This window comes from Triticum aestivum, chromosome 4A (assembly GCF_018294505.1).
Source record: "Triticum aestivum cultivar Chinese Spring chromosome 4A, IWGSC CS RefSeq v2.1, whole genome shotgun sequence".
Lineage (NCBI taxonomy): Eukaryota > Viridiplantae > Streptophyta > Magnoliopsida > Poales > Poaceae > Triticum > Triticum aestivum.
The window spans coordinates 659384905-659456993 of record NC_057803.1 but is presented as its reverse complement, the minus strand read 5'-3'; the positions used below and the strand labels follow the sequence as shown (position 1 = coordinate 659456993).

The window sequence follows — 72089 nt, the reverse complement described above, 5'->3', positions numbered from 1 at the left end:
GATCCAACGAAATAATGATACCAAGCCTCGGTATGAATGGCATATTTTCTAATCTTTCTAATCTTGAAGCGCATTGCATCCATCTTGATCTTGTGATCATCGACGACATCCGCAACATGCAACTCCAATATCATCTTCTCCTCCTCAATTTTTCTTATTTTTTTCTTCAAGAAATTGTTTTCTTCTTCAACTAAATTTAACCTCTCGACAATAGGGTCGGTTGGAATTTCCGGTTCAACAACCTCCTAGATAAATAAAATCTATGTCACGTTAGTCGGCATAATTGTCATAAACAATAGATGAACCAATAGTTATGAAAAGATAATATATACCACATCCGAATCATAGACAAGACGAGGGCCAACGGGGGCGGATACCAAAACCATCGCACTATATAAGATGCAATAATAAAAGTAAGAAAATTATACAAGTATATATATAAACATACAAGTAGGAATTTTTTTCCTTTCAGAAAGAAGATAAGAACAAGAGGCTCACCATGGTGGTGCCGGCGACGAGATCGGCGCGGGCGATCGACGGCGGTGAAGACGGCCACGGGACGTGATGGACCGCTAAACCTACACAAATATTGAGAAAAATGGAGCTTGAAGGTCGAGCTTGGAGAGGAGAAAGCTTAAGTAGTGTGGCTCGGGCATTCCATCGAACACCTCGTGTGCATAGGAGGTGAGCTAGAGCACCACAAAGCTCTCTCCTCGCCGGCCAGGAAAAACAGAGCAGTGGAAGTGCTCTGCTCGCGGGAGAGGGGTATATATAGGCAATTAATTGGTCCCGGTTCGTGGCACGAACCGGGACTAAAGGACAGCCTTTGGTCCCGGTTCAATCCACCAACTGGGACCAATGGTGGTGGGCCAGGAGAGAGGCCCATTGGTCCCGGTTCGTCCCACCAACCGGGACCAAAAGGTCCAGACGAACCGGGACAAATAGCCCACGTGACCCGGCCGGACCCCGGGGCTCACGAACTGGGTCCAATGCCCCCATGGGTCCCGGTTCTGGATTGAACCGGGACTAATGGGCTGACCTGGCCTGGATCATTTTCCCCTTTTCTACTAGTACATGCCCTGATTGGGATCCTTATTCCTCGCTTTGTGCGAAAGGGGGATATCTAAAGAAGGGGAGTAACTACCTGGAGGGCCACCTAAAGAAAACTAACTGGATGGTGTCCCAACATTTGTCTGAGAGTTGCGATATTATCTTTGTAGGATGTGACAACGACTCAAGCTCTTATAGTTTAGCAAGGTACTTTGTTTCGCTTGGTGAGGATGGTGGATCGCCATCCCTGGCTTGGTGCTCCGCATGATCCTTTTTTTATCTCTGAACATTATTTCTTAATAAAGCTTAGCCTTACCCCTAAAGAAGACTAGAGGTTACCCCTTGAGGGGACCTGAAGGGTCATTTATGATGGCGCGGACAGGGCTGACCCCGAGGGGGGTAGGACGGCAGCCGCCCCAGGCCCCCAAAATCCAGGTGGGCCTCCCCAGGTATGCAGGTAGGCTATGGCCCAACATATATTCAATGATAAAAAATATGGGTTGGATAGCTGTGCCTCATGCAGTATGCTGGAAACCCTAGTACACGCATTCAAAGGTAGGAAGCGAGTGACTAATTCGTTCCTATGTTAGTACGTTCACGTAAAAAAAGGAACTAATTGATATCTTCCTATTCCATCATGCACACATTCAACGTAGCGATTCCCAATTTCACAGCAGTCACCGATGATTCGTCTCTTCTCTACTGCGTGTTTAGCCTCTGCACTCCTTTTCCCTTTTTTCCTTGCTAATTTAGTACTTCCACCAATTTCAATTCTCTGGAGGCCAATTGCAACCTCGCTTTGCTTTCCGTCCATCAGCGATTCAATCATCCGACTATCCAGGGATTGTTCAACAATTGATGAAATTCTTTTTGTTTATCTTCAGCATTGTTTCTTATCATGTTGCGGTGCCTAGATAAATAGCCGGCACAGAGGGATTGTTCAACAATTGATGAAATTCTTTTTGTTTATCTTCAGCATTGTTTCTTATCATGTCATCAAAGAAATTATCTATCTAGTAGCGATGAAAGGAAAAGTAAGAAAGTTGTTGATGACTTCAACAACCACAGCGCGTAGATATTGGTAATTTTTTCAAGATTAATACTGGTGCTTCTAATACTTCGATAAACCCAGATGATGAGTTGGCGATAGTCTCTACACCTAATGGAGCAGTTGGTGAATAGTCTACGTGGTTTATTTTCGCTGGTTTATTTTCGTCATCCTCCCACTTTTTTTTATTTTCGTCATCCTCCCACCTCTGTTAACTCGCTATCCTACTCCCCTCGCAAGAAACAGAACCAGACGAAAAAAATCTTCGAAGAAAAACCAGCGAAAAAAAACGGGCACGACCCGCACGCACGCACGCACGCACGCACGGTGCCCTCGAGCGACTATTTCCCGCACACAAAAAAACGCACCCACCACCTCGGCTCTCCTCCTAGGGCGACACCGGGGCGCCCTCGGACCCTAGCCATCACAAACTTCCACCACAACCACGCCGCCGTCGCCGGCAGCCATCGCCGGTGGCCACGAAGGCGGCTCCTCAAAGCAGGGACGCGTCTCCCGTCGAAATCCAAGTCCGTTTGCGCGAGCTTTTCCGCCCCTCGATCCGATCTTCACCTTCGCTCATGGTGGCCGTCAGCTGACCTCCCGCCGGCGGCCAGCTTGATCTGCGCGGCACTCGGCTGCCCGCATGGCCCACCTCCCCCCCATCGCGGCACTCGTTGGCCGCCGTTGGGCCTGCTTGCGGTGCATAGATCGTGTCACGCGCGACGGCTACATCATCGCCGGATTTGTCCTTTCGTCCGACTGCGATCCCAACTCGAGCGCCCTTCTCCACCGCCCGCTTCCCCCACTCCCGCTTGACTCCATGGGGGGCGTCGGTGGCGACGCTCTGCCCGGAGTTCCGCGGATCTGCGTCTGCCAGTCACGTTTGGCCTCCGTTTGCTGTGCTCTGCCGGCCCTGGCCCGCGCCGGGGTGGCCCTTGGCTCGTCACCAGGCTCAGCTAGCATGTGTGAGTGCGTGATCTCCACCGATTGATGCTTCTATGAAGTCAGCGTGTGTGTGCTTGCTTGTTGCTTGCTGGGTGCCGATGGATGCTTGTTGCGTGTGCATGCCTATGTGTGGTGTTTGCTTGATCAAGCAACAACGACACATGTTGTTTTCTAATTTTGCCTGAATATGCAGGGAGCAACGTGCAGATTTAATAGGCCGTGAGAATTAGAACTAATAATGAGCCTTCAAGTTTCTAAAGGCCGAGGGGTCATCGAGGAGCCGGTGCCGAGGTCCTAGAGGAGGCGCCGCCGCCTTCGTTGCGGACCTGCAGGTCGCCATCTGGACATCGCTGCCGAGGTCCGCCTTCGCCCTTTGCATGTTCATATATCCATTGGACGCCACACCAATTTTTCACAGTACGTATGTACATCTATTGGGCACTGATACATACATCCATTAATGTCTCCGGCTCCTGTCCTTGTGCTTCATGACCTTGGGCGGGACTGGCGCGGACATGGAGAACAGCGACAAGGCCAGGTTTGCGGATGTGTTGCGAACTTGCGATAGTTCTCGACCGGGTGCTCGCCCGCAATGACCGTGGCCTAGCAGCAGGATAGCATAAGCTCTCCCTTGTTCTTTTATGCTTGAATCAGATTTTGTGGTTCTCAATTTTACACATTTATTGATCTTGGTCTTCTTTTGTATGCAGGGTACACTTATGTTTCATGTCTATTCTGCAGATTTTTAGAACACTGAGTGCATATCTTGCCTTGCAATGCTGCTGATTCGACAACTGTGAGTGCTCTTCTCCCCTTCACGTCCCTGCTAAAATTCAGTTACAAACACGATTTGGCAGTTGATTCTTTGGTTCAGGAACTGGATTCAAACTGGACTTGCGACTAGAGCAACCCCAAGCAAGATAAACTCGATTGGAAGATGTCTTCTAAACTCTGAAGGCAAGCACTTGGCTGACACTTTTGTTCGTGTAGAAGGCATGTCGTTTGATTCATGCCAAGAAGCGTACAAACAGTATAAGCTATTCGCTTGGGAGAATGATTTCAGAATTCATCATGGAAAGCCGAGATGAGGGCTTGAACGTTACCAGTTGATGCACAAAATTGTGTGCTGGTGCTAGGTCAGTTACATAGCGTCTTGCTTGAAATTGTAGTACAGCTATATTATTCTCATTTCCCCATCCATTCCATGATGGTCTTGCGCTTAAAAGATTTTCATGCTTTGTAATTGTTTGGTATTTATATTCTAGACAGTAGGATTGTCATTGTATTCTTTGGTTTTTTGTGTGCAGGTTAAGAGGGACAAAGGTAATTCTTCTTCGTGCAAAACAGAATGAAGGCGAGGATGCATCTCCTCCATGCAAAGCAGGTTGGTATGTGAGCATATTCAGGAACCAGCAAAATCACCCTCTATCTGCAATTTGTGAAGAGAAGAGGCAGTGGAACTCACACAGTGAGATCAATCCAGTTCTTATGAAAAAATTTCATCAAGAATCTCAAAGTAAATAATTTCAGCCTCAGCAAGGTGTACAATATTCTCACCGTAATGCATAGCGATTAGTCAGGAGCAACATTCCGTAAGCAAAACTTAAGGTACCTTTGCTCAACGCTTGCTTAGTATTCAATAACAAATGACATGTCAAGACTGTCAAGCTTTTATAAGACATGAAAACCGTCAATCCATGTCTGTCAATATGTGTTGTGCACGTCCAGAATATTTTCAGGCATATGGGAATGTTGTGCAGACATTCTGTTGGTTTCAGACAATTGAAAGCAGTGATACAGTCCAAATTTTGGCAAGAGAAAGGAGTTTAGGAAAGACGACAGAGGAGGAATATGATGTTGCCCCAACCCCAAGTACTACCTTTAGACCCGTGTCCACTTTTGGACAACCATAGGGATTTAGAGTTCATGAAGAGTGCAACTGAATTTAATAATAGATACGATAAACTATCTTAGCCATGGTGTGATCTTTTGTCCCTGCCTGTGTTACTTTCATGATTCCATGTACAAAGCAAAAAATGACGGCGAGAAAAGAAACAACTGAAATTTGGTGTTCTGTGTTGTAGCCCGAATTTGGTTTTTATTTATTTGCTACAGTTTGTGAATTTTATCACTAGCCCTATACCATGAAAAACAACATGCTATATAATCAAAGTTCATTTTTTTCAGTATATATACTTCTAATTTCCATTGGTATTGTTGTCACTTCTACCATTGTAACAAGCATTTGTACTGGACCTCAAAAGTCGAAGGATGGGTTTGTTTCCTGCTTTACTAGGGCACATGACTAATATGTCTATTTGTACATTACAAGTAGATGTGTCGTAATTTTTATCTTGTAGATATAATTTCCAACAAAAAAATTGGTTGCCATGTTTGTGTTTGCATTCTTCTCATTTGGTAGGCAATTCGAGAATTGAAGAGCATATTGCCTTTACACAATATTCTTTTCTCTTAAGATAATCTCTGAAGAATATAAATTAGGTATTTCACTCCTCAATGTAATGATGTATGACTCTAAACCAATTGAGGCCTCTCTAGGAAGTCGCAAATCTCATTCGTTCCTTAGACATGAGATATTACATGCTTATTACATGCAAGGTTTAAGGAATAAAAAACCTTATATGGCTGTGTACGCCAAGGTGCTGGACTTAGAATTGTGTTGTTTTTGGGTACTTTGCAAGCTAACCTTCTATTGCATGAACTTGTTGACCATCCCAGAGAAGATTGTGGACTGCTAAGAGCTGTGCATTAAACAATCATGAAGAATTAATGGCATTTTCATGTAACATAACTCAGTATCAGGTTTAGCTTGAGCGAATATGCCAACTCCTACAGGTTCAAATGACTTGAAGAAATAATGTGAGAAGTGAGTATAGGAGGAGCTTGAACATTAAAGCGAAAACGATTACAAGGTCTATCAGCATGGGTAAAAGAAAACTGAGGACATAGCCACGACGTGGGGAACCTATATTTCATAGCATTATCTTTTCGTTAGTTGATCCATTCAATCTATATGAAACAATTGGCAATATTTACACCTGACATGGTTGAGAGGCTACGGAGCAAGCGAATTTGCACTCGTATTTGGTCGGCGATGGAGATGAATTTGGGAGAGATGTGGCTGGGAGTTGCACCAGTCATTTTTCTGCCCTCTCTATGTTATCCCTTTGCACTAATCGGTAATTGCTTTTTGACCAGGGGATAGGGTAGCGTACACGAACAACAAAATTGTAGAAGGAGAGGAGGACAATCTGAGTGATCAACATTATGTGGAGTATTGAGATACAGGTAAGACATGTGTAATCTGAATTGAGACATATGGAGGGCTTACATAGTATGTATGTGCAATTTTTAATTGCAGGCTGAATTCTTGTTCTCTAGATCCACCTTCACCGACATCACGTGCTTGTCTGTGACCTCCCACCAGCAGCGCCTTGAGGCCACCCACACAAGCGACCAAGCAATTCCATGATGTCACCCTGCTACTTCGCCAACGACATCGAGGAGGTCGTGGGTGAGAGCTACTGTCTTCCTTGGAGAACATGCTGGTGCCCCATGCGTACGAAGAAGAGCTAAGACACTCGCATGGTGCTCAAGGAAATACACCAGATTGAGCGAGCTTAGATTAAAGTTTCTTCATTCTTCACTAGCTTTTCTTGTGCCTTTAGGTATTTCACTATTTGAGATAAGTATCGTATGCTTCCTGCAACATATAAGGGAAACCAAAAAGGATTACAAAATATTTATGCTTCTTCATAGTTGTCCATTTGGTTCTAAAATTTGTTGAGTGGCAGACTATTTTCATTAATTAATAAATAACGTTGCTGCACACGTGAGTTGGTTTGCAATGAAGTCGGCCAGTATACATGTTTTTGTTGACTAAATATTTTTCATAAATACGGGGGTATGAAGATAATCTATTCTTTCTTTACCCCGTTGACAATGGGACAATGATCTTTTTGTGTTTCAGAGTAAAAAAACATACTCTAATCTGAATCTCACGAGTAAAAAATATCATTGGGTTTCAGAGTGTTACACAATTTATCAACAGGAGCAAAGACTCTAATCTGATGATGTAGAACAACTTTAATGTGACAGAGGATCATGGTGGTCGATGGATTCTGCACCCGGTAGTAGACTAAGAAAGGAACATGAGTGATGGAACACAATGATATTCAGAGCACCCCTGCACTATGTGAGATTTAGAAGGTATTCAAATTAGTGTTTGTTGATAACTGCAAATTCCGTGTGTCCGAGCTTCAGATTTTTCTATCCCTGTCAACGTACTAATCCGTTGTTCTTTTATGTGCAGTTGGTACTGCCGGCGGATGCATCCATGTGCTAATCTGCTGGCACCGAGTAGACGGAGCCAAACGAGTTGGGGCCTCTAGCCGGCTGGTAGTGGACAACAACACCGGGTTTGTTAATTACTCAACAAGTCACAGATCAATCTCTTTTTTTATTGGTTTGGAGTGGATTATCAGGCCTGCCGCGCAATCATAGATTTACCTTTTGATTTATGTGGGTGGACAGAAACATCCTTTCTGAAGTTTTCTAGGGATTGTAATGAAGCACAACTTGGTCAGTGGTACCAATCCCTTCGAGCTCCCTCAACCCTTCGCCAACACTTCTTCAGTTTCTCACCACAAGTGAGTTCTCTCTGCACCAGCATTATTGTTAATGAATGTATGAGCCGGTAATCAGAGTTTAGATACATGCTACTAATGCTAGCGCACTCCCCAGGTGGACAGAGTGGCGGCCGAATGATTTGGTAGTAGAGACGAACCTTATTATGGACAAAGAGAGATGCATAATTTTCCTAATATGTTTATTATTGGTTGTTCCATGCATCATTCGGGGTAAAAAATGCCTAGAACATGGGTTTTTCCTTGTATAGTTATCCATGCCTGATGGCACTACACCGCATTAGCATACTTTAAGTTTGTCCTTCTATTATCTCTTATTCAGGGTAGAAATGCCCGGAACAAACAAATGATGAATTGTAGTGTTGTCATTCTTGTAGTTAAAGATTGTGTTTAAAATTGATCATCACTTGGGATGCTGCCAACTTGCAGGGTCGATGAGCCATTAAATTGTCATATTTCTTTCCCCTCTTATTCAATGTTGTAAGATTGGTTCTCAAGGAACTTCTCATTGTTGACATGTAGGATGTGGAAAATAAAATAAAATCTATTTGTTTATTCTTCTACTATACTGCCGATCCATCTCCCACGGTTCAGTAAATTTCAGTTATGTGCTTAAATATTAGGAAGTCATCATCTTCTAAAACATATTGTTACCTACTCAAACATATTGTCTTCCTTTGTGTTTCCGGTAAATTATTTATAAAAACACGCGTAAAATAGAAGTTGCAGAACCAGCATTGGACCATGCTCATTTGCTTTGTCCATTTTTTAAAAGAAATAATACTCTCCAGATTCCGAAGCATTAAGAATTATGACTTAGTGTGCTATTACATTTCCCAGTATCGGACGCTATATTTTCTGTGGGAATCATTGACATAGTTCCTTCAGAAAGTTGTATCTCGGAAATGGAAAAGCAACTGTTATGTAATTCTACCATCCATTCTGATTTTGAGGCAAATATATGTTGGGGAACGTTGCAGAAAATATTTTTTTTTTACGGTTTCACCAAGATCAATCTATGAGTTCATCTAGCAATGAGAGAGAGGAGTGCATCTACATACCCTTGTAGATCGAGCAGAAGTGTTCAAGGAAACGGGGTTGAGGGAGTCGTACTCGTCGTGATCCAAATCACCGGAGATCCTAGTGCCGAACGGACGGCACCTCCGCGTTAAACACACGTACGGTCAGCGAGACGTCTCCTCCTTCTTGATCCAGCAAGGGGGAAGGAGAGGTTGATGAAGATCCAGCAGCACGACGGCGTGGTGGTGAATGCAGCAGGGATCCCGGCAGGGCTTCGCCAAGCGTCTGCGGGAGGGAGAGGTGTAGCAAGGGGGAAGGGTGGCGCCAAGTGCAAGGGTGCGGCTGCCCTCCCTCCCCCCTCTTTATATAGGGTCCCTAGGGGGCGCCGGCCCTAGGAGATTGAATCTCCAACGGGGGGCGGCGGCCAAGGGGGTGCCTTGCCCCCCAAGGCAAGTGGAGGCGCCCCCTCACCTAGGGTTCCCAACCGTAAGCGCAGGGGGGCCCAAGGGGGGGGGCACACCAGCGCACCAGGGGCTGGTTCCCCTCCCACTTCAGCCCATGCGGCCCTCCAGGATGGGTGGCCCCACCCGGTGACCCCCAGGACCCTTCCGGTGGTCCCGGTACAATACCGGTGACCCCCGAAACTGTCCCGATGGCCGAAACTTGACTTCCCATATACAATTCTTTACCTCTGGACCATTCCGGAACTCCTGGTGACGTCCGGGATCTCATCCGGGACTACGAACAACTTTCGGTTTGCTGCATACTAATATCTCTACAACCTTAGCATCACCGAACCTTAAGTGTGTAGACCCTACGGGTTTGGGAGACACGTAGACATGACCGAGATGGCTCTCCGGTCAATAACCAACAACGGGATCTAGATACCCATGTTGGATCCCACATGCTCCTCGATGATCTCATCGGATGAACCACGATGTCGAGGATTCAAGCAACCCCGTATACAATTCCCTTTGTCAATCAGTATGTTACTTGCCCGAGATTCGATCGTCGGTATCCCAATACCTCGTTCAATCTCGTTACCGGCAAGTCACTTTACTCGTACCGTAATGCATGATCCCGTGACCAGACACTTGGTCACTTTGAGCTCATTATGATGATGCATTACCGAGTGGGCCCAGAGATACCTCTCCGTCATACGGAGTGACAAATCCCAGTCTCGATCCGTGTCAACCCAACAGATACTTTCGGAGTTACCCGTAGTATACCTTTATAGTCACCCAATTACGTTGTGACGTTTGGTACACCCAAAGCACTCCTACGGTATCCGGGAGTTACACGATCTCATGGTCTAAGGAAAAGATACTTGACATTGGAAAAGCTCTAGCAAACGAACTACACGATCTTGTGCTATGCTTAGGATTGGGTCTTGTCCATCACATCATTCACCCAATGATGTGATCCCATTATCAATGACATCCAATGTCCATAGTCAGGAAACCATGACTATCTGTTGATCAACGGGCTAGTCAACTAGAGGCTCACTAGGGACATATTGTGGTCTATGTATTCACACATGTATTACAATTTTGGGATAACACAATTATAGCATGAATAAAAGACAATTATCATGAACAAGGAAATATAATAATAATCCTTTTATTATTGCCTCTAGGGCATATTTCCAACAGTCTCCCACTTGCACTAGAGTCAATAATCTAGTTACATTGTGATGAATCGAACACCCATAGAGTTCTGGTGTTGATCATGTTTTGCTCGCGAGAGAGGTTTAGTCAACGGATCTGCGACATTCAGATCCGTATGTACTTTGCAAATATCTATGTCTCCATCTTGAACATTTTCACGGATGGAGTTGAAACGCGCTTGATGTGCCTGGTCTTCTTGTGAAACCTGGGCTCCTTGGCAAGGGCAATAACTCCAGTGTTGTCACAGAAGAGAGTGATCGGCCCCGACGCATTGGGTATGACTCCTAGGTTGGTGATGAACTCCTTCATCCATATTGCTTCATGCGCTGCCTCCGAGGCTGCCATGTACTCCGCTTCACATGTAGATCCCGCCATGACGCTCTGCTTACAATTGCACCAGCTTACTGCTCCACGATTCAACATATACACGTATCCGGTTTGTGACTTAGAGTCATCTAGATCTGTGTCGAAGCTAGCATCGACGTAACCCTTTACGACGAGCTCTTCGTCACCTCCATAAACGAGAAACATGTCCTTTGTCCTTTTCAGGTACTTCAGGATATTCTTGACCGCTGTCCAGTGTTCCTTGCTGGGATTACTTTGGTACCTTCCTACCAAACTTACGGCAAGGTTTACATCAGGTTTGGTACACAGCATGGCATACATAATAGACCCTATGGCTGAGGCATAGGGGATGACACTCATCTCTTCTTTATCTTCTACCGTGGTCGGACATTGAGTCGAGCTCAATCTCACACCTTGCAATACAGGCAAGAACCCTTTCTTGGACTGATCCATATTGAACTTCTTCAATATCTTATCAAGGTATGTGCTTTGTGAAAGACCTATGAGGCGTCTCGATCTATCCCTATAGATCTTGATGCCTAATATGTAAGCAGCTTCTCCAAGGTCCTTCATTGAAAAACACTTATTCAAGTAGGCCTTAATGCTGTCCAAAAGTTCTATATCATTTCCCATCAAAAGTATGTCATCTACATATAATATGAGAAATGCTACAGAGCTCCCACTCACTTTCTTGTAAACGCAGGCTTCTCCATAAGTCTGCATAAACCCAAATGCTTTGATCATCTCATCAAAGCGAATGTTCCAACTCCGAGATGCTTGCACCAGTCCATAAATGGATCGCTAGAGCTTGCATACCTTGTTAGCATTCTCAGGGTCGACAAAACCTTCCGGCTGCATCATATACAGTTCTTCCTTAAGATGTCCGTTAAGGAATGCCGTTTTGACGTCCATCTGCCATATCTTATAATCATAGTATGCGGCAATTGCTAACATGTTTCGGACGGACTTTAGCTTCGCTACGGGAGAGAATGTCTCATCGTAGTCAACCCCTTGAACTTGTCGATAACCCTTAGCGACAAGTCGAGCTTTATAGATGGTAACATTACCATCCGCGTCCCTCTTCTTCTTAAAGATCCATTTGTTTTCTATCGCTCGCCGATCATCGGGCAAGTCTGTCAAAGTCCATACTTAATTTTCATACATGGATCCTATCTCGGATTGCATGGCTTCAAGCCATTTTTTGGAATCTGGGCCAGCCATCGCTTCTTCATAGTTCGAAGGTTCACCGTTGTCTAACAACATGATTTCCAGGACAGGATTGCCATACCACTCTGGTGTGGAACGTGTCCTTGTGGACCTACGAAGTTCAGTAGCAACTTGGTCCGAAGTACCTTGATCATCATCATTAATTTCCTCTCCAGTCGGTGTAGGCACCATAGGAACAATTTCCTGAGCTGCCCTACTTTCCGGTTCAAGAGGTAGTACTTCATCGAGTTCAACTTTCCTCCCACTTACTCCTTTCGAGAGAAACTCTTTCTCCAGAAAGGACCCGTTCTTGGCAACAAAGATCTTGCCTTCGGATCTGAGGTAGAAGGTATACCCAATGGTTTCCTTAGGGCATCCTATGAAGACGCATTTTTCCGACTTGGGTTCGAGCTTTTCAGGTTGAAGTTTCTTGACATAAGCATCACATCCCCAAACTTTTAGAAACGATAGCTTAGGTTTCTTCCCAACCATAATTCATACGGTGTCGTCTCAACGGATTTAGATGGTGCCTTATTTAAAGTGAATGTAGCTGTCTCTAGAGCGTATCCCCAAAAAGATAGCGGTTAATCGGTAAGAGACATCATAGATCGCACCATATCCAATAAAGTGCGATTACGACGTTCGGACACACCGTTAAGCTGAGGTGTTCCAGGCGGCGTGAGTTGTATAACGGTTTCACATTTCCTTAAGTGTGTACCAAATTCGTGACTTAAATATTCTCCTCCACGATCTGATCGTAAGAACTTTATTTTTCGGTCACGTTGATTCTCTACCTCATTCTGAAATTCCTTGAACTTTTCAAAGGTCTCAGACTTGTGTTTCATCAAGTAGACATACCCATATCTACTCAAGTCACCAGTGAGAGTGAGAACATAATGATATACTCCGCGAGCCTCAATGCTCATTGGACCGCACACATCGGTATGTATGATTTCCAATAAGTTGGTTGCTCGCTCCATTGTTCCGGAGAACAGAGTCTTGGTCATTTTGCCCATGAGGCATGGTTCGCATGTGTCAAATGATTCATAATCGAGAAACTCTAAAGGTCCATCAGCATGGAGCTTCTTCATGCGCTTGACACCAATGTGACCAAGGCAGCAGTGCCACAAGTATGTGGGACTATCGTTATCAACTTTACATCTTTTGGTATTCACACTATGAATATGTGTAACATTACGTTCGAGATTCATTAAGAATAAACCATTGACCATCGGGGCATGACCAAAAAACATATCTCTCATATAAATAGAACAACCATCATTCTCTGATTTAAATGAGTAGCCATCTCGTATTAAACGAGATCCTGATACAATGTTCATGCTCAAACTTGGCACTAAATAACAATTATTGAGGTTTAAAACTAATCCCGTAGGTATATGTAGAGGTAGCGTGCCGGCGGCGATCACATCGACCTTGAACCATTCCCGACGTGCATCGTCACCTCGTCCTTCGCCAGTCTCCACTTATTCCGCAGCTCCTGCTTTGAGTTACAAATATGAGCAACGGCACCGGTATCAAATACCCAGGAGCTACTACGAGCACTAGTAAGATACACATCAATTACATGTATATCACATATACCTTTAGTGTTGCCGGCCTTCTTGTCCGCTAAGTATTTGGGGCAGTTCCGCTTCTAGTGACCCTTCCCTTTGCAATAAAAGCACTCAGTCTCAGGCTTGGATCCATTCTTTGACTTCTTCCTGGCAACTAGCTTACTGGGCGTGGCAACATCCTTGCCTTCCTTCTTGAAGTTCTTCTTACCCTTGCCTTTCTTGAACTTAGTGGTTTTATTGACCATCAACACTTGATGTTCCTTTTTGATTTCTACCTCTGCTGACTTCAGCATTGAAAATACTTCAGGAATAGTTTTCACCATCCCCTGCATATTGTAATTCATCACAAAGCTCTTGTAGCTCGGTGGGAGCGACCGAAGGATTCTGTTAATGACCGCCTCATCCGGGAGGTTAATGTCCAGCTGGGACAGGCGGTTGTGCAACCCAGACATTTTGAGTATGTGCTCACTGACAGAACTATTTTCCTCCATCTTACAACTATAGAACTTGTCGGAGACTTCATATCTCTCGACCCGGGCATGAGCATGGAAAACCATTATCAGCTCCTCGAACATCTCATATGCTCCGTGTTGCTCAAAACGCTTTTGGAGCCTCGGTTCTAAGCTGTAAAGCATGCCGCACTGAATGAGGGAGTAATCATCAGCACGTGACCGCCAAGTGTTCATAATGTCTTGGTTCTCTGGGATGGGTGCTTCACCTAGCGGTCCTTCTAGACATATGCTTTCTTGGAAGCTATGAGGATGATCCTTAGGTTCCGGACCCGGTCCGTATAGTTGCTGTCATCATCTTTCAGCTTGGTTTTCTCTAGGAACGCGTTGAAGTTCATGTTGACATGAGCGTTGGCCATTTGATCTACAAGACATTTTTGCAAAGATTTTAGACTAAGTTCATGATAATTAAGTTCATCTAATCAAATTATTTAATGAACTCCCACTCAGATTAGACATCCCTCTAGTCATCTAAGTGATACATGATCCGAGTTGACTAGGTCGTGTCCGATCATCACGTGAGACGGACTAGTCATCATCGGTGAACATCTCCATATTGATCGTATCTTCCATACGACTCATGTTCGACCTTTCGGTCTCTTGTGTTCCGAGGCCATGTCTGTACATGCTAGGCTCGTCAAGTTAACCTAAGTGTTTATGCGTGTGTAAATCTGTCTTACACCTGTTGCATGTGAACGTTAGAATCTATCACATCCGATCATCACATGGTGCTTCAAAACGACGAACTTTCGCAACGGTGCACAGTTAGGGGGAACACTTTCTTGAAATTATTATGAGGGATCATCTTATTTACTACCATCGTTCTAAGTAAACAAGATGCATAAACATAATAAACATCACATGCAATTAAACAATGACATGATATGGCCAATATCATATAGCTCCTTTGATGTCCATCTTCGGGGCTCCTGATCATCTTCGTCACCGGCATGACACCATGATCTCCATCATCGTGTCTTCATGAAGTTGCTTGCCAACTATTACTTCTACTACTATGGCTAATGGTTTAGCAATAAAGTAAAGTAATTACATGGCGTTAAATCATTGACACGCAGGTCATACAATAATTAAGACAACTCCTATGGCTCCTGCCGGTTGTCATACTCATCGACATGCAAGTCGTGATTCCTATTACAAGAACATGATCTCATACATCACAATATATCATTCATCATTCATCACAACTTTTGGCCATATCACATCACAAATCATATGCTGCAAAAACAAGTTAGACGTCCTCTAATTGTTGTTGCATATTTTACGTGGCTGCAATAGGGTTCTAGCAAGAACGTTTTCTTACCTACGTAAAAGCCACAACGTGATTTGTCAACTTCTATTTACCCTTCATAAGGACCCTTTTCATCGAATCTGCTCCAACTAAAGTGGGAGAGACAAACACCCGCTAGCCACCTTACGCAACTAGTGCATGTCAGTCGGTGGAACCTGTCTCACGTAAGCGTACGTATAAGGTCGGTCCGGGCCGCTTCATCCCACAATACCGCTGAAACAAAATAAGACTAGTAGTGGCAAGAAAGTTGACAACATCTATGCCCACAACAAATTTGTGTTCTACTCGTGCAAAGAGAACTACACATAGACCTAGCTCTGATACCATTGTTGGGGAACGTTGCAGAAAATAAAAAAAATTCTATGGTTTCACCAAGATCAATCTATAAGTTCATCTAGCAATGAGAGAGAGGAGTGCATCTTCATACCCTTGTAGATCGAGCGGAAGCGTTCAAGAGAACGGGGTTGAGGGAGTCGTACTCGTCGTGATCCAAATCACGGGAGATCCTAGCGCCGAACGGACGGCACCTCCGCGTTCAACACACGTACAGTCAGCGAGACGTCTCCTCCATATTGATCCAGCAAGGGGGAAGGAGAGGTTGACGAAGATCCAGCAGCACGACGGCGTGGTGGTGGATGCAGCAGGGATCCCGGCAGGGCTTCGCCAAGCATCTGCGGGAGGAAGAGGTGTAGCAAGGGGGAAGGGAGGCACCAAGTGCAAGGGTGCGGCTGCCCTTCCTCCCTCCTCTTTATATAGGGTCCCCAAGGGGGGCGCCGGCCCTAGGAGATTGAATCTCCAAGTGGGGCGGCGGCCAAGGGGGTGCCTTGCCCCCCAAGGCAAGTGGAGGCGCCCCCTCCCCTAGGGTTCCCAACCCTAGGCGCAGGAGGGCCCAAGGGGGAGGGGGCGCACCAGCCCACCAGGGGCTGGTTCCCCTCCCACTTCAGCCCATGGGGCCCTCCAGGATGGGTGGCCCCACCCGGTGGACCCCCGGGACCCTTCCGGTGGTCCCGGTACAATACCGGTGACCCCTGAAACTTTCCTGATGGCCGAAACTCGACTTCCCATATATAATTCTTTACCTCCGGACCATTCCGAAAGTCCTCTTGACGTCCGGGATCTCATCCGAGACTCCGAACAACTTTCGGTTTGCTGCATACTAATATCTCTACAACCCTAGCGTCACCGAACCTTTAGTGTGTAGACCCTACGGGTTCGGGAGACACGTAGACATGACCGAGATGACTCTCCGGTCTATAACCAACAGCGGGATGTGGATACCCATGTTGGATCCCACATGCTCCTCGATGATCTCATCGGATGAACCACGATGTCGAGGATTCAAGCAACCCCGTATACAATTCCCTTTGTCAATCGGTATGTTACTTGCCCGAGATTCGATCATCGGTATCCCAATACCTCGTTCAATCTCGTTACCGGCAAGTCACTTTACTCGTACTGTAATGCATGATCCCGTGACCAGACACTTGGTCACTTTGAGCTCATTATGATGATGCATTACCGAGTGGGCCCAGAGATACCTCTCCGTCATACGGAGTGACAAATCCCAGTCTCGATCCGTGTCAACCGAACAGATACTTTCGGAGATACCCGTAGTATACCTTTATAGTCACCCAATTACGTTGTGACGTTTGGTACACCCAAAGCACTCCTACGATATCCAGGAGTTACACGATCTCATGGTCTAAGGAAAAGATACTTGACATTGGAAAAGCTCTAGCAAACGAACTACACGATCTTGTGCTATGCTTAGGATTGGGTCTTGTCCATCACATCATTCACCCAATGATGTGATCCTGTTATCAATGACATCCAATGTCCATAGTCAGGAAACCATGACTATCTGTTGACCAACGGGCTAGTCAACTAGAGGCTCACTACGGACATATTGTGGTCTATGTATTCACACATGTATTACGATTTCCGGATAACATAATTATAGCATGAATAAAAGACAATTATCATGAAGAAGGAAATATAATAATAATCCTTTTATTATTGCCTCTAGGGCATATTTCCAACAATATACATGTTATGTAGGCGTACTATTGTTCAGGATAGTGTGTGTGACATATGTGGGAACGGGGAGGAAGATGAATATCATGTTGTTATATCATGCACAAAAAGTAAGGCGTTGAGATTTGCCATGAGGAAAGAGTGGAGTCTTCCAGAAGAAAAGGAGTGCTGGTACACTGGAACAGACTGGCTACAAATCCTACTTGACAAGTATGATTTAGAGATAAGAAAGAAAATTCAGCTGTTGTTATGGAGAGCCTGGTTTCTACAACATAACTGCATCTATAGTGATGGCAAAGAAACCATTTCGAGATCGGTGATTTTCCTTGTGCAGTATGAGGAGGAATCAGGAACCTGTCGATATCTGCTGTTGGACAGGGAAACAAGAGTTGTTGGTCCCTGTCTACATCTAGACACACCACGACTAGGAATCAGCCGAACGCCAAGCCAAATGCCCAGTGGAAAGAGCTGCCTGAAGGTGTTGTAAAACTGAACACTGACGCTGCCTTTTTGTCAGGCACAGGCCAAGGGCTGGCGCGATCGCATAGGATCATACGGGGCATGTTGTCTTCTCGCCGAGTAAATCGATGAATAAATGCAGATAAGTTGAAAAGGCAGAGGGGCAAGCTATCCTGATGGGTCTGGTATCGCTGTCGAGACTGTACCAAGGCCCACTGATCATTGAGACTGACAACAAAATGGTTGCAAATGAATTGGGACAAGCCAGATCAAACCGATCGGAATGTTTCTGGGTTGTCAGTGAGATAAAAACACAAGCCGGATCTTCAATTCAGTTCAGGCCAAGGCCATCAAAAGGGAACAAAACTGTCTAGCACATGAGCTCGCTACCAGAGCTAGACAGCATGAGGACTCACTGATAATTGCGGACGTGCCCGAGGAGCTTCTTTCGCTGATGCTATCTGAATGTACCAAGTGATGTATTTGGTCCTTTTTTTGGTAGTCATCCTCAAAAAAATTATATACATGTTATGAAATGCCTTCCAAGTCAACCACATAGCCATTTTTTAAGAACTGGTGGGAATTCGTTTGTCGATAAAATTATGTTTTTACACGGGATGTTGCCTTATTTCTACATTAAGCAAATAAACAGTGTGCTGAACTTACAACTCTCTATCCTTATTTGTTATTTCTCTTATTCATAGCGTGTGTTCCCCATTTATACATGTAACGATGATGAACTAAACCACTCTCTATTCTTATTTCTCCAGAAAGCTTTCGGACGATACTCACACCATCTTATTCCTTGAAACATGAAGTGTTTTTCACATCTGTTACAATCCAATGTTTGTTAATTAATTATATTATTTATATTCATAAATAGTATCAAGTTGGCTCAAAATTGTTAATATGATTTTGGATGATATATTATGATGTTGACAAGGAGGTTATTGGTGCTCATTAAAATAGCAGTATGAAATAAGCCAACATATATTTGTCGGTTTTCAATTTAAGCCTTTCAACTCAAGTGACATTATTATTTTTACATTATTTACTGACATAAAACTCCTATTTTGCAGGCTATCTGGAATGATTGCAGGTTTTAACAAGAAGTCCCCAATAGGTGGACTGGCTCAAAATGGAGAAGCACGCCTTTTTGGTTGATTGTATTAAGCATTGAAGTTCGTAGCAATTCATACCATCAATATCTTTGGGATGCCTTGTACTCCCTCCGTAAACTAATATAAGAGCGTAGTGATCTAAACGCTCTTATAGTATAGTTTATAGAGGGAATAACATTTTAAAAAATCATGCCGAATAGCAAGACATATGGAATTATGGAGACAGTTTGGGGGTGCCAATTCTCTCTCTCTCTCTCTCTCTCTCTCTCTCCCCCTCTTGCTAATAGAATTATGAACAACCGGTAAGACTAATATTATAGACCTTCTCTCCTCAATCCTACCATGTATTATTTGACTTTTGCGCTAACACAGGAAAAATGTGTTGTAAACTTGTGAGTTGTGCCTTACTTCCTCCGTTCTTAAATACAAGTCTTTTTAGAGATTCCAATGCGGACTACATACGGAACAAAATGAGTGAATCTACATTTTGTAAAATGTGTCTATATACATAAGTATGTAGTTCGTTTCTAAAATATGTCTATATACATAAGTATGTAGTTCATATTAGAATCTCTAAAAAGACTTTAATTTAGGAATAGAGGGAGTATATTTTCTGGGCAAGTTTTAGCCCTCTTATTCGCAATTGATGTTGCATGTCATTAACCCTTACATTTGATGTTAATGTACGAGTTTATGTCGAATTAGGGTTGGCTGCTCACTTCCCTTTTATGTAATAGCTCTTTTGGGCCCCATCTGGTTTGGGGCGGGCCGACGGTCCGATGCGCGGCGATGTGGCTCCCTGGTGGTGGTGGCGAGGCATCGAGGGGTGCGGGTGGTGGTGGCTTTTGTCGGTCGATGTGCTACAGTGTGGCAGCAGGGGTTGCCCAGACCCATTTGGGCTCGACCGGGCCAGTAGGGGCCTGCTAGGCCCCTGCCGTCACGTCCGGTCGGCTTCGTGACAGTGGCGAAGGTTGTCCCCTCTCGTTGGCTGAGTTGCGAATGCCCCCGAGTCCCCCTGGATCCCTGTTCCCTCCTATGGTCTCGTGTCGGTGGCCTCAAGAGACGACGAAGTTGGTTCAGTGACCGTGGTGGCAAAGGCTGGTGGGCGGCAGGTTGGTTGGTGCACTTCAGATCGTTCGAGGTGGTGGTGGTTGTTTGGGTCGATGAAATCCCTAGGGCTCGTCCGGCATCGACGTGGTGACGCCCGCAGGCGCCGCCGGACCTTCCTAAAGGGCGCCGGGTATACACTTTCCCCACTGTCCTCTGCGTACTGAGGGAAACCCTAGGACTTGTCCGGGCAGCAGTGGTGTCGTTGTCGCATTCCTTCTTGAAGGTGTTGCTTGGTACGCAACGCTTCGGGTGCTAGGAGTGCGGTGGTACTTCGCCGCAGGGGCGGAGCTGCATGGAGCTACCCTGTTGCACCGGCAACAGGGTCAAGTTGGTTTCTACTGATAGTTTAGCACTTGGATCATGAAGGAAATATGCCCTAGAGGCAATAATAAAGTTATTATTTATTTCCTTATTTCATGATAAATGTTTATTATTCATGCTAGAATTGTATTAACCAGAAACATGATACATGTGTGAATACATAGACAAACATATAGTCACTAGTATGCCTCTACTTGACTAGCTCATTAATCAAAGATGGTTATGTTTCCTAACCATAGACATGTGTTGTCATTTGATTAATGGGATCACATCATTAGAAGAATGATGTGATTGACATGACCCATTCCGTTAGCCTAGCACTTGATCGTTTAGTATATTGCTATTGCTTTCTTCATGACTTATACATGTTCCTGTAACTATGAGAATTATGCGACTCCCGTTTACCGGAGGAACACTTTGAGTACTACCAAACGTCACAACGTAACTGGGTGATTATAAAGGAGTACTACAGGTGTCTCCGAAGGTACATGTTGAGTTGGCGTATTTCGAGATTAGGTTTTGTCACTCCGATTGTCGGAGAGGTATCTCTGGGCCCTCTCGGTAATGCACATCATTATAAGCCTTGCAAGCAATGTGACCAAATGAGTTGGTTACGGGATGATGCATTACGGAACGAGTAAAGAGACTTGCCGGTAACGAGATTGAACTAGGTATTGGATACCGACGATTAAATCTCGGGCAAGTAACATACCGATGATAAAGGGAACAACATATGTTGTTATGCGGTTTGACCGATAAAGATCTTCGTAGAATATGTAGGAGCCAATATGAGCCGGTAGAGCATCATCATCGTCACCATGCCGTCGTGCTGACGGAACTCATCCCTGACACTTTGCTGGATTGGAGTCCGGGGATCGTCATCGAGCTGAACGTGTGCTGAACTCTGAGGTGCCGTACATTCGGTACTTGGATCGGTCGGATCGTGAAGACGTACGACTACATCAACCGCGTTGTTATAACGCTTCCGCTTACGGTCTACGAGGGTACGTGGAAAATACTCTCCCCTCTCGTTGCTATGTCATCACCATGATCTTGCGTGTACGTAGGAATTTTTTTGAAATTACTACGTTCCCCAATAGTGGTATCAGAGCCTAGGTTTTATGCGTTGATGTTATATGCACGAGTAGAACACAAGTGAGTTGTGGGCGATACAAGTCATACTGCTTACCAGCATGTCATACTTTGGTTCGGCGGTATTGTGAGATGAAGCGGCCCGGACCGACATTACGCGTATGCTTACACGAGACTGGTTTCACCGTTGCGAGCACTCGTGCTTAAAGGTGGCTGGCGGGTGTCTGTCTCTCTCACTTTAGCTGAATCGAGTGTGACTATGCCCGGTCGTTGCGAAGGTTAAAACAGCACTAACTTGACGAACTATCGTTGTGGTTTTGATGCGTAGGTAAGAACGGTTCTTGCTAAGCCCGTAGCAGCCACGTACTATTTGCAACAACAAAGTAGAGGACGTCTAACTTGTTTTTGCAGGGCATGTTGTGATGTGATATGGTCAAGACGTGATGCTATATTTTATTGTGTGAGATGATCATGTTTTATAACCGAAGTTATCGGCAACTGGCAGGAGCCATATGGTTGTCGCTTTATTGTATGAAATGCAAACGCCCTGTAATTGCTTTACTTTATCACTAAGCGGTAGCGATAGTCGTAGAAGCAATAGATGGCGTAACAACAACGATGTTACGATGGAGATCAAGGTGTCGTGCCGGTAATGATGGTGATCACGACGGTGCTTCGAAGATGGAGATCACAAGCACAAGATGATGATGGCCATATCATATCACTTATATTGATTGCATGTGATGTTTATCCTTTATGCATCTTATCTTGCTTTGATTGACGGTAGCATTTTAAGATGATCTCTCACTAATTATCAAGAAGTGTTCTCCCTGAGTATGCACCGTTGCGAAAGTTCTTCATGCTGAGACACCACGTGATGATGGGGTGTGATAGGCTCTACGTTCAAATACAACGAGTGCAGAACAATTGCACACGCGGAATACTCGGGTTAAACTTGACGAGCCTAGCATATACAGATATGGCCTCGGAACACGGAGACCGAAAGGTCGATATCATATAGTAGATATGATCAACATAATGATGTTCACCATTGAAACTACTCCATCTCACGTGATGATCGGACATGGTTTAGTTGATTTGGATCACGTGATCACTTAGAGGACTAGAGAGATGTCTATCTAAGTGGGAGTTCTTAAGTAATATGATTAATTGAACTTTAATTTATCATGAACTTAGTCCAGGTAGTATTTTGCAAATTATGTTGTAGATCAATAGCTCGCGTTGTTGTTTTCATATGATTATTTTGATATGTTCCTAGAGAAAATTGTATTGAAAGATATTAGTAGCAATGATGCGGATTGGATCCGTGATATGAGGTTTATCCTCATTGGTGCACAGAAGAATTATGTCCTTAATGCACCGCTAGGTGACGGACCTATTGCAGGAGCAGGTACAGACGTTATGAACGTTTGGCTAGCTCAATATAATGACTACTTGATAGTTTAGTGCACCATGCTTAACGGCTTAGAATCAGGGCTTCAAAGACGTTTTGAATGTCATGGACCATATGAGATGTTCCAAAAGTTGAAGTTAATATTTCCAGCAAATACCCGAGTTGAGAGATATGAAGTCTCCAACAAGTTCTATAGCTAAAAGATGGAGGAGAATCGCTCAACTAGTGAGCATATGCTCAGATTGTCTGGGTACTTCAATCGCTTGAATCAAGTGGGATTTAATCTTCCAGATAAGATAGTGATTGACAGAATTCTCTAGTCACCATCACCAAGTTAGTAGAACTTTGTGATGAACTATAGTATGCAAGGGATGACGAAAACGATTCCCGGGCTCTTCGTGATGTTGAAATCAACGAAGGTAGAAATCAAGAAAGAGCATCAAGTGTTGATGGTTGACAAGATCACTAGTTTCAAGAAAAAGGGCAAAGGGAAAGAAAGGGGAACTTCAAGTAGAATGAAAAGCAAGTTGTCACTCCCATGAAGAAGCCCAAAGCTGAACCAAAGCCTGAAACTGAGTGCTTACACTGCAAAGGAAATGGTCACTGGAAACGGAAATACCCTGAATATTTGGTGGATAAGAAGGATGGCAAAGTGAACAAGGGTATATTTGATATACAGGTTATTGATGTGTGCCTTACTAGTGTTTATAGTAGCTCCTGAGTATTTGATACTTGTTCGGTTGCTAAGATTAGTAACTCGAAACAGGAGTTACAGAATAAACATAGACTAGTTGAAGGGGAAGTGACGATGAGTGTTGGAAGTCGTTCCAAGATTGATATGATCATCATCACACACTCCCTATACTTTCGGGATTAGTGTTAAACCTAAATAAATGTTATTTAGCGTTTGCGTTGAGCATGAATATGATTTGATCATGTTTATTGTGATACAGTTATTCATTTGAAGTTAAAGAATAATTGTTATTCTGTTTACATGAATAAGACCTTCAATGGTTATACACCCAATGAAAATAGTTTGTTGGATCTCGATCGTAGTGATACACATATTCATAGTATTGATGCCAAAAGATGCAAAGTTAATAATGATAGTGCAACTTACTTGTGGCACTGCCGTTTGGCTCATATCGGTGTAAAGCGCATGAAGAAACTCCATAAAGATGGATTTTCGGAATCACTTGGTTATGAATCATTTGATGCTTGCGAACCGTGCCTTTTGTGCAAGATGACTAAAACTCCGTTCTCCGGAACAATGGAACAAGCTACTGACTTATTGGAAATAATACATACCGATGTATGCGATCCAATGAGTGTTGATGCTCGTGGCAAGTATTGTTATTTTCTTACCTTCACAAGATGATTTGAGCAGATATGGTTATATCTACTTGATAAAACATAAGTCTGAAATAGTTGAAAGGTTCAAAGAATTTCAGAGTGAAGTGGAAAAATCATCATAACAAGAAAATAAAGTTTCTGCGATCTGATCGGAGAGACGAATATTTGAGTTACGAGTTTGGTCTTCAATTAAAACAATGTGGAATAGTTTCACAGCTCACGCCACCTGGAACACCACAACGTTATGGTGTGTCCGAACGTCGTAATCGTACTTTACTAGATATGGTGCGATCTATGATGTCTCTTATCAGTTTACCACTATCGTTTTGGGGTTATGCATTAGAGACAGTTGCATTCACTTTAAATAGGGCACCATCGAAGTCCATTGAGACGACGCCTTATGAACTGTGGTTTGGCAAGAAACCAAAGTTGTCGTTTCTTAAATTTTGGGGCTGCGATGCTTATGTGAAAAAGTTTCAACCTGATAAGCTCGAACCCAAATCGGAGAAGTGCGTCTTCATAGAATACCCAAAGGTAACTATTGGGTACACCTTCTATCACAGATCCGAAGGCAAGTTATTCGTTGCTAAAATGGATCCTTTCTAGAGAAGAAGTTTCTCTCGAAAGAAGTGAGTGGGAGGAAAGTAGAGCTTGATAAGGTAATTGTACCTTCTCCCAAATTGGAAAGTAGTTCATCATAGAAATCAGTTCCTGTGATTCCTACACCAATTAGTGAGGAAGCTAATGATGATGATCATGAAACTTCAGATCAAGTTACTACAAAACCTCGTAGGTCTTCCAAAGTACAGTCCGCACCAGAGTGGTACGGTAATCCTGTTCTGGAAGTCATGTTACTAGACCATGATGAACCTACGAACTATGAGGAAGCGATGATGAGCCCAGATTCCGCGAAATGGCTTGAGGCCATGAAATCTGAGACAAGATCCATGTATGAGAACAAAGTGTGGACTTTGGTGGAGTTGCCCGATGATCGGCAAGCCATATTGTATAAATGGATCTTCAAGAGGAATACGGACGTTGATAGTAGTGTTACTATCTACAAAGCTCGACTTGTCACAAAAAGGTTTTCGACAAAGTTCAAAATGTTGACTACAATGAGATTTTCTCAACTGTAGCGATGCTTAAGTCTGTTCGAATCATGTTAGCAATTGCCACATTTTATGAAATCTGGCAAATGGATGTCAAAACTGCATTCTTTAATGGATTTATTAAAGAAGAGTTGCATATGATGCAACCAGAAGGTTTTGTCAATCCTAAAGGTGCTAACAAATTGTGCAAGCTCCAGCGATCCATCTATGGACTGGTGCAAGCATCTCGGAGTTGGAATATACGCTTTGATGAGTTGATCAAAGCATATGGTTTTATACAGACTTTTGAAGAAGCATGTATTTACAAGAAAGTGAGTGGGAGCTCTATATCATTTCTAATATTATATGTGGATGACATATTGTTAATTGGAAATGATATGGAAATTCTGGATAGCATGAAAGGATACTTGAATAAGAGTTTTTCAAAGCAAGACCTCGGTGAAGCTGCTTACACATTGAGCATCAAGATCTATATAGATAGATCAAGACGCTTGATAAGATTTTTCAATGAGTACATACCTTGATAAATTTTTGAAATAGTTCAAAATAGAACAGTCAAAGAAAGAGTTTTTGCCTGTGTTACAAGGTGTGAAGTTGAGTAAGACTCAAGACTCGACCATTGCAGAAAATAGAAAGAGAATGAAAAGTCATTCCCTATGCCTCAGTCATAGGTTCTATAAAATATGCTATGCTGTGAACCAGACCTATTGTATACCTTGCTCTGTGTTTGGCAAAGGAATACAATTTTGATCTAATAGTAGATCACTGGACATGGGTCAAGAATATCCTTAGTGAAGACTAAGGAAATGTTTCTTGATTATGGAGGTGATAAAAGAGCCCGTCGTAAAAGTTACAACGATGCAAGCTTTTACACCAATCAAGATGACTCTAAGTCTCAGTCTGGATACATATTGAAAGTGGGAGCAATTAGCTAGAGTAGCTCCGTGCAGAGCATTGTGGACATAGAATATTTGCGAAATACATACGTCTCTGAATATGACAGACCCGTTGACTAAGCTTCTCTCACGAGCAAAACATGATCATACCTTAGTACTCTTTTGGGTGTTAATCACATAGCGATGTGAACTAGATTATTGACTCTAGTAAACCCTTTGGATGTTGATCGCATGATGATGTGAACTATGGGTATTAATCACATGCAGATGTGAATATTGGTGTTAAATCACATAGCAATGTGAACTAGATTATTGACTCTAGTGCAAGTGGGAGACTGAAGGAAATATGCCCTAGAGGCAATAATAAAGTTATTATTTATTTCCTTATTTCATGATAAATGTTTATTATTCATGCTAGAATTGTATTAACCGGAAACATAATACATGTGTGAATACATAGACAAACATATAGTCACTAGTATGCCTCTACTTGACTAGCTCATTAATCAAAGATGGTTATGTTTCCTAATCATAGACATGTGTTGTCATTTGATTAATGGGATCACATCATTAGAAGAATGATGTGATTGACATGACCCATTCCGTTAGCCTAGCACTTGATCGTTTAGTATATTGCTATTGCTTTCTTCATGACATATACATGTTCCTGTAACTATGAGAATTATGCGACTCCCGTTTACCAGAGGAACACTTTGGGTACTACCAAACGTCACAACGTAACTGGGTGATTATAAAGGAGTACTACAGGTGTCTCCGAAGGTACATGTTGAGTTGACGTATTTCGAGATTAGGTTTTGTCACTCCGATTGTCGGAGAGGTATCTCTGGGCCCTCTCGGTAATGCACATCATTATAAGCCTTGCAAGCAATGTGACCAAATGAGTTGGTTACGGGATGATGCATTATGGAACGAGTAAAGAGACTTGCTGGTAACGAGATTGAACTAGGTATTGGATACCGACGATCAAATCTCGGGCAAGTAACATACCGATAACAAAGGGAACAACGTATGTTGTTATGCGGTTTGACCGATAAAGATCTTCGTAGAATATGTAGGAGCCAATATGAGCATCCAGGTTCCGCTATTGGTTATTGACCGAGAATAGTTCTAGGTCATGTCTACATAGTTCTCGAACCCGTAGGGTCCGCACGCTTAAGGTTTCGATGACAATTATATTATGAGTTTATGAGTTTTGATGTACCGAAGGAGTTCGGAATCCCGGATTAGATCGGGGACATGACGAGGAGTCTCGAAATGGTCGAGACGTAAAGATCGATATATTGGACGACTATATTCGGAGTTCGGAAAGGTTCCGAGTGATTCGGGTATTTTTCGGAGTACCGGAGCGTTACGGGAATTCGCCAGGGAGTATATGGGCCTTATTGGGCCATACGGGAATAGAGGAGAGAGGCCGAAAGGAAGGAGGCGCGCAGCCCCCCTCTGGTCCGAATTGGACAAGGGGTGCGGCCCCCTTTCCTTCCTCCTCTCCCCCTCTTTCCCCCTTTCTCCTACTCCAACAAGGAAGGAGGGAGTCCTACTCCCGGTGGGAGTAGGACTCCCCTTGGCGCGCCCCTCCTAGGCCGGCCGCCCCCTCCCCCCTTGCTCCTTTATATACGGGGGCAGGGGGGCACCTCTTGGGAGAACACAAGTTGATCTACGGATCGTTCCTTAGCCGTGTGCGGTGCCCCCCTCCACCATATTCCACCTCGGTCATATCGTCACAGAGTTTAGGCGAAGCCCTGCGCCGGTAGAGCATCATCATCGTCACGACGCCGTCGTGCTGACGGAACTCATTCCCGACACTTTGCTGGATCGGAGTCCGGGGATCGTCATCGAGCTGAACGTGTGCTGAACTCGGAGGTGTCGTACGTTCGGTACTTGGATCGGTCGGATCGTGAAGACGTACGACTACATCAACTGCGTTGTTATAACGCTTCCGCTTACGGTCTACGAGGGTACGTGGACAATACTCTCCCCTCTCGTTGCTATGCCATCACCATGATCTTGCGTGTACGTAGGAATTTTTTTGAAATTACTACGTTTCCCAATAGATCAAGCATGTGCATGAGTGCATTAGGCTAAACTAGCAATGGTGCAACAGGGTAGATGCAGATGCAGCTCCGCCCTTGCTTCGCCGGAGGGTGCATCGGTTACCGGTCATCTTTGTTTCGTTGATCTACCGGTGTCGAGATTTGTTTCTCTTTCTTTTTCTCTCGTTTTTATTTTGGGCTTGTTTGTGCTGCAAGCCTCAGTGAGCTGGTTGTATCGGATGGCTACTTTATAATATAAACTGGGAGAAACTCTCTACCGTCAAGCGCCTAAATCCATATTATGTAATAGTTTGCCAGCCAATTGCATATTGCAATGAAGTTTCTGGTTGTAACATCTTGGAACATTTGTATAAAAGGAAAAAAATCCTTCATGTGTTGTTTTTAATTAATGGATAATAATAATGCACATGCTTTCATGAGAAAAATGATTTTAAGAATTAAAAAATGCATTCCAGTGTTATTATCATTTGTAATGCAGTTTAGAATAAAGAGTTCAATATGTACCACCTTTATTTTGTGCATCAGGTGTATAGGGTCGAATTACATTTTTTATCAAAGTACATTGCAAGCGTATTATTCCAAATTTTTTTCTTATTGCCTATTTTTCAATCTATGTAAAATTTAACATGAAACCAATACAAATTTTTAAAAGCCCGTGGCAACGCACGGGTAGTCTACTAGTTGCCATAGAGAAAGAGCAACCAAGTAATGGGAATTTGGAATCTGATCAAGAAGAAGAAAATGTTGACCCCAACATCGCTGATGACATTGTAAGTGGCTCTAAGAATGTAGGTAATTCATCGAATGCACATGCATCGTCCGCTAGTGTGTTTGATGAACTACCACTTTATATGGTTGATATTTATGATCTCTTAATAATAAAGCAAGAGACGTCTTAGTTGACAAAGGGCCTATAAAAGAGGATAATTTGTTTTCAATACCATATAGACATGTAGGAAGGCACTGTTCATATGCTTATTATAATAGGAAATTAAGCAATGGAGAGGAACATTTTATAAAATTGATATTTATTAAAAAATGTGAACAAAGTTTTTTTGCTTCTGCTTAAGACCTCCTTTGGTTAAGAGGAATCTTGTAGGAATTTCATAGGATAGGATTTTTATAGGGAAAAATCCATTAGAGCCCTTTGGTTTGTAGGAATGGAATCCTATTCCTATGGAGGAATTCTTCCTATCCTCCACATTTCATAGGAAAATAAACATTTAAACTCAATGGAAAAAATCATATTATGTGAATCAAAGGGCATCTCCATCCCTATTTCTACTCATAGCATTTGAGATACATGTCATCTCATTTCCTATGACTTTTCTATTTCTATGATTTTCCTACCCTATGAACCAAAGAAGGCCTAAAGATCTTCAAGTCTAGCATTAGACCGAACCGAAGTTCCTTAGCGTATGATGGATTAGGACATTGGAGGCATATTAGTGAGAAGCTGAAAGAACAAGAAACTAGCGGCGACCATATTAATAACATACTGATCTTTGATGCATTTTAGTGTTATTGGTAATCTTTCATATATACGTATATTTATTTTACGATGTCTATATCAAGGGCTCCGCGTTTTAGTCTCGTCCTGGGCCACCAAAATCTGAGGAGCGACCCTGGGTGTGGACAAAAAATTGGGCTTTCATGATAAACAAATATTTGCCTGCACGAGAGCACAATTTTCTGCTTCTTGGGAAAGAATTGTGCTCACGTATTTGCTCAATGCTTCTTGGGGGAAAAAATGGGAAGCACTTTCTATCTATAGTCTGATAAACGTCCACCACCAGACCAGTCCAACACCGTTGATTCAACTGAAATCTAACGCCTCAGACATTGTGCTTCTTTTGTAAAAAAAAAAAAACATCGGTAGGAACTAACTGCCCGTAGCCCACGGACGTAAACCTCCCCCTAATATCGCCCCTAAACTCTCCCGATTCCAATTGCAGCCACACCGACCCGATCTCCTCCTCCTCGCCCAGATGGCCAGATCCACTTCTCCCCGAGCATCATGGCCACCCCACCGGCCAACTTGCCGCTGTCCATCTACACGACGCTCGTGCTGGTGGCCACTGGAGCACACAGCAAAACCCTGGAAGAGCCCATGGCCCTCCTTGGCGCCTCGTCCCCCATCGAGGTCACGGGGTTCGTGAGCGGCCCCGCCCCCGCCCCATCCTGCTTACCCGCACACTGACGCAGTCCTACTTGGCGGAGATACGTACAGGTACAGTCGACTTTGCTGAGGTTTGCACTTTCATCTTTCTTTGTTGTTCCCGGTGCTTGGTCTGACGTTGTAATGAATTCGTGCATGCAGATGGTGCTTCTAATATACAATACAACTGTTTTTCATCACATGATAATTTGCTTCCACAGTTTTTCTTTTGAAACGGAGCTTAAATTGGACATAGCAGGCAAGTAATACTCATGTTCGTCCATCCTCGTCCGTTGATGCTGTTGTGGCTACAACATACACTTTGCCTCCCTCATCGCCGACCGCTGCTGCGTCGTGGCCACCGCCATGATCCTATTCGGCGCCCAACGACATGTCCATGCTCGACCGAGAGCGCGTTTCAGCACGCCCCATCGACGATCATGTACACTCGCTATCACACTATCTTACTTGTGTCGTCCCTTCCCTGTTGCTCTAGCGCATTTTATTTGTCGTAGTTGTTTTCGTGCAAGGGAAAACAGTTCATCGGCATGAGAATATGTTTCTACTCCATGCAAAAAAGTGTTTCCATCACGTGAGCAATTGCTTCCTAACTTTGCTCTATAATGCTTCTTTAGTTCTTTGCTAGTACATACTCCTATAATGCTTCAATAGTAATGCTAAGATATTTTGGCTATCACTACAATGTGCTCCTTATTTTCTTCCAGTGCAAATTCTAACATCTTTGGAAGCAATGTTTGATGCATATACTCCTCCTATGTAGGAAGCAAAGTTTGTTGCACAATGTCATAAGCAATAAAGGAGTGGTGACCTTCGCTTCACCAAGGGGTTCTCTACGGCCATCGAGGGCCAGCGTGTAGATGGAGACGACAACAAGGAGGTGGCTGCTAGTGAACTTTTCCCTTAAATTCATGAAATTTTCTCTCAAATACGCGGACTTGGCACCTCTTGTCGTCCAGAACGTGAATCCACGACGCCTTGCTTCCTGATCGGTCCAGGAAGCTTTGATGGACAACCGATGGGTGGCTGACATTGCTGGCGGCCTGTCCACCTTAGGTCCGGTCCAATATGTTCATCTTTGGGACGCCGTCATGCCCGAGAACCTAATCCCCGATGAGCCAGGTCAGCCTCTCTGGCCTTGGAATGCAGAGGGTTCCTACTCTGCTTTCTCCACCTATCGCATGTTGTGGGAGGGTGTCGTCTGCTCACCCTGTGCTAAGCATCTCTCGAACAGCTGGGCTGCTCTGAGTTGCTAAATTTTCATCTGGCCAGCTCTCAAATATCGCATTTGGACATCGGATCGGCTAGCAAGACGGGCCTGCAGGACGTGGTGGACGTCTGCTACTTCTGTGACCAAGCTGAAAATACAACCGACCACATCTTGATGGGATATGCTTGTCAGGTTTGGCACTGCTGCCTTACTCTGGATATTACACTGGAGAATTGGTGGCTGCCTTTGCGCGATAGAGAACCAATCAATAGGAGGAAGAGATTTGACTCTCTTGTCATGCTGATCTGCTGGAGTCTCTGGAAGCAATGCAATGCACGCGTCTTTGGCAACAGGACATTACAGAAGAACGTATCCTCGCTCCCTGTGTTGATCATTTAGGAGCTGAAGTTGTGGAAACTTGCTGGTTGTAAAGGAGTTGACGACATGCGTGAGTAGTTCTTCTGGCTAGTGTAGGAGTGGAGTTTCTGTGATAGTACCATCGACAACGTCTTGTATATTACCCTTGTTTTGTTGTATAAAAATATAGTACGCCTTTAGCGTACTCTCGAGAAAAAAATATTTTTTGTGCCTGTATTTATTGATGAGTCATGTCATGGTGCTCTATATATACGGTAACGTAGTGAAAGTACATGTCAGACAAAAAAAGCATAGTGACGATCTTATCAACAAGTTGTTTTCTGGGATTTGTGCTGCATCGCTGGCTCGTGGAAACAAAATACAACAACCACGGAGGAGGTAACGAGCCGTCGGCCACGTCCAGCTACTTGCATCGGCGGTGGCAATATTACCTTCTTTGACAACCTCTTCCTTTGAGCCTTTGCGAGCTGCATCGTTCGCTTGATCTGGCCATAATAGGGTAGCTGGTTGTCTAGATCAGGGTGACCTTCCATCGACTTGATTCGCGCATCGTACATGGCAATCCAACAAGATTTGTTGACGTGAGCTATGGTGATACAACGACGACTTGCATTTCTCGATGTTGTCCATTATTGACGTGAGCTATGGTGATACAACGACGACATGTTCAATTATGGTTGTGGCAAGAATTTGAAAGTATATAGTTGTAGTCATAGTCTTCCGTTTGTTTAGGGTTGTTTTCGTGTTTCTAGGTTCCTATCTGATTATATTTTCATATGTTGGAATAAAATAAGAAAAATACAAATATGACTGAAAAACTTGTACCAACATTTGAATTTCGTTGCGAGTGCACAACTGAGGATGATCCTTGTCGTGTTCAGAGACATCACATGCATGGGCCGGCATCATATCATGAGTACATATGTACGCACCTCCTTTCTTAAATGAAATGAATTAAAGACGATTTTCCAAGAGGAGCAGGCAGTAACCCTTCCTCATGTCCTTGGGAAGCGCCAAAAGTAACTTGAACTTGAACTGGCTCACATCACACGCAAGAACGCTATATGTTCTCAGCATGTCATCACTCGCCAAGTCACCTATCTCCCGAAGCGCCGCCAATATCTCCCCAGGAGAAGCCATGGCCGCCTTGTTATCCGATGAGTTGAGTCTATTAATAATTGTTGCCGCCGCCGTCGTGGGTGCTTGCTCATGGCGCTTTGCCGGAGGACGGCTGCTGCGAGAGGAGGCATCGAGGTACTGTGAGATCATGCTGGGAATGAACTCAGGGGGAGAGCTGAAATCGTCGTCATCGTCGTAACAGACGACGGACCGCAGCTCCATGCGCTTCGTGTCCACCTCGATCATCCGTATCGCATGGTCGCCGTCAACGTCCTCCATATGGTGTCCGATCTTGTGCACCATGAAGCAGAGGACATCGGGGTCGTCCAGGCTGACAATGGGGTACTCCGGCCTGATGCGTGGCACTCCGCCGTAGCCGGGGAGCGACCAGAGCTCGTCCGAGTCAACCATGCTGACCTTGTCCCACGTCACCATATCGTCGTCCATCCTCAGCGTCCACGTGGTTATGTTGAAGGCGTAGCGGGAGCGCGAGCAGAAGGTCACTCCCGGGGAGCCGCAGCAGCAGCGGGGACATACTTCCACGAAACTCGCTGCTCTGCCGCCATCTGTGGCGCACACTCCGCGGTAGCTCGAGCCGCTGGCGTGGTGGCGCGGCCGGCGTTCCATACGTGGCTCCACAGGGAGAGACACGTATCGCAGCTGGGGCGACTCCTCCCACGCGTCCAAGAAGATGACGCCGCGGTAGTAGTCCACCCAGTACAAGAACCGGTCACCGACGGGGATGGCAGCGTCGGTCTCCCAGAAGGACACCTCCTTCCGCTTACCGTCGCCGTGGAGGACTGGAAGACGCTTAAGCTCCCACTCCCACGCGCCGGATCTGAGCAGGCAGAGCTCAGCCTCGAGCGGCGCCTCTCCTTCCGTGCCATAGAGAGTCAGCTGCGCCACCACGAGGTCCTCGTCACCGCGGCGCAGGAGGGCAGTGGTTTCCGCAGGCATGAATCGCTTCGGCCTAGGTTTTCCCTCGTATTGAGTCTGACGGGTGAGGTGGCAAGGGGGCAGCAGCGACAGGGACGGCGGCGGCGTCGCCGGCATTATAGACGAAGTAGTCTGACGACACTAGTGCAGAATCGACCTTTAGTACCGGTTCGTAACGGGCTTTAGTGCCGGTTCGCCAACCGGCACTAAAGAATGGGGACTATAGGTCCCCGGCCTTTAGTACCGGTTCGTCACGAACCGACGCTAAAGTGCCACCACGTGGCACGAGCCAGGCCCGTTTGCGTGGAGGGCATTAGTACCGGTTGGTAACACCAACCGGTACTAAATGTTTGGATGTTTTTTTTTAATTTTTGCTTTAATTTTGTGTTTTCAATTTGGCTTTATTTTTCATTTAATTATTTTTTGTTTGCTGGTATTTTACGATACTATAAATTGTACACATTATGCATATATATTAAATAGATTTTGTCGTATGTAGAACCGCATATATATATATATATATATATATATATATATATATATATATATATATATATATATAATATATCATCAAATGTCTCACAGCCAACACCATTAACTATTCACACATATACACATGTATATACATATACAATTTCTACTACATGTTGCCTTGGTGTCTTCGAAGCACGATGACAAGTGGTTCATGGGGCGGTAGCGGATAATAGTATTCTCCTTTTGGATCTATGATCTAGTCGAGCAAAAATCCGGCTATTTCCTCTTGAAGTGCTTGTATGCCGTCCGATGGTAGGAGCTTATTCCGCACCGGTCTAAACTATTAAGAAGGAGATCAATATGCATGTGTTTTAGTTGTGTGACTAGATATCGATAATGGTGTGAATACTATTTTGACAAAAACGTACCCAGTCTTGTCTATCAGATCTGCTCCTTTCGCACGTCATCATGCGAATGTTCTCGCAAACGTAGTATGCACACAGATTATTCCCTTTCGCCTGCCTCAGGGCCTTTACGAGAATGGAATTGAATCAGATAATAATTTATCAAGCATAATAATTAATTAATGATATTGAAACAAGAATTAAAGAGATGGTAGCTAGCTAGTACTACTTAATTACTTACCTTGGGTCAAACCAAAACAATTTTTTTGGCCATTCTCCTCGAGTCATCGCGATGAACTTTGCCCATGCCCTGCCCGCCGGCAAAGAAAATTAATAAAGGGGTTATTAAATAGTTCATATCAGGAACTAATAGTTAATTATGATTGAAATTACCTGTTGATTATCCTCTTCACGATGGTGTAGTCTTTATCTTCTTTAGTTAATGAGTCTAGTAATTCAACTTTTCCTTCATCAACTTTAATGTCTATTAAGACCCAGTGCCAACTGCATACGCACACGTTTGCATGTCTTAATTAAGCGGGCATGTGCATAAAATTAATCAACTACCGTAAACCGTATACACTTAATTATTAACATCTAGCTAGCTAGTAAGCAAAAACAGAATTTGTAGTACAAGACAGTGTGACTCACGGGAAGTTGTAAGGAAGTAGTATATCTTCGAAGGTATTGAGGCGCTTCAAGAACTCTAGCATGCTTTCCTCTACAACAGCAGTACAATGGTCAATCTCGCATATGTCCTGATTAATGGTATTTGGGTCAATGAACCAAACGCCATAGTGTGCAGCTTTTTTCATTTCATACATCTTCATCCTGCATATAATACCACAGAAAAAGAATATAGTGAGGATAATTACATGTAATGATTGATCAAAATTATCATTACATAACTAGCTTGAGACTTAAGTTACAGAAAGAAATCACTTACAGACAATAGCAACTGACGATAGACTTGTCGAGTGCGTCTTGATTAAATAACTGAAATAGTTCTGGATACTCAATGGCCAAAGCTTTCTCATGGTAATAATGCTCATGCTTGACATTCACCATGAGGGACTCTCGATTGGAAATCTTGATAATGTTCATGTACCATTGATGCAATTGATACATTCTCGTTGGGAGGTCCTTGACCTTGTCTAGATGGACCAAAGGTTTGCCCCGAACATATTGCCATGCTTTTTCCGATTCTTTAAGCGTAGGCATGGGCTCGATTTCGAGGAGTTGTCCAACAGAGATATTGAGCATTTGTAGGAATGCTAACGGTTTGCCCACAATAATATTTGGCGCGCGTACTACTCCTCTCATATGTTGTTGGCACAACAAGCGGGGGGATCGCTTGCGCCGCCTGTTCTCCCAACTGGGGAATGGTTTTCCAGCATTTTTGCCAGCTGCTTGTTGGCTCGAGCTTGAGCTCGCTTCCTTCTGTAGTCGTGCTCGATGTGCCTTCCTGATTTGGCGCTCATAGTCCGAGTCAACAGGCTTGGGAGCCGGTTCTCTAGCCATACGAATGAAGTGGTCAATTACTTTCTCAGGCACTTTCTCCTTTGGCGGCGGTGCCGGTTTCGGTCCAAAATGGGCGTCCATTTGGGCTTGCAATATGGCTGTGTTTTGCTCCTTAGTCATGTCGTAAGGCCTCTGAGGAAGAGGAGCGAGGCTTGGACCATATTTATGTCGCTTGCCTTCGCCTGTACTTCCTGAACTACCTCGACTCGTACCGCTACGCACCAAAGCTGCGGGATGTCTCTTCTGTGATTGCCGAGACGGCGGAGACGACTGACGTGGAGTTGGACCAGGAGAAGTGGCCTGACGATGTGCCGGACTTGAAGCAGGAGGTGTGGCCTGACACGGTGCCGGACTTGCAACCGGAGAAGTGGCATGACGCTATGCCGGGCTTGAAACCGGAGGAGTCAGCTCACGCGTTCGGGGACTTGGAGGAGGTGGCGTACTTCGAGGAGGAGTCGTCTCACGCGTTCGTGGACTTGGAGGAGGGGGAGTCTACTGACTCGGTAGCGGACTTCGAGGAGTCGGCAGACGACGCGGTGTCGGTGGACTTCGAAAGATTATGCAATCATTTCTCCATAGGATGATACGATGTATGGCCTCTCCGAGTGTGCGCTCGTCTTCACCTCCAGGAATGTCAAGCGTTAGCCCCGAATATGGGTCCACCACTTCATCAACCATGACACGAGCATAGCCCTCTGGACTCAGGATGCAATGGTAGGTTGCTTCGGGGGTAACTGAAAAAGCAACGTCGTCCGCCACATTCATGGATATGTTCTTCATTTTGGAGTGTAGCTCGCAGTTAGTGTTCTCTATGATGTCATCCACATGGTATTTATCCAGCAGTGTATCGCCCGGGGCAGAACCAACGCTGCTTCTCAGCATGGATGGGACGGTGCTATCCAATGCTGGATGATCATCCGCTTGCCGCTGCCGCTGCTGAGACCCCCTTTCCTGGCTAAGTGAGTCGATCTGCTGTTGTTGCTGCTGGAATTTGAGTGCCAGGTCCGCGTGCCATGCTTCTAGGCCTTGAAGGCGTTCTGCGTCCTGCTTCCTCTGCTCCTCCTCCAACTTCCTCTTCTTCTCCTCCTCCATCTTCTTTCTTGCACGGGACCTATAGTCGTCATTTCAGTCCGAAAAGCCCTCATACCAGGGAATAACACCCATGCCTCGTGTTCTTCCCGGGTGTTCAGGATTTCCCAGGGCACGCGTAAGCTCGTCGTTCTCTCTATTGGGCGTGAACACCCCCGCTCGAGCTTCTTCTATTGCGTCAATTATCTTTTGTTCGGCTCCTTTTAGACTTGCCTCCTTCGAAACCATGCCTGTCTTCGGGTCCAATGCCCCCCATGCGCATAGAACCAAGTTCTGCACCTGGGGGGCCAGTGCCGGGTAACCGGAGTGACCCCTGCATCCTCCATCTCTTGCTCAAACTTATCCCACTTAGGCAATGCCACCGCGTAGCCACCTGGACCCAGCCTATGGAACTGTGTCTTTCTTGCGGCATTTGCCTTGTTTTTCATCGACCATTCCTTAGATATTTCTGAATCCTTGAAGGTCACGAAATCGTCCCAATGTTCTCTTTGCTTCTCCAGTGTTCCCTTGAAATCTGGAGTCTTCCTTTAATTAGTGAGGTAGTTGGCCCATACAGTTTTCTTGTGGGTGTTGAATGCAATTGCCATCTTCTTAAGAGCAGCGGCCTTGACTTTGTCCACATCTGCTTTAGTGAAATGATCTGGTAGGGTGAAATGTTCCATCAGAGATTTCACCAGGTCTTCTTTGGCTTTGCCATCGACCCAAGTAACACCTGGACGTTTAGTCTTTGGCTCTTTCCATTCTTGAATGGAGATCGGGAGTTTGTCCTTCACAAGAACTCCGCACTGACGAGTCCACTTGTTCGCAATGTTCTTAGGCGTGAGGGGTTCACCACTAGGTTTGATGGATTCGATGTGGTACTTTACACCATCCTTCAACAATCTGCCCGGGCCTCGCTTTGTCTTGCTGTCTGTAGAAGCAGATTTGCTCGATCTGGAGGGCTGAAAGAAGAAAGATCGATTCGTTAATATATCTTCAATAAAAAAACATGTGATGATCACCATGATGCATGGTTATATAAATATACCTTGCCGGTAGTGTTTGTTATTTGAAGATCACCATTGTCTGTGTCATAATCATAATCATAGTTCATGACTTCATCAGCCCGGTCGTCGAGATCGAATATCTTTTCATCACCCTCTCCGGTATTGTTAAGATATTGGGAGCCGTCATCTGCTTCATTCAGATGATCTAGCCTGTGAGGGCTGCGTATGATGTCGAACAATTCTTCTTCTCTCTCTCTGCGGGTATTGTCCGCCATAGCTTTTACTTTACTAATAATACAGAAGAAATATAAAACAATTTAGTATTCAAATTACAATGCATGGATGCAATTAATCAATAAGGAAAATCTGAATCTCAAATACATCCTCTCGAATATATAATCTCGAATACATCATCGTCTTAATATATATAATCTCGAATACATCGTCTCGAATACTATATATCGAATACATCACTGGCTAGGTACCTAATAAAGATCGAGTACTACAGAAGAATCTAGGGCGTCACTCGCGGTTCCTGGGGCGCGGGCGGTGCACACCCAAAGAGAAGGAACCATCACAGGATCATATCTTCGGCCATCTGCCCAAAGAACCCGCCAAGTAGTGAAGAACCTGACGTCGTCCATAGCAGCCATGTAGCGATGGACGTGCTCATCTTCCTCCCTGACACGGCGACGCACCACCTCCGGCGGGGCAGGCTGCCTCTGCATCAAATGTGGCCCACGCGAACGCTACCAAAGAAGATCAGGGTCGACAACGGGACCCGAGGTCGGGTTCCTCACCAAGCGGCGCGCCCCTCCAGGTAGCACCTCGCAGTGCCAGCCCGGCGGAGCCCAATCCCAGATATGGGTCCCCTGAAGCATGACGTCATCGCGAACGGGTCGATGGCGAGGATGCGGTCCGGGCATATCATCGAGAACAAATAGTATATGCCCGCAAAAAGTAACATTTTTTAAATGATTGGATTGTGATAACTAAAATTCTAAATTTTATGCAAATTCTAACAATTTGGCATTAATCTAATTCATCTAACTAAAACTAATTCTAAAATTTCATGATTATATAACTAACATTTCCATAACAATTCTAATATTTCTATAACTAAAAAACAGAAAAATTGCTAACATTTCTATAAATATTTCTATAACTAAAAAACAGAAAACATTTATAACATTTCTATAAAACTAACATTTCTAATATTTATATAACTAAAAAACAAAATAATTTCTAACATTTCTATAACTAAAAAACAGAAAAATTTATAACAAACAAACTAATGTGTGTAGTGTGTGTGTGTAGTGTGTGTGTGTGTGTGTGTGTGTGTAGTACTATGTGTGTGTGTGGACTTTGGCGGCCGTGGCGAGCTCACGGCGACGAAGGGGCGACGGGACGCGGTGGCGACGACGGGGCGGGGCGTCCGGGGCGATGGGACGGGGCGGCGACGACGGGGCGAGGCGGGGCGCGGCGATGGGGACGACGGGGACGACGGGGACGGCCGGGGCGGCGACGTCGACGGGGGCGGCGACGAGGGGCGGGGACGACTGGGGTCGGCGACGAGGGGCGGGGACGCCGGGGTCGGCGACGAGGGGCAGGGGCGGCGACAATCGGGGCAGGGCTGCGCGACGAAGGGAGGAAGAACAGATAGGAAAACTGATTTTTTTTCAAGTGTTGTATATATAGGATGGACCTTTAGTACCGGTTGGAGCCACCAACCGGTACTAAAGGTCTGTTTTGGCCAGGCCAAGCGGTGGGAAGCGCACCCCCTTTAGTACCGGTTTGTGCCACCACCCGGTACTAAAGGTGGTGCGCTGGCGCAGTGCGATGTGGCAAGTTTAGTCCCACCTCACTAGTCGAAGGGCTACCGCACTGGTTTATAAGCCCCAGTGCGGTAGCTCTCTCGAGCTCCTCTCCTAAGCACGCCTACTGGGCCTACCAATTCATTGCTGCCATGTGGGCCTACTGGGCCTTTGCGGGCCTACATCCTGGCCCAACAAAAGGTTAATTTTTTACCCGTATGCAGGCCGCTTTGGCCCAGTAGGCGGGCTTTTTTTATTTTCTTAATTTTTTTTGCTTTTTTAATTGTTTTATTTATTTTTGAGTTGTTTTTTGCTGTATTTAGAGTTTCTTTGTGAATATTTTTGCTTTAGGTACAAAAATTTACAAACTTTGATCTGTTAGTGCCGGTAGTTTTCAAATTTGAATAGTTTAAATTTTGAATTATTTGAAATTTATGTGAATCACTAGTTTGTGAATAACTTAACTTTGGAAAAAGATTTTTCAGTGATTTTTTTTCTTATGTTTAATATTAGTGTGTTTTATCATTATATTCAATTTGGTAATGCTTAGGTTATTTAAAAAATGAAATACCTTTGTAACATTTCAGTTTTCGTCGGAAACCCTGATACTTCGAAAAAGATTGTCCATTTTGTACACGAAGTGTATCTAGTTTTTGCCGTAACCCTCTCCACTTTTTTGCACATGCTATTTGTATGAAATTATGATACCATGCCAACTTTCAACCTTTTCTAAGTTCATTTCAAATGCTTTTCAATTTCAGAGTCATTTAGCTAGAACAAAAGTCAGTAAATGAATGAAAAAGAATTTGTTTGCACATAAAATTTCTTCGCGTTTCAAATGCCAAAACACATAATTAACTACCCTAAATATTACAGACATTCCCTCCTGGGTGTGAAACACAGAAAAAAGTGATGATAGTGAAGCCGATCACATCCCAGATATTTGGGTGTGATACTTTTTTTTTTCGTGTGTCCCTTTGCGCCGTAGCCAGGGAAAATCTTCATCATTTAACTGGATGCTCGGGTCAATATTCACTGTGAATGGAGCAATTTCATCAAACTTTTCATAATCTTCTGACATGTCTGTCTTGTCATCCGCTCCCACGATGTTTATTTTTCCTGAAAGAACTATGTGGCGCTTTGGCTCGCCGTATGATCCATTCGCTTCTTTATCTTTTCTTTTTCTCGGTCTGGTAGACATGTCTTTCACATAAAAAACCTACACCACATCATTGGCTAAGACGAATGGTTCGTCTGCATACGCAAGATTGTTGAGATCCACTATTGTCATTCCGTACTGCGGGTCTTCCGTTACCCCGCCTCGTGTCATATTGTCCCATTTGCACCGAAACAAAGGGCATTCAAATCACCTGATCCATAGTTAAGTTCCCATATGTCCTCTATGTAACTATAATATGTTTCCTTTCCTGTGTTGGTTGTTGCATCAAAGCGGACACCACTGTTTTGGTTGGTGCTCTTTTTATTTTGGGCGATCGTATAAAAAGTATTCCCATTTATCTGGTACCCTTTGAAAGTCATTATATTCGAACATGGTAACTGGGACAGCGAGTACAGGTCATTTTGAATATCGCCATCATTCAGGGCACGTTTCTGCAACCAACCGGCAAAAGTCCTCGTTTGTTTCCGTGTAATCCAGTCGTCAGACTTCTCCGGGTGTTTGGACTGTAGAAAATTCTTGTGTTCCTCCATATACGGAGCCACCAAGGCGGAATTCTGTAGAACTGTGTAGTGTGCTTCAGTGAGAGAATGCCCGTCCATACATATTATTTGATGTCCTCCTAGCGTGCCTTTTCCTTCCAGTCTGCCCTTATGCCGCGATTCAGGAACACCAATCGGTTTAAGGTCAGGAATAAAGTCAATACAAAACTCAATGACCTCCTCATTTTCATGGCCCTTCGAGATGCTTCCTTCTGGCCTAGCACGGTTATGAACATATTTCTTCAAGACTCCCATGAACCTTTCAAAGGGGAACATATTATGTAGAAATACAGGACCCAAAATGTTAATCTCTTCGCAAAGGTGAACTAGGACGTGCGTCATGATGTTGAAGAAGGATGGTGGGAACACCAACTCGAAACTAACAAGACATTGCACCAAATCATTCTGTAACCTTGGTATGATTTCTGGATCGATTACCTTTTGAGAGATTGCATTGAGGAATGCACATAGCTTCACAATGGCCAATCGAACGTTTTTCGGTAGAAGCCCCCTCAATGCAACCGGAAGGAGTTGCGTCATAATCACGTGGCAGTCATGAGACTTTAGGTTCTGGAACTTTTTCTCTGCCATATTTATTATTCCCTTTATATTCGACGAGAAGCCAGATGGTACCTTCATGCTGAGCAGGCATTCGAAGAAGATTTCCTTCTCTTCTTTGGTAAGAGCGTAGCTGGCCTGACCCTGATGTATGTCGTCTTTTCCGTGCATACATTGCTGGTCCTCCCGTGTCTCTGGTGTATCTTTTGTCTTCCCATACACGCCCAAAAAGCCAAGCAGGGTCACACAAAGATTCTTCGTCACGTGCATCACGTCGATTGTGCATCACGTGCATCCGCGGTATACCTTGTTTGTCTGTCCTGAAAAGTTACTGAGAGCAGGCCAGTCATTGATGGTCACGAACAGCAACGCCTTTAGGTCAAATTCTTCCCCCATGTGCTCATCCCACGCACGTACACCTGTTCCATTCCACAGTTGTAAGAGTTCTTCAACTAATGGCCTTAGGTACACATCAATGTCGTTGCCGGGTTGCTTAGGGCCTTGGATGAGCACTGGCATCATAATGAACTTCCGCTTCATGCACAACCAAGGAGGAGGGTTATACAAACATAGAGTCATAGGCCACGTGCTATGGTTGCTGCTCTGCTCCCCAAAAGGATTAATGCCATCTGCGCTTAGACCAAACCATACGTTCCTTGGGTCACCTGCAAACTCCTCCCAGTACTTTCTCTCGATTTTTCTCCACTGCGAACCGTCAGCGGATGCTCTCAACTTTCCCTCTTTCTTACGGTCTTCTGCGTGCCACCGCATCACCTTCGCATGCTCTTTGTTTTGGAACAAACGTTTCAACCGTGGTATTATAGGAGCATACTACATCACCTTGGCCGGAATCTTCTTCCTGTGGCGCTCACCCTCGACATCACCAGGGTCATCGCGACTGATCTTATAACGCAATGCACCGCATACCGGGTAAGCATTCAAATCCTCGTACTCACTGCGGTAGAGGATGCAGTCATTAGGGCATGCATGTATCTTTTGCACCTCTAACCCTAAAGGGCAGACAACCTTCTTTGCTTCATACGTATTCTCGGGCAATTCGTTGTTCTTTGGAAGCGTATTCTTTATCATTACCAGCAACTTTCCAAATCCCTTGTCAGATACACCATTCTCTGCCTTCCATTGCAGCAATTCAAGTGTGGTGCCCAACTTTTTTTTGTCAGCTTCACAATTTGGGTACAACAATTTCTTGTGATCCTCTAACATGCGCTGCAACTTCGTCCTCTCTAGATCACTTGCGCAGTTTCTCTTTGCATCAGCAATGGCCCCACCTAGATCATCAGCGGGCTCATCTAATGCCTCTTCTTCAGTTTCTTTCTGCATTGCCGGCTCAGCTTCTTCCCCCATTATTGTATCATCGTATTCAGGGAACCTATGGCCAGGATAGCCGTCGTCGTCCTCTTCTTCTTCATCGTCTTCCATCATAACCCCTATTTCTCCGTGTTTGGTCCAAACATTATAGTGGGGCATGAAACCGGACTCAAATAGGTGAACGTGAATGGTTCTTGACGTAGAGTAACTGTGACCATTCTTACAGCCAGCACATGGACAAGGCATAAAACCTTCCGCCCGCTTGTTTGCCTCAGCGGCAAGCAAAAAAGTATGCACGCCATTAATGAACTCGGGAGAGCATCTATCATCATACATCCATTGTTGGCTCATCTTCATTACACAACACCGAATAGACCAAATTAATACAAGTTCATACATAAAGTTCATACATAAAGTTCATATACAACACTTAATTAAATGCAACATACAAATAACTCTCTAGTTAAAGAATTTAAATGCAACAACAAATGCGATGAAGATCGCAATTAAGGTAACAATTGATCCAACAACATAATGATACCAAGCCACACTATCAATGACATATTTTCTAATCTTTCTAATCTTCAACCTCATTTTCTTCATCTTGATCTTGTGATCATCGACGACATCGGCAACATGCAACTCCAATTCCATCTTCTCCCCCTCAATTCTCTTCAATTTTTCTTTCAAATACTCGTTTTCTCTTTCAACTAAATTTAACCTCTCGACAATAGGGTCGGTTGGAATTTCCGGTTCACATACCTCCTAGATAAAAATATCTATGTCAACTTGATGGGCATAATTTGTCATAAACACGAAATGCAACAACTAGTTTTAAAAGAGAATATACCACATCTGAATCATAACAAGGACGAGGGCCGACGTGGACGGATATCAAAACCATGGCACTATGTATAACAAACAACGTACGTGATAGATAATTAATTATACGAGTAACTATATATCCAAATCACATAAACATCAATTTGGTAATGTAAAACATTCATGAACAAGAGCCTCACCAGAAGGTGGTGCCGGTGACGGGACGGTGCGGGCGATCGACGGTGGTTACGACGGAGATTTAGAAGGCACTAAGTAAACCACACCAACATATGCAAACTAAGTGTTATTTTTGTGCTCAAATTGCATATAAATCAAATACTAGCAAATGTAATTATTTCTCCAAAATTAATCACTATACAAAGCATTGCAAGAGCTAATCTAGCAATGAAAGTTGAAAGGACAAAGTTGCTAAACTTTGTGATCATTTGAATGGATGCAGGCCTTCAAATCTTGACAAATTTTGGGCAAAATTTGTGAGGAGCTCGAGGAGAGAGGGGGAAGAACAGAGGAAGTGAGAGGAAAGGGGAAGAACAGAGTGGCTCGGGGGGGACGAAGGGTTTATGTACGTCGACCTTTAATACCGGTTCGTGCCACGAACCGGTACTAAAGGTGCTGGATGGGCCTTAGACTGACAACACCCTGCCACCATCCTCTTTAGTACCGGTTCGTGGCACCAACCGGTACTATAGGTTCGCCATGAACCGGTACTGATGAGAACGGCCAGCTAGCCGTTGGAACCGGCACTAATGGACACATTAGTGCCGGCTCAAAACCCAACCGGCACTAATGTGTCTTATATTAGATCCTTTTTCTACTAGTGCGAGTCGCGTTCGTAATTATCAAACATGTCGGGTGTTGTAGTGTCGATCTCTATAAGGACCGAGTCCCCGTGGGCTGCGATGATCTGCGAGCGGATCTGGGCGCCGTCAGGCAGGCCGGGGCTGTCGACGCGCAGGCGTGACACTGCCGGCGGCGCCGCGAAGTCGAAGGAGACGCGGACGTGACGACCTCCGGAGGACAGAGCTTCCGCCACGGTCTCGGCGTCGGGATGATCCCGACGGCGGGATCCTTGCTGGCGCTGAGTGACGAGTGCTGCTCTGGCGTCGGGATCCTCGCAGAGCATGGCGTCGGAGTCGTCCCAGCACATGTTGCTGTCGAGCAACACCCAGCGAGGTCGCCCCGGCGAAGGATCGCCGGACGATGTTTGTTGGTGATCCGTTCGGGCTTCCATCGATCGCGCGGATTTGCGGGAGATCGATCAATCGGCTGCGAGAGAAGCGCACGCGGACGCCTTGCTGGAGATCAATTGGCTGCGACAAAAGCGCACGCGGAGAGTTTTATCTGCAAATAGCTGAGCAAACCGACTTTTACTCTTTTTTTTTAGAAACCAAACCGACTTTTACTCTTTTTTAGAGACAAAATTCTGACTTTTACGTTGGCTATATGGGTCTCCCCATGGGTCCAGGCAGAATTTTTTTGAGACAAAAATCTGACTTCTTTTTTTTTCGTCGTTTTGTGCAATGAAATGTCATACAATCACACACAGCTGACAGAGCAAGCGACTAAACGGGCCAGCCCAAGAACACTACAAGCACTGGAGCGAGCCGAATGTACGCTGCTGCAATCACTCCTCCCTCACCAAAGCTAGGCCAAACTTGTTCTAGTAGACAGTCGGGGTCGTCGTGCTAAGGCTCCATATAACCAGAGCATCAGAACAGCAACCATCGCCGATGAAGAGAAGTATAGATCGAAATGATCCAACATGTATACATATTTTAAATAGCGCGCTACAAAATATAGCGAGGCCCTTCTTCAAATGCTACACATGTTATAGCGCGCTAATAGCATGCTATATTTCAAAATAGCGTTTGCAAAAAAAAAATCAAAATATCTAGAAATAAAGTATTTAAGCAACTAAATTTTTCATAGGAGCAAGCAATATATGCATCTGATAAAAGGAGTGAGAAAGCTAGTGGGAGAATCTGATAAAAGGAGTGAGAAAGTTAGTGGTCGTGGGTTGGTTTTGGCCTGTTGGGCCTGTTGGGCTGTGCTTATTTCAGTTTTGCATGGTCTGCACGTTATAACGTTACAACGTTACAACGTTATAGCGTGTGTAGCGCGCTAATTACATGATTAGCGCCGTAGCGTCTGATTTTCCCAAAACGTAATGTCTCCCCTCCAAATATGCTATAACCGCGTTATAACGGCGAAATAGCGTGCTATTTACACATGAATGAAGACGAGCAAAGGTTGGATCGAAGCAGACCCACCAAATACCAACACCGACCGAATCCCGTGAGATCCGCCAGAGACACATCTCCACACGCCCTCCAACAACGCTAGATGCATCATTGTAACGGGGGCTAGACAAGGAGAACCTTATTCATTTTTAAGGAACCGCCAGCGTCTCGCCTTTTTAAGCACGACACAAACCCTAAACGAACTCACAAAAACACCTAAATGAACCCACAAAAACCCTAAACGAACCTTATTCCATCTTGTGAGAAACAAGGGCAGTACGCATGGCACCGGTGCATGCACCTCAACAAGTTCCTGTACCAGCACGTCCACTCATGGCACCATCGCGTCATCGTGCCCTGCGCCTTGGGCGTGCAATACAACCACCCTGTGGAGGGTCTCCTCCTCGACACCGTCAGCAGCGTGGTCACCTTCCTCGCCCCCGGTATGTCGCCCCACGTCTCCATCTTCTTCTTGACACTCTGCACCGTCAAGGGCGTCGACGACCACTACGGGCTGTGGTTGCCGGGGAACGTGTTCCACCTCTGCTTCTGGAACAACACGGCGTACCACGACGCCCACCATCTATCGCGCGCCGGCAGATACAACTTCTGGCAGCCCTTCTTTGTGACGTGGGACAAGGTGTTTGGGACGCACATGCCTTATGTGGTCGAGCACAGGCCCCAAGGAGGGCTCCATGTGCGTCCCATGGAAGCCCTTAACTATGTATATATTGTTTTTCAGATTTGACTGTATGTCACCAAAGTATTTATCCTTCACTCATGCAACCAGGATGCTACTATACATCACAAATTGATACCCCAAAAAACTTCATAGAGGAGCTTTTCTTGTTAGTGGTGGTTTGTAATATCTATCATTCGAGCATCTGAGCATTTTCTTAATGAAAATGGCATGCTTGAAGGCCCGGCAGAGAAAAGAAATGCCACATTTCAATCACAATAAGCTGCACTAAAAGTAGAGTGAAATGCGCCACTAGTCCACCAACTCAAAATGATTGCACACTTTAGGCCATCAACTCAAAAAGTAGTCAGATTTAGTCCACAAACTCGTTTATTTGATCAAATAAGGCCAAAATCGATTAAACATGAAAAAACTGACCACATGACTGCCACGTCAGCATTCCTTGGACCGTTGTGTAACTAACTATTTTTTACATGGCCCTTTTTGCAAACTGGTCGGTTTTTCTAGCAACCTATATCTTAACTAATGGCGTATAAATAAATAAATAAATAAATCTTTACCTACTATTAAAGGAAATAAGTATTCTTGGTTTGGTTTAGTCATTTTCGTTGATTTCGTTTGGTTTGAGCGCACGCTAATGTCTTTCGTACGATTCGCTCTACACAAGATAAGCCATCTGGGCCAAGTGCCTGTACGTTGATGGGCCTTCTATGGGCTTTTGTAGAGACCGCGAAAAAAATTGGGTCAAAATAAATCAACATTGTGGGAATTGAACAAATGACCTCCTGTCTGGCTCTTCAATGTAACAACCAACGAGCTATGCATCTTTCATGTTTCCTAAATCCACCTCACTCTTTTGCAATGATTCCCACCAGTAAATATATGAGCGGCCCAGGAATCAACCAACAGACATGTTTATGGCGAGCTAATTAATCAAATGAGCTAATTAAAGGAAGGATAATGGACTTAAATAGAATATTTAGACGAATGTGGCTAATTAAAGAAATAACTATGGGTAAACCGGTGGAATAATTAAAAGAAAGATTGTGGGCTTAATAAATAGAATATTTAGATATATGGGGCTAAGTAAAGGAATGATTTGAAGTAAAAGGGTAGGATAATTAAAGGAAGGATCTGTAGGCTTCAACATGGTGGGGCTACTAAATTAGAGAATGAAGGGTTTGATTCCAGACTAAAACGGGTGATGACGTCATGGCAATTAATTGAAGGATTATACTTAAATGGAATTAGTGGGAGATTATGCATGGCAAAGAAAATATGAACGCGGCTAAATTGCATCCTACTTTTTATGTTCATTTTGTAGAAGGATGTTGCATTGCAACATGTTCTTCGTAGCGAATCCGGTGCTATGGGACATTATGCTTGCACAAAACACAAATTTTCCCATTGCAATGCGCGGGCATATGTGCTAGTAAATAAAAACAACCATGCATGTGATTTGAACCTAAGTAAAGGAATGATTTGAAGTAAAAGGGTAGGATAATTAAAGGAAGGATCTGTAGGCTTCAACATGGTGGGGCTACTAAATTAGAGAATGAAGGGTTTGATTCCAGACTAAAACGGGTGATGACGTCATGGTAATTAATTGAAGGATTATACTTAAATGCAATTAGTGGGAGATTATGCATGGCAAAGAAACTATGAACGCGGCTAAATTGCATCCTACTTTTTATGTTCATTTTGTAGAAGGATGTTGCATTGCAACATGTTCTTCGTAGCGAATCCGGTGCTATGGGACATTATGCTTGCACAAAACACAAATTTTCCCATTGCAACGCGCGGGCATATGTGCTAGTAAATAAAAACAACCATGCATGTGATTTGAACCTACAAACTGTAGGCGTTGGCAACTAGCAGCTGACCATTGAAACACAACCTGACTTGTGTAATAATGTTGCATCGGACTATATATGTTAATAAGAAAGTATGTGGACCGGTTAACCTTTCCATGCACCATAGCGTTATTTTTTCTTTAAGAAAGATGTTCTTTCCAATCTATTACGGTCAAAGGCAGGAAACGAGCTAAGAGGTACTTAATAGGATTATAAATATAAGGAAACTAGATGATGTCCCGCGCGTTGCTGCGGGATATTATAGAAGAATTTTAGGTAATTTCAACTTGTGGATGTGTTGATTCATACTGATGGATTGAGATGCAAAAAAGAAGAGCTACGACAAACATTAGCACACCGCAAAGGTAAATGGAATAAAGTAATATAAATGGCATACGAGGGTACTATAAATGGCAGAGCAGCCACCTCGCAGATTTTGTTATCATATTTAGATATGTAAATATCTTGAAAGTAAAAAATATATAATTGTTTCCTGCCTAGTTGTGTTGTATTGAGGCGATGGCCATTTTTGAAATGGAAGCTGAGGCGAACTTTCGGAGTTGCAGAAATTTTTGTGGGACTTTCGGAGCTGCAGAAATTTTAGAAGGGGCAATCTGCATTGAGACAAACTGTGTTGCTGTCTCAAATTTGCTCCCCTGGTTCACAAAATAGATCATAGATCTTTTTGAAGAGTTGATGTGTTCTTTTTGCGTCAGCGTCTATTGCTTCAATCAACAGAGAAAGCAACGTCTTGGCCCATGAGTTGGCTGCCTTTGCTAGAAGGCAAGGGGATTGTCTAACTATAACTGATGTTCCCGATGCTCTGAGACAGTCTATGGTTGAGGACTCTAACTTGAACCCTGGAAGTTTATAAATTCAGGTCTTGTTCTAAAAAAGGAAGCTAAGTAAATATAATTGAACTTGATTATACATTTGAAACATACACCTTCAATTATACAAAGAAGACGATTTGGCTTTGAAGCTATATGAAAGAAAAATTGTCAACAACATAATAACTGAAGCTTAAAATTACTTCTCAAATGCATAGGCATAAAAGACTGATCATAGGGACAACATAGTGGCCTTGTATTCTCACCTTCATATTCTCAACATAGTGGCCTTGTATAAGGGAATGGAGGGAGTACCTAAACAACACCAGAGATGGATAATGGGTATCAGCATTGCCAAAAAATAGAGACGGTATTTAATCCCATCTAGAGATGATTCAACATAAAGAGAGCACACTAACCGCTGTAAGTTTGCTAATTCAGTTTAAGCCTGCAATCTAGGAAAAGCTTACCAAACTTCATATTTGAGAGCAGAGAGCGTATGGATCTACAAAAACAAACAAACAACAAAATCGTAATGGTACAATGCATGCACAAATCCGTGATGCTGGAGACGTGCATGTATAAGATGTCCCGTACTTACCTGATACTTCGAATATCTAGAACGGGCCATGCAACTGGAATTTGGGTCAGCCTGTTCCTGCGCTGCAACTGCAGACTCGCAATCGTTCCGGAGGATCCCGTGAGGAGTAGGTCGTAGTTGCTCTTGGGGCTATGGGTTCTGATTAACGCTTAGCTGTGGCGAAGTACTGCATGGAGTTAAACGTATCGTACAATAGGGATCGAATGACAGGTGGATGCCTGGATGGCGAATGAGGCCATCCAGGGTCTGGCGAGGGGAGAATATATTGTGTGCGAAGACTGTTGAACTTCTGGGCACATCCACTCCGCTCTAAACATTGTGGTGCGCGAGGCCGTTTCATATGCATTTGTGGCCGGCAGAGTGTCCCTCAAGAAGGGTGGAAGAGGTAGTGGAGGCAATAATAGCGGCAACGGGAAGATGAGCGGATAAGCTGGAGTTCGTGCACATCTGTGGACTGCAGAAGGGCTAGCGACGCGGCGGCTTAGTCCAGCAACTGGCTAGGAGAGGGTGGGTCGTCGCGGCGGCTGCAAGAAGAGATGTACACAGTGGGGAAGATGAACTCTCAGCGATGTACGTCCAAAGTGGCAGTTTAGCCCACAACTTGGCTGGACAGCCCAGGTTAAAAAATGCTTCGTACAGCCAGCCCAGGTGCAAGAGAAAAAAGCCAGCCCAAGCGCAAGAAGGGAATCGAGAGATCCAGCAGTTACCGTATACATGATTCATGCATGCACGGAGTGGGGGGGGGGGGCTAGTGCCGACGTGGCAGTAGGTGAATGGATGCTGATGTGGATAGGCTGCATGCTTAGTTAAATAGGTTAGTGGGGATGAACTATTATAGTATTATAGATTATAGATTTATCCACCAACACTAGAAGGAAATCAATGTGATTGCATGGCATCCACCCGTAAAAAAAGGAAACAAAAAGGTCATTGTATGAAATCTCCTGGTTCTACTAGAATATAGATTGTGTTGGCTAACACAAATTCAACAAGTCTTATTGTGTCCCGATGGTTAGCTGCTGCTTGCCAACTTTGATAGGTTCTAGGTAAGAGTCATCTACAATTCAGGTATTTTTTTTTTGCTTTATATGTCATTTAGCTAAGATAAGTTAGAAAAACTGACAAGTTTGCAAAAAGATGCCTATACAAATAGTTAGTCCAACGGTCTAAGAGCCGCTGACGTGGCAACCATGTGACCTTAATTGATCAAATAAACGAGTTTGTGGACTAAATCTGATCATTTTCTGAGTTGATGGCCTAAAGTGTGCAATCAGTTTGAGTTCGTAGACTAGTAACGCATTTCATTCTTAAAAGTAACACCGTGATTTTCTGTACAACAGCACCACATCAGAATAGCTAGCAAAGCTTCATCTTCTGCGAGCTTCTATTCTGTCCTTAAACAATACTGAGAAAGAAACTTTCCTGACCAGACTCTTCACTATATTCACCTACTTTTCAGTGAAGCTCAACTTAAGCATCATAACCTGTAAATATTCCCACTCAACTCTATCGTAGGCTTTCATCATATCCAATTTCAACATACAATGACGGTTTCTCTTTGCCTTGTCTCGCTTCATAAATTGAAGACACTCATATGTTGCAATTATGTTATCTGTGATGAGCCTCCCTGGCACAAAAGCAGACTGCAATAATATCAGGTAGAACTAGCTTCAGTCTGTTAGATATGACCTTTGATGCAATCTTGTACAAAACGTTGCAGAGAGAGATAGGCCTGAACTGAGACAGTAGTGTAGGATTTTTTTACCTTTGGTATTAGCACCAAAATAGTCTCATTGATACACTCTGCTGATTCCGTACCTTGAATAACTCGCAATACTGCCTTCGTCACCTCTTCACCGCAGACATCCCAATGACGCTGAAAGAAGTGTGCTAGAAAACTGCCAGGCCCTGGCGCCTTTGTCGGAAACATCTGAAAGGCGCCGTTTTGACCTCGTCCGGTTTGTAATAGGCATTCAGGAGATTATTCATCTCCGGTGTGACTTTGCATGGGACTTAATCAAGCACCCGTTCCATGTTATGCCCCCCTTCTGACGTGTATAGATTTTTTTTAGGTTGGTGTAAAAACTTGTGGCCAGTTCCTCCATCTCCCTTACATCCTCTGTCAACCTTCCGTCGAGCATCTGCAATGCTTTGATTTGTTAGAATTAATGGGCTAGGCCCATAGCAGTTTCTGAAATCTCAAATAGTAGCCCATGTGTAAAATGGCAAGTGGTGGTGCTAAAGTTTAGTCCCACCCCAGAAGTTGAAGAAGAGTTGGACCTTTTTATATAGTGGGTTATCTCCACCACTCTAAGTGGTGTGTGAGAAGAGAAAGGAAAGACCACACGCGCACGCTCACTCGCCTCGCCTGGCCGCGGGCCGTGGCGAGGCGAGGCCTACATGCGACATGCGCGTGAATGGTCCGCCGAAATACGGTCCGTCTCCTTGCAGGGACGCAACTTTCTTTTGTCATTTTATTTTTGGGATTTTTATATCTTTGCCCCTGGTTCCTTAGCTCTATTCATTCATCCATGCGCTCTTAGCTTTTGCTCAATTTCCCCACTCCCTTGGAAGAAACCCTCATAACTGGGCACAATGGACGTTGTCGGCGGGTCAAAGGCTTGACCGTTAACTCTGACTAGTGGGGCCATGCTGGAGTGTGTCGTCCGTTCGACCTGACAAGTGGGGCCGCATTGTGTGGTGTCGCTGTTCGACCGTTGGGCTGTGGTTTCGTTGGGCCGTCCCTTGCATTAAACGTCTGCGCGCGCCGCCAGGACAGAAGCCCGCTATGCATGAACCCAACAAACCCTGCTTGCATACGTCGATCGAGCCTGCATGCGCCGATGCCACGATCCCATGATGCGCCGACCGAGCCTGCATGCGCCGATGCGTCCGCCATGATGCACTGATCGAGCAGCTTTCTTGCACGCCAGCCGCCACGGATGCAGCGACGGTCATTGCCACTTGTTCCTCTCTTCTAGCTAGGTGGCTACATATTTGTGCCTTGTGTAAAAAAATAGCCACTCCCTTGCTTAGTTGTACTCATTCATCCCTACTAACAAAGCTTGCTTGCATGCACTAGGTGGTTACTAACAAGGGAACCCTACTAACAAGCCGAGCTCTCTAAGAAAATAATCAACAAATATGTAGTCCCAATATGTAGATAGGGCCAACAAATATGTAGCACGATCACATATCTCAAACTAGGAAGAACTTAATTATAGAATAGATAGAAAACTTAATAATAGAATTTAAGAAAAGGGCCAAGAAGCCCAAAGCAACTCCAACATAGTTCAAGTACAACTTAACATAAAATACACTAAAAAAAGATAGAGGGTTTAGAACCCTAGCCGCCGCCTTCTCCACCTCGCTCCTCCTCCGGGCGCCCTTTTCACTGCTCCTCTGGGGCATTGTCGATGGGGTACGAAAGAGTGTGCATGCGCGTCGCGGTTGGGAAGATGTTGTTGTACTCCGTGAACCTGTTGTGGGTGGTGAAAGCGATGAACTCGGAGCCACACCAAAACACCCGGCCGAGGAGATAGAAGGCGTCGAATGTGTTGGTGAAGTGGGCAAGGAGAGCAACCACCACCCGTTTTGGATGACCTCCTCAACGCGGAACATCGTTGGAGATCCCCTCGGGAGGTGGCGGTAGCCGGACGCGAGGAAGAACTCGGTGAAGTTCCTTGCGGTCCTCAGCCTTGATATCGCCCACACACGTAGTGTGCAATCAACGTACACGCCGGTAGGGTAGAGCCTCTCCGACACGGTGGGTGGGAAGCGGTAGGTTGGTCCGGTGTACTGCATGGCTGAGGGATGTGCAGAAGACGGAGAAGGGGTTGAAGAGCAAGAAGGGCAAATGGTGTTGGGGAACGTAGTAATTTCAAAAAATTTCCTACGCACATGCAAGATCATGGTGATGCATAGCAACGAGAGGGGAGAGTGTGTCCACGTACCCTCGTAGACCAAAAGCGGAAGAGTTAGCACAACGCGGTTGATGTAGTCGTATGTCTTCATGATCCGACCGATCAAGTACCGAACGCACGACACCTCCGAGTTCAGCACACGTTCAGCTCGATGACGTCCCTCGAACTCCGATCCAGCCGAGCTTTGAGGGAGAGTACCGTCAGCATGACGGTGTGGTGACGATGATGATGTTCTATCGACGCAGAGCTTCGCCTAAGCACCGCTACGATATTGTCGAGGTGGACTATGGTGGAGGGGGGCACCGCACACAGCTAAAAGATCAATGATCAATTGTTGTGTCTCCAAGGGGTGCCCTCCTCCCCGTATATAAAGGAGTGGAGGAGGGGGAGGGCCGGCCCTCTCTAAGGTGCGCCCTAGGGGGAGTAGGATTCCCCCCCTTCCAAGTAGTAGGAGTAGGAGTCAAGGAAAGGGGAGAGAGAAGAGAAGGAAGGAGGGGGCGCAACCCCTCCCCCTAGTCCAATTCGGACAAGGCCTTGGGGGGCGCCCAGCCTCTCCTCTCTCTTTCCCCTAAAGCCCAATAAGGCCCATATACTTCCCGACGAATTCCCGTAACTCCCCGGTACTCCGAAAAATACCCGAATCACTCGGAACCCTTCCGATGTCCGAATATAGTCGTCCAATATATCGATCTTTATGTCTCGACCATTTCGAGACTCCTCGTCATGTCCCCGATCTCATCGGGACTCCGAACTACCTTTGGTACATCAAAACACATAAACTCATAACCGTCATCGAACTTTAAGCATGCGGACCCTACGGGTTCGAGAACAATGTAGACATGAGCGAGACACGTCTCCGGCCAATAACCAATAGCCGAACCTGGATGCTCATATTGGCTCCCACATATTCTATGAAGATCTTTATCGGTCAAACCGCATAACAACATATGTTGTTCCCTTTGTCATCGGTATGTTACTTGCCCGAGATTCGATCATCGGTATCTCAATACCTAGTTCAATCTCGTTACCGGCAAATCTCTTTACTCGTTCCGTAATACATCATCCCGCAACTAACTCATTAGTTGCAATGCTTGCAAGGCTTATAGTGATGTGCATTACTGAGTGGGCCCAGAGATACCTCTCCGAAAATCGGAGTGACAAATCCTAATCTCGAAATACGCCAACCCAACAAGTACCTTCGGAGACACCTGTAGAGCACCTTTATAATCACCCAATTACGTTGTGACATTTGGTAGCACACAAAGTGTTCCTCCGGTAAACAGGAGTTGCATAATCTCATAGTCATAGGAACATGTATAAGTCATCAAGAAAGCAATAGCAACATACTAAACGATCGAATGCTAAGCTAACGGAATGGGTTAAGTCAATCACATCATTCTCCTAATGATGTGATCTTGTTAATCAAATGACAACTCATGTCTATGGCTAGGAAACATAACCATCTTTGATCAATGAGCTAGTCAAGTAGAGGCATCCTAGTGACACTCTGTTTCTCTATGTATTCACACATGTATCATGTTTCCGGTTAATACAATTCTAGCATGAATAATAAAAATTTATCATGAAATAAGGAAATAAATAATAACTTTATTATTGCCTCTAGGGCATATTTACTTCAGTCTCCCACTTGCACTAGAGTCAATAATCTAGTTCACATCACCATTTGATTTAACACTAATAGTTCACATCACCATGTGATTAACACCCATAATTCACACTGTCATGTGACCAACACCCAAAGGTTTTACTAGAGTAAATAATCTAGTTCACATTGCTATGTGATTAACACTCAAAGAGTACTAAGGTGTGATCATGTTTTGCTTGTGAGAGAAGTTTAGTCAACGGGTCTGTCACATTCAGATCTGTATGTATTTTGCAAATTTCTATGTCAACAATGCTCTATACGTAGCTACTCTAGCTAATTGCTCCCACTTTTAATATGTATGCAGATTGAGACTTAGAGTCATCTGGATCAGTGTCAAAACTTGCATCGACGTACCCCTTTACGACGAACCTTTTTGTCACCTCCATAATCGAGAAAAATATCCTTATTCCACTAAGGATAATTTTGACCGCCGTCCAGTGATATACTCCTAGATCACTATTGTACTCCCTTAACACAGTGTAGGGTATACAATAGATCTGGTACATAGCATGGCATACTTTATAGAACCTATGGCTGAGGCATAGAGAATGACTTTCATTCTCTTTCTATCTTATGCCATGGTCGGGCTTTGAGTCTTACTCAATTTCAAACCTTGTAACACAGGCAAGAACTCTTTCTTTGACTGTTCCATTTTGATCTACTTCAAAATCTTGTCAAGGTATGTACTGACTGAAAAAACATATCAAGCGTCTTGATCTATCTCTATAGATCTTTATGCTCAATATGTGAGCAGCTTCACTGAGGTCTTTTTTTTGAAAAACTCCTTTCAAACACTCCTTTATGCTTTGCAGAATAATTCTACATTATTTCCATCAACAATATGTCATTCACATATATTTATCAGAAATGTTGTAGTGCTCCGACTCACTTTCTTGTAAATACAAGCTTCACCGTAAGTCTGTATAAAACTATATGTTTTGATCAACTCATCAATGCGTATATTCCAACCCTGAGATTCTTGCACTAGTCCATAGATGGATCGCTGGAGCTTGCATATTTTGTTAGCATCTTTAGGATTGACAAAACCTTCTGGTTGCATCATATACATCTCTTCTTAATAAATCCATTAAGGAATGCAGTTTTGTTTATCCATTTGTCAGATTTCATAAAATGCGGCAATTGCTAACATGATTCGGACAGACTTAAGTATAGATACGAGTGAGAAACTCTCATCATAGTCAACACCTTGAACTTGTCAAAAACCATTTGCGACAATTCTAGCTTTGTACATAGTAACACTACTATCAGCGTCCGTCTTCCTCTTCAAGATCCATTTAATCTCAGTGGCTCGCCGATCATTGGGCAACTCAATCAAAGTCCATACTTTGTTCTCATACATGGATCTCATCTCAGATTTCATGGCCTCAAGCCATTTTGCGGAATCTGGGCTCATCATCGCTTCCTCATAGTTTGTAGGTTCGTCATGGTCAAGTAACATGACCTCCAGAATAGGATTATCGTACCACTCTAGTGCGGATCTCACTCTTGTTTACCTACGAGCACTAGTAGAAAAAGCGCCTACAGTCCCGGTTGGTGAGGGCCTTTAGTCCCGGTTCATGAACCGGGAGTAAAGGGTCGGTACTAATGCCCTGACCCTTTAGTCCCGGTTCAATCCAGAACCGGGACAGATGGGCCTCCACGTGGCCTGTCCGCTGAGCCCAGGCAGGAGGGCCTTTGGTCCCGGTTGGTGGCACCAACCGGGACCAATAGGCATCCACGCGTCAGCATTTCTGTAGCTGGGGTTTTTGTTTTTTTTTGAAAGGGGGGGGGGGTGGGGGGTTTTGGGGGGTTAATTTAGGTGTTTCATATATATTGTGCTATAGCTAGCTAATTAATAGAGAGAAGTGTCCTCCCTTTTGTCCGTGCTTGGTCGACGCTACGTACCATACATACGTATAGAGAGGACTAGCTATACACGCTAGCTAGCTAGTAAGCAAACAGAAGATCGTCATGAACATATATGCATACAGAGAGAAGTGATATCGACCACCTCTCCTTCTCCGAGAGATTGTTCGAACAACAAGTTCTCGTATATCTATCCGACACTACCGGCTACATATATACAATAATTATCTTTTACAAATGTATAAGCTCCTAAAATACGGACGCGTGGTCCACATAGTATTCTCCGTCTTCAGTGGTCACGTGGTCAAGAAAGAATGCCGCCAATTCCTCTTGAATTGCTCGCATGCGATCTGGTGCTAGGAGTTCATCCCGCATCCGAAACATCTAATTTTAAGAAGGGGTCAATACATATATATATATGAATGAATGAAACTCAACACAAATGATGGTAATAAAATAAAATTGTGAATATTGTTATTTACGCACTTCATATTGTTTGTCGGAGTAGCCCTGCTCACAGGTTGTGTGGCGGATGGACTCGCAAATGTAGTATCCACAGAAATCATTCCCTTGTTCCTGCCACAACCACTTTACAAGAAATAGAGGTCAATCAAACTGATAATTAGCAAGCATGCTAAATGGTATTGATGAAACTAGCGCTTGAATCACTAGGAGATTTCTTCAATACTTTGACACTATAGGAACCCTCTTGACCCCTCGGCGATCCTCGACCCCTTGAACCCTCGACGACCCTGGAACCCTCGACCCCTAGACGATCCTGGAACCCTTGATCCCTCGACCCTAGAACCCTCGACCCGGGATAATATAGACAACGCTTCAAGGGGGTAATACCGACAACGATGAGATACATACACGGGAGAAATTAATGTTATCGGGGAGGGGGTATATCGACCCCCCACGTATTGAAGTTATCGGGAGGGGGTATATGGACCCCCCCCCTCATGTTGAAGTTATCGGGAGGGGTATATCGACGATGACAGAGGAGAAGATCGAAGAAAAAAAGAAGAAAAAAAGAGGAGAAGAAGAAAGGAATAGAGAAGTAGAAGAAAAAAATAGAATATTTTCTATTTTTTCTTCCTCTCCTCTATTTCTTTCTTCTTCTCCTCTTCTTTTTCTTCTTTTTTCCTCTTCTTATTTATTTCTCCTCTTCTTACTCACCTCTTCTTCTCCTTCTTCCTCTTCTTATTTTCCTTTTTCCTCTCCTTCTTTTTCTTCTTCTTCCTTCTTTCTAGCTAGATATATAAAACTTTTCTAAAAATGTAACTTTTGCATATATAAAACTTTTTTCTTCTTCTTCCTTTCTTCCTTCTCTTCCTTCGTCCTAAATATATAAAACTTTTCTAAAAATGAAACTAACCTAAAATTAATGTACTAAATCAGAGAACAATTGAAAACACCATGCATATTACAATTGAAAAAATACATACATTCATACAAAAATATATATAAAACAAGCATATATATATGAAAAAAAATGAAAAAAGGAGGGCGCCGGCGGCCGGACCAAGCTGCGGCGAGGATGGCGGGGTCGGGGCAGAGGCGCGGATGACGGCGAGGGCGGGCCGGGGCGGCGGCGTCGAGGCAGGGGCGCGGGCGACGGCGACGGTGGTGGGCCGGGGCGGAGCGCGTCGGGCCAGGGGCGGGCAGGGGCGGCACGCGTCGGGGCAGGGGCGCGGGCGACGGCGAGGGCGCGGGCGACGGCGACGACGGGCACGGGCGAGGCGACGGCGACGGCTGGGGCGACGGGCGGCGTTAGGGCAGCCTGGCGGCGTCGATGTGCTCGGCGTCGTCGGGGGGAAACTGGCGAGGGAAATCTGAAATTTCCCAAGTGTTTTCTTATATAGCAAGGGCATTAGTCCCGGTTCGTGCCACGACCCGGGACTAATGCCCCCCTTTAGTCCCGGTTGGTGCCACAAACCGGGACCAAAGGCCAATTTTCAGCAGCCCAAAGGGCGGGAAGCGGCGGCCTTTGGTCCCAGTTGGTGGCACCAACCGGGACTAAAGGGGGGCATTAGTCCCGGGTCGTGGCACGAACCGGGACTAATGCACCCCTTTAGTCCCGGTTGGTGCCACCAACCGGGACCAAAGGCCTGTGCTGCCCCGAACCTAATATTTAGTCCCACCTCGCTAGTTGAGAGGGAGGCGCACCTGTTTATAAGGTGCTGTGTGTCTTCCCTCTCGAGCTCCTCTCTTAAGCAGGCTTTCGGGCCTAACCCTGCAATCTGTGCCTGTGGGCCTACTGGGCCTCCTGCGGGCCTGAATCCTGGCCCATGGTAGGGTTTCTAGTCGTATTCAGGCCGTGGGGGCCCAGTAGGTGGCACTTTTTGCCAGTTTTTTGTTTTGTTTTCTGCATTATTTATTTTCTTTTGTTTTTTTCTTTATTTTTTAATTCTTTTTGCTTTTAGTTTTAGAAAAATTATAAACTTTCTGTTAGTGCCATTAGTTTTCAAATTTGAAAACACTTTTTTTGTTTTCTTTGTTGCTTTATTCATTTTATTTTGTTTCTACTTACAACAAAATACTTATTGTTGCTATTTTTATTTTTTTCCAGTTATTTTTTGTGTTGTTTTCTACATTATTTATTTTCTTTTGTTTTTTGCTTTATTTTTTAATTCTTTTTGCTTTTAGTTTTAGAAAAATTATAAACTTTCTGTTAGTGCCATTAGTTTTCAAATTTGAAAACACTTTTTTTGTTTTCTTTGTTGCTTTATTCATTTTATTTTGTTTCTACTTACAATAAAATACTTATTGTTGCTATTTTTAGTTTTTTCCAGTTTTTTGTTTTGTTTTCTGCATTAATTATTTTCTTTTGGTTTTTTGCTTTATTTTTTAATTCTTTGAAATTTGTGTGAATAGTTAAATTGAATTCTTTGAAATTTGTGTGAATTTGAAGTTTGTGATTAACTTTACTAGTGCCATTATTTTTTCAGTTCTACTTAGAAATAAATACTTACAGTTTTTTGGTGATTTCTTTTTTCTTTTAGGTCACAAAAAATAAAAACTTCTCTGTTAGTGAACATAGATGCACTTATAGAGAAAATTAAACATAAATTCATAATCAATTTCTATTTATAAATTTAGGTCCAATTTCCTCTATAGGTGCATCTATTTTCACTTTGAGAGGAGATCAACAACACAGAGAGGGACGGGCTTATAAACAGGTGTGGGCGCCCTTCGGTTGGCGAGGTGGGACTAAAAGCTGGGTGCAACGAGGGCCAACCCTTTAGTCCCGGTTGGTGGCATGAACCGGGACTAAAGGTAACCCTTTGGTCCCGGTTCATGCCACCAACCGGGACCAATAGTGGTGGGCCAGGAGCCAGGACCATTGGTCCCGGTTCGTCCCACCAACCGGGACCAAAAGGTCCGGACGAACCGGGACCAATGGCCCACGTGGCCCGGCTGGCCCCCCTGGGCTCACGAACCGGGGCAAATAGCTCCATTGGTCCCGGTTCTGGATTGAACCGGGACTAATGGGCTGAACTGGCCTGGGCCATTGCCCCCTTTTCTACTAGTGGAGGTTTGGTAGTAACTTGATCTTAAGTTACATGATCATCATCATTAGCTTCCTCACTTATTGGTGTAGTAGTCATGGGAACAGATTTCTGTGATGAACTACTTTCCAATAAGGGAGCAGGTACAGTTACCTCATCAAGTTCTACTGTCCTCCCACTCACTTCTTTCAAGAGAAACTCTTCTAGAAAGGATCCAAATTTACGAACAAAAGTCTTGCCTTCAAATCTGTGATAGAAGGTGGACCCAACAGTTTCCTTTGGGTATCCTATGAAGACACATTTCTCCAATTTGGCTTCGAGCTTATCAGGTTGAAGCCTTTTCACATAAGCATCGCAACCCCAAACCTTAAGAAATGACAACTTTTGGTTTCTTGCCAAACCAAAGTTCATAAGGTGTCGTCTCAACGGATTTAGATGCTGCCCTATTTAACGTCAATGCAACTGTCTCTAATGCATAACCCCAAAACGATAGTGGTAAATCGGTCAGAGACATCATAGATTGCACCATATCTAATAAAGTACGATTACGATGTTCGGACACACCATTACGCTGTGGTGTTCCAGGTGGCGTGAGTTGCAAAACTATTCCGCATTGTTGCAAATGAGGACGAAACTCGTAACTCAAATATTCTCCTCTACGATCAGATCATAGAAACTTTATTTTCTTGTTACGACGATTTTCCATTTCACTCTAAAATTATATGAACATTTCAAATGTTTCAGACTTATGTGTCATCAAGTAGATATACCCATATCTGCTTAAATCATCTGTGAAGGTGAGAAAATAACGATACCCGCCACAAGCCTCAACATTCATCGGTCCACATACATTTGTATGTATGATTTACAACAAATCTGTTGCTCGCTCCATAGTTCCGGAGAACGGTGTTTTAGTCATCTTGCCAATGAGGCACGGTTCACAAGCATCAAGTGATTCATAATCAAGTGATTCCAAAATCCCATCATCATGGAGTTTCTTCATGCGCTTTAGACCAATATAACCTAAACAGCAGTGCCACAAATGAGTTGCACTATCATTATTAACTTTTCATCTTTTGGCTTCAATATTATGAATATGTGTATCACTACGATCGAGATCCAACAATCCATTTTCATTGGGTGTATGACCATAGAAGGTTTTATTCATGTAAATAGAACAACAATTATTCTCTAACTTAAATGAATAACCGTATTGCAATAAACATGATCAAATCATATTTATGCTCAACGCAAACACCAAATAACACATATTTAGGTTCAACACTAATCCCGAAAGTGTAGGGAGCGTGCGATGATGATCATATCAATCTTGGAACCACTTCCAACACACATCGTCAATTCACCCTTAACTAGTCTCTGTTCATTCTGCAACTCCCGTTTCGAGTTACTACTGTTAGCAATTGAACCACTATAAAATACCAAGGGGTTGCTACGAACACTAGTAAAATACACATCAATAATCTGTATATCAAATATACCTTTGTTCACTTTGCCATCCTTCTTATCTGCCAAGTATCTAGGGCAGTTCCACTTCTAGTGACCAGTCCCTTTGAAGTAGAAGCAATTAGTCTCAGGCTTAGGTCCAGACTTGGGCTTCTTCACTTGAGCAGCAACTTGCTTGTCGTTCTTCTTGAAGTTCCCCTTCTTCCCTTTGCCCTCTTTCTTGAAACTAGTGGTATTGTCAACCATCAACACTTGATGTTTTTCTTGATTTCTACCTTCGCCGATTTTAGCATCGCGAAGAGCTTGGGAATTGTTTTCGTCATCCCTTGCATATTATAGTTCATCATGAAGTTATACTAACTTGGTGATGGTGACTAGAGAATTCTGTCAATCACTATTTTATCTGGAAGATTAACTCCCACTTGATTCAAGCGATTGTAGTACCCAGACAATCTGAGCACAGGCTCACTGCTTGAGCTATTCTCCTCCATCTTTTAGCTATTGAACTTGTTGGAGACTTCATATCTCTCAACTCGGGTATTTGCTTGAAATATTAACTTCAACTCCTGGAACATCTCATATGGTCCATGACGTTCAAAACGTCTTTGAAGTCCCGATTCTAAGCCGTTAAATATGGTGCACTAAACTATCAAGTAGTCATCATACCGAGCTTTGTCAAAACATTCATAACGTCTGCATCTGCTCCTGCAATAGTTCTGTCACCTAGCGGTGCATCAAGGACACATTTTTTCTGTGCAGCAATGAGGAAAATCCTTGGATCATGGACCAAGTCCGCATCATTGCTACTAACATCTTTCAACATAGTTTTCTCTAGGAACATATCAAAATAAAATAGGGGAGGTAAACACGAGCTATTGATCTACAACATAGATATGCTAATACTACCAGGACTAAGTTCATGATAAATTAAAGTTCAATTAATCATATTACTTAAGAACTCCCACTTAGATAGAAATCCCTCTAATCCTCTAAGTGATCACGTGATCCATATCAACTTAAACCATGTCCGATCATCACGTGAGATGGAGTAGTTTCAATGGTGAACATCACTATGTTGATCATATCTACTATATGATTCACGCTCAACCTTTTGGTCTCAGTGTTCCGAGGCCATATCTGTTATATGCTAGGCTCGTCAAGTTTAACCTGAGTATTCCGCATCTGCAACTGTTTTGCACCTGTTGTATTTGAACGTAGAGCTTATCACACCCGATCATCATGTGGTGTCTCAGCATGAAGAACTTTCACAACGATGCATCCTCACGGAGAACACTTGTACCTTGATAATTTAGTGAGACACCATCTTATAATGCTACCGTCAATCAAAGCAAGATAAGATGCATAAAAGATAAACATCACATGCAATCAATATAAGTGATATGATATGGCCATCATCATCTTGTGCTTGTGATATCCATCTTCGAAGCACCGTCATGATCACCATCATCACTGGCACGACACCTTGATCTCCATCATAGCATCGTTGTCGTCTCGCCAACTTATGCTTCTACGACTATTGCTACCGCTTAGTGATAAAGTAAAGCATTATAGGGCGATTGCATTGCATACGATAAAGCGACAACCATATGGCTCCTGCCAGTTGCCGATAACTCGGTTACAAAACATGATCATCTCATACAATAAAATTTAGCATCATGTCTTGACCATATCACATCACAACATGCCCTGCAAAAACAAGTTAGACATCCTCTACTTTGTTGTTGCAAGTTTTACGTGGCTACTACGGGCTGAGCAAGAACCGTTCTTACCTACGCATCAAAACCACAACAATAGTTCGTCAAGTTAGTGTTGTTTTAACCTTCTCAAGGACCGGGCGTAGCCACACTCGGTTCAACTAAAGTTGGAGAAATTGACACTCGCCAGCCACCTGTGTGCAAAGCACGTCGGTAGAACCAGTCTCGCATAAGCGTACGCGTAGCGTCAGTCCGGGATGCTTCATCCAACAATATCGCCGAACCAAAGTGTGACATGCTGGTAAGCAGTATGACTTGTATCACCCACAACTCACTTGTGTTCTACTCGTGCACATAGCATCAACGCATAAAACCAGGCTCGTATGCCACTATTGGGGAACGTAGTAATTTCAAAAAAATTCCTACGCATACGCAAGATCATGGTGATGCATAACAACGAGAGGGGAGAGTGTGTCCAGGTACCCTCGTAGACCTCCGAGTTCACGATCCGACAGATCAAGTACCAAACGCACGGCACCTCCGAGTTCAGCACACGTTTAGCTCGATGACGCCCCTCGAACTCTGATACAGCCAGCTTTGAGGGAGAGTTCCGTCAGGACGACGGCGTGGTGACGATGATGATGTTCTACCGACGCAGGGCCTCGCCTAAGCACCGCTACGATATTGTCGAGGTGGAATATGGTGGAGGGGGGCACCGCACACGGCTAAAAGATCAATGATCAATTGTTGTGTCTCCAAGGGGTGCCCCCCTCCCCGTATATAAAGGAGTGGAGGAGGGGGAGGGCCGTCCCTCTCTAAGGCGCGCCCTAGGATGAGTCCTACTCCCACCGGGAGTAGGACTCCCCCCTTCCAAGTAGTAGGAGTAGGAGTCAAGGAAAGGGGAGAGGGAAGAGAAGGAAGGAGGGGGCGCAGCCCCTCCCCCTAGTCCAATTCGGACTAGGCCTTGGGGGGGGGCGCCCAGCCTCTGCTCTCTCTTTCCCTTAAAGCGCAATAAAGCCCATATACTCCCCGGCGAATTCCCGTAACTCTCTGCTACTCCGAAATATACCCGAATCACTCAGAACCTTTCCGATGTCCGAATATAGTCATCCAATATATCGATCTTTACGTCTCGACCATTTTGAGACTCCTCGTCATGTCCGCGATCTCATTCGGGACTCGGAACTACATTCGGTACATCAAAACACATAAACTCATAACCGTTATCGAACTTTAAGCGTGCGGACCCTACGAGTTCGAGAATAATGTAGACATGACCGAGACACGTCTCCGGCCAATAACCAATAGCGGAACCTGGATGCTCATATTGGCTCCCACATATTCTACGAAGATCTTTATCGGTCAAACCGCATAACAACATACGTTGTTCCCTTTGTCATCGGTATGTTACTTGCCCGAGATTCGATCGTCGGTATCTCAATACCTAGTTCAATCTCGTTACCAGCAAGTCTCTTTACTCGTTCTGTAATACATCATCCCGCAACTAACTCATTAGTTACAATGCTTGCAAGGCTTATAGTGATGTGCATTACTGAGTGAGCCCAGAGATACCTCTCCGACAATCGGAATGACAAATCCTAATCTCGAAATACGCCAACCCAAGAAGTACCTTCGGAGACACCTGTATAGCACCTTTATAATCACCCAGTTACATTGTGACGTTTGGTAGCACACAATGTGTTCCTTCGGTAAACGTGAGTTGCATAATCTCATAGTCATAGGAACATGTATAAGTCATGAAGAAAGCAATAACAACATACTAAACGATCGAGTGCTAAGCTAATGGAATGGGTCAAGTCAATCACATCATTCTCCTAATGATGTGATCCCATTAATCAAATGACAACTCATGTCTATGGCTAGGAAACATAACCATCTTTGATCAACGAGCTAGTCAAGTAGAGGCATACTAGTGACACTTTGTTTGTCTATGTATTCACACATGTATCATGTTTTCGGTTAATACAATTCTAGCATGAATAATAAACATTTATCATGAAATAAGGAAATAATATAACTTTATTATTGCCTCCAGGGCATATTTCCTTCAGATGGATGAGGGATGGCAGAGGCAGGGGGTGGCTTAAATAGCCGTAGTGCTATGTGTTATTTGGCCGTGGCAATAACGGGTCAAATGTGAAGTTAGTAGCCCATTTTCAAATCCACCGCAGCATCGGGAGTGTACACGCGTGGGAAATGGTGGTTTGAAAAGAAGAAGAAAAAGAAGCTAATTGCACGCGTGGGAATCCGTGGTCAAACCCTATATTATATGAACAAAAAGAGATAATTTTTTAAGAGATTGTGGCCATTTTGCATGATAAAAATAAATTTGGCCTATAAAAATTTGGTCATTTTGCATGATAAAAAGAGATAGAGGGCTTGTGGCCATTATACAAATGCAAAATGACCCATCTTTAATAGTTTGTGGCCATTTTGCATGATAAAAATAAATTTAGCCCTTATAAATTAGGTCATTTTACATTTGTTTAGAACAAAAAGAACTAAATTTTCTACGCAATGTCAATTGTCGTGTAATCTCAAACAATTAAAAAAAACCTAGAGCCAACACGTTCACAAGAAACAAAGCCAACACGTTCACAAAAAAACGACGCGATTCGACGGCCCAACTAGAACTTGGTTTCCTTTTGGGCCCAACACCACCATTTTTTCCGCAGAGTCAGTGGTGGGTGAGCAGCCAAGCAGAACCAATAGGATCGCCTCTCATGGATCGCCCCACGATCCAACGATGCGGAGCCGTCCTTGTGATCCAACGGCCCGGAGCCTGCACGCAGCCTGCCCACCAACTTCCTTCTAGAAGACCACATCTGAGGGCTGTCGTTTGGCGCCAGGGTATGATCGGATGGCTGACGTTCGGAGCTAGGGTTAGGAGAAACCCTGCGGGGTTTAGAGGGGTTTTGAGCTGGTCAACAGGGTTACGAAAGCTTTGACTAAGCATAACTAATTTAAAAAATATCGAAAAATATGAAACCTTTGCCGGTCGTTGTTTTATAAGACACACTAACGAGGAAAAATACTAAACTTGTTCTATGGTCATTTTCATGAAAAAAAACCCTAGCTAGCACGATCGAGGTCAAATGAGCACCATTAATTTAAAAAAATAAAAAAAATTGAAAGTTGTGCACAATGTTGTCTTATGTGACATGTTACCAACCAAAAATCATAAACTTGGTCTATGGGAATTTTCATGAAAAAACCTTCACACATCTGAGCTATCACCTACAAGATTTCATAGAGTTCAAGGAGATGAGGTAGGGTTACCTTCTGTTTTTGAAAAATTCAAAAAAAATCAAAAAAATCACCAAATCTTTATTTCAAAGTGAATAAGAAGGATCTGAACTTAGTTTTACATTTTCATATTTTAAACGTGTTTTTAATAGTTTTTGTATTAAAGCACATTTTTCAAAAGAAAATGTAAAAATATGAAGATTAATTCAAAAAATAGTGAGACTTCGAATCTTCACTATATAGATTGAATAGGTATTAATACAAAACATTTGGCTCATTTAGAGTAGGTCCAAAAAAACTTGATTACAAATGGGTTGTTTACCCTAGCATGGGAGCTCATTTGGAGCATATTTCTCAAATTCAAAATTTTGTGACCTCCTCTAAATCACCTCAAATTTTGCACACATGATCTCCTACACAAACATAGATAGTTTGCCAATGTTTTTTTTTGCATTTTCTTGAATTTACACAAACATACAAAGATAATTTGCTGGTGGGAAAAAGCATGCATTTGATTTGATTAATAAACATGAGACCAATAACATGTCTGATCAGTGAAGCAACACTGGAACAACATGTGTGATCAGTGAAGCAACACTGAAGTGATCGGTGAAGCAACACTGAAACAACATGTCTGATCAGTGAAGCAACACTGAAACAACATGTTTGATCATTGCAGCACCTAAACTCTAGTTCACAACATCTAAATAGAACTAACCATACACCACAGGCAAATATAAGGACAGACAAATATAGATAGAATAATACGTTACTAGCATCACCATAGATTAAGTTCACACCATAAACTGCCACATTAAGTTTACCATAAGTAACCGGACCCTAAGTACCCAAAAGATTAAGATTCAGTTCATATTATCACACCATCACATCATCATCACATCACCTCACGCCGGAGTGAGGGCCTTCGCGAGCCCAACATGCTTCCCCCTGATCATATAGTCCTCCCCGCGGATCGCTACATCCTCTGCATGAGACAGAAGGTGATCAAAGTAGCCATCCTTGGGCTTTGGCTTGGTGGTGCATTAGGGGTAGTGCCACTTCTTGAACTTGCGATTGTAGAAGGAAGCAACTCCCTTGGCCTTGATCTTCTGCACCGCCTTGGCTGTGAAGGACACGACGTTTCCCTTGTACACATCATCTCTAGAATCATACTGCACACATGAATGAATTGCATTAATACATTATAGATTCATATACACCATGTCAAAGGGACTAAATGAACAAGGGATAGGCTTACCTCATATTCAGAATCATCACTAAACGCCCCCTCGTACGGGTCGTAGTCGGCCAACTTCCTCTTTCTCCCCCAAAACCATCATCCTCCTGAATATACAATTACATCCATCACTAGTAGCCAATTGAAAATTTAGATATGCACACATGACACATTGATCATAGGGCTAATATACTCCCAATATCAGAAATGTTTTAGAAGTGGGTTTTTTTATATTTCTGTGCCCCTTAGCTCTATGCATTCAAAAACCACATCCATCAGTAGTATATCAATGTATTAGATTTGTACACACATTGATCAAAAACCCCAATATGACATTCAAATAACACATTGATCATTGGTCATGTACAGACATTGAAGAACAGAGCTAATACAACTACATATTGTGGACAAATTTATATATTAATGAATCAAATTTATATACTAATGAATCAAAAACCCTAATATAACAAATTTACACACATTGAATCAAATTTATAACTTCTTAATCAATGGATTCCATTTGGGCATATGACATTCAAAGCCCCAATCTGAGTAGCATTCAAAAACAAATCTAATAGCGACCCAATCTAAGGCAACGAATCTGAGTAGCATTAAAAACCCCAATCTGTGAGCACTAAAAACAAATCTAATAAGCATCATAGCATTAAAAACCCCAATATGTTCACAACATCTAGCATTTTTGCAAAAAATTTATCCAAATCCCAATCTAAAAACCCAATCATTGCAGGACCTAAAATCATAGTTCACAACATAGCATTTTTGCAACGAATTTATTCAACAAATCCTTGTACAAAAACCCCCGTCCCCCAACCATACCCTATAGAAAACCCCGGCCCATCCATCAAACGAACTACTCTAACCATCTAAACTATCGTATGAATCACAATCTAACCAATGCAATTAGGGAGAAATTAACTCTACAAGCTAAGCAAGTGCAAATACCTCCTCCTCCACGGCAGGCGGCGCAACAGGGGCATCTGGATGTACTGCGCCGCTCGACGCCTTCACCTTCTGCAGAGATGAGGCGGAGTCCGCCACATCCGCAGCGGTTGCGAGTTTCCCCGCACCACCGTGGACGCCGCCGACATCCGTGGTCACCGCGCCTGGACCCTGCAGCTCAACAACATCTCCGGCCGCTATGCCGGCATCGCCATGAGCGTCGGCCATCTGACAGATGGAGGCGATGAAGGTGAGGAAGAGGATGCGGTGGGGGAGAGCGAGACGATGTGGTGGAGGCAGTGGAGGAGAGCGAGACGACACCGGTGGGGGAGAGGAAGACGATGCGACAGGGAGGGGATTTGGGGGAAAATGGTAGGGGCGATGGAGGTGGTTTCCCTCTTTATATAATGGGACGTTTCGGGCATGTCCACGGACACGTGCTACCCCACGACCGCGGTCTCGCATCCGCCCACGTATACACGGCCCCACTCGTCAGGTAATGGTCAAAGGCATTGACTCGATGACAACGTCTGTTATAACCTGTTCTAAGGGTTTCGGGAAAGGGAGTGGGGAAAAGTGAGCCAAAGTTAACAGAGTGGGGATGAATGAGTAGAGCTAAGGAACCAGGGGCACAGAAATAAAAATCCCTTCATTTTTTGGCAGACAAGTTAATGATTTCTTGTCCGGTAAGTATACGAATTAGAAACCAAGTCGGTTTGGGATTGTGATCGCGACACAATACCGCCTCTAGTCCTAATGTATATGCAGCTACCGGCTGCGGCCGAAGACACACCGAAAACACCTAGGGTTTTGCCTCATCTTGCAACTTGCGCCACCGTCGTAGTCTACTCCATCCCAAACGCCGGCGTGCATCGACGCGTGGGACAACAGGTCTCCGGAACCGTTCGTCCTTGCGATCCTGCACCGGGAGCGTACGTGTGACATGTGCGTGAATGGTCCGCCAAAATCCGGTCCGTCTCCTTGCATGGGCGCAGCTTCCTTTTTCCGTTTTATTTTTTGGCTGACAAGTTTATGATTTCTTGTCCGATAAGTATACGAATTAGAAACCAAGTCGGTTTGGGATTGTGATCGCGACACAATACCTCCTATGGTCCTAATATATTTACAGCTACCTTCTACGGCCAAAGACACAGCAAAAACACCTAGGGTTTTTCCTCATCTCGCAACTTGCGCCACCGTCGTAGTCTACTCCATCCCAAACGCCGGCGTGCATCGGCGCGTGGGAGAGCAGGTCTTCGGAACCGTTCGTCCTTGCAATCCTGCATCAGGAGAGGACGAATTAGGTTTTTGGGAAGCACTCTGCGCGACTGCTCAAATTCGTCATCACGGGTCATCTTCCGTCCAAGTTGGGTTGTGC

The 72089-nt window shown here is 44.1% G+C and overlaps 1 protein-coding gene and 2 long non-coding RNA genes across 4 annotated transcripts; all 3 read left to right on the top strand.

Moving 5' to 3' along the window:
* Positions 1-2404: 2404 nt before the first annotated feature.
* Positions 2405-6219, top strand: LOC123082943 (uncharacterized). Of its 2 annotated transcripts, XR_006439165.1 has the most exons (5): positions 2410-3063; positions 3237-3401; positions 3570-3839; positions 3918-4179; positions 4351-6216. It is a non-coding gene; the product is annotated as an uncharacterized lncRNA (long non-coding RNA). The 2 variants fall into 2 exon arrangements; XR_006439164.1 differs by having other exon boundaries at positions 2405-3063; positions 3237-3839; positions 4351-6219.
* A 24070-nt stretch (positions 6220-30289) lies between these two features.
* LOC123082942 (uncharacterized) lies at positions 30290-32205 on the top strand. Its single transcript, XR_006439163.1, has 3 exons — positions 30290-30551; positions 30642-30921; positions 31261-32205. It is a non-coding gene; the product is annotated as an uncharacterized lncRNA (long non-coding RNA).
* Positions 32206-45998: 13793 nt separating this feature from the next.
* LOC123084209 (sphinganine C4-monooxygenase 1-like) lies at positions 45999-47865 on the top strand. The gene is made up of 2 exons (XM_044505932.1): positions 45999-46079; positions 47395-47865. Exons 1-2 carry the CDS (start codon positions 45999-46001, stop codon positions 47863-47865), a joined length of 552 nt encoding a protein of 183 aa, XP_044361867.1.
* The last annotated feature ends 24224 nt before the right edge of the window (positions 47866-72089 follow it).

Excerpts from the sequence above, each read along its gene's own strand:
- LOC123084209 (XM_044505932.1), top strand. The coding sequence starts at position 45,999 with ATGGCGTCGGAGTCGTCCCAGCACATGTTGCTGTCGAGCAACACCCAG. Across the intron at positions 46,080-47,394 it reads GCGAAGGATCGCCGGACGAT|TACGCATGGCACCGGTGCAT; the intron begins GTTTGTTGGTGA and ends AAACAAGGGCAG.